Source organism: Accipiter gentilis, chromosome 10, assembly GCF_929443795.1.
Source record: "Accipiter gentilis chromosome 10, bAccGen1.1, whole genome shotgun sequence".
NCBI classification, from domain to species: Eukaryota; Metazoa; Chordata; class Aves; order Accipitriformes; family Accipitridae; genus Astur; species Astur gentilis.
Window position 1 is genome coordinate 25,394,983 of NC_064889.1, and position 72,089 is coordinate 25,467,071.

The 72,089-nt window shown below is 43.3% G+C and overlaps 1 protein-coding gene across 2 annotated transcripts; it reads right to left on the bottom strand.

Annotated features, from left to right (window-relative positions):
• Positions 1-26,264: 26,264 nt before the first annotated feature.
• On the bottom strand, positions 26,265-59,872 carry UACA (uveal autoantigen with coiled-coil domains and ankyrin repeats). 2 transcript variants are annotated; one of them, XM_049812738.1, is made up of 19 exons: positions 59,734-59,872; positions 44,670-44,803; positions 44,093-44,181; positions 42,867-42,931; positions 41,895-41,952; positions 41,311-41,381; positions 41,098-41,204; positions 39,966-40,147; positions 39,477-39,514; positions 38,979-39,047; positions 37,704-37,811; positions 36,603-36,635; positions 36,005-36,103; positions 35,766-35,802; positions 34,801-34,853; positions 30,650-33,340; positions 29,866-30,018; positions 28,859-28,924; positions 26,265-28,152 (listed from the first exon to the last, which is right to left on the bottom strand). In XM_049812738.1, exons 1-19 carry the CDS (start codon positions 59,788-59,790, stop codon positions 28,081-28,083), a joined length of 4,182 nt encoding a protein of 1,393 aa, XP_049668695.1. In that variant the 5' UTR covers positions 59,791-59,872; the 3' UTR covers positions 26,265-28,080. The 2 variants fall into 2 exon arrangements, with proteins under 2 accessions (XP_049668695.1, XP_049668696.1); XM_049812739.1 differs by lacking the exon at positions 59,734-59,872 and adding an exon at positions 48,468-48,574 and having other exon boundaries at positions 26,305-28,152.
• Between the last annotated feature and the right edge of the window lie 12,217 nt (positions 59,873-72,089).

Below are 72,089 nucleotides of genomic sequence, written 5' to 3' on the forward strand. Positions count from 1 at the left end.
GCCCAAGTGGGTCTGGTTAATGACACACCTGAGGATGCCCCTGCCCACCCCTCGCTAACCAGCAGATCATCTGCAGAGCCTGTTCAAACACACAGAGTGGAGAACCTTCTCACCCCTGTTTAGAGAAAAAAACAGGTTTGGGGATTCTTTCACAGGCAAATGTCAGCTCTGATGAAACATTTAAATTTTCCCATGGGAGATGTCTAAACAAAACATTAACATTTTGACTTAAAATGTCATTTCACTCTGGTTCTTCAATTAAAAACAAAATGACATTTCAAGTCAAAACATCAATTTGAAACTTTTTTTTGTTTGTTTTACTTTAGAAACCAAAATTATATTTCAAATAAGAGAGACAAGATGAAAGGCTTGATCAGGAGCACTACCTTCTCCTAGGTTACCTGAGCAAACTTCCCAGGAAACCCAAATTCTGTGGACAACCAGTTTTAAGAAAGGTTTTTTCAGTAAAAAATTTTCTGCCAGGAAGATGCTAGTTCCCGAGCTAATTCACATCATCCCATGAAGGCAAAGGAAAGCTCACCAGGCCATCCAAGGGGGCCAGGATTGTCCCCACGCGTGTCAGGCTAAGCTCCCCATCCCACTTGATTCAAGGGCTGTGCAGCTGGGAGCAAGGCATTGCGTGCCCACAGTATGCTCCACTCCGCAGTCCCCTGCGCTGCCCGCCCAGTGAGAGCCCCCACCTGCAGCAGCACTTGGCTGCGCTAATTTTCACCCTTGAGCCGCTGGAGACTGCGGGCAGCCTTGGCTCTTGGTCGAGGTGTTTGCTTGGCACCTAACACCATGATCACGGTCAGATTTTTCCTCCGGTAGAAACAAAGTTGAACGAAAATTCCCTGAGCAATTTACTGGAGGAATTTAACATCCTTTCCTTGCCTGTTTTGTTCTATATATATATAAAACATTATTTTATGCAGTACAAAAATACTTTGAAACCAATTTATCCTTAAGCATTACAAGGCCTTTTTCTTCCAGCTGCAAAAACATCTGGGAGCAGGTTCAACTTTTCCCCCGAGAGAGCCGTGGCATTGCTATACGGTACCTTGTGGCAAATATATAAAGCAAGAGGAAGATTGCAGACTGCGTTACAGCGTCACAGGGAGTATCCTCTGCTGTAATTTAAATACCGAATAAGCAGTTACCAGAACAAGTAACTATATGTTAGAACCTGGTGAAATGTTCACAATAAACTTAAAACCATACAAAATTCTCTTGGTTTTGGCCTTCCGTCCAGACTCCAATCTCAGGTTATATCTGTCGCAGGGTGTGCAGGGGCTGGTTTGTGAGTGAACTCAGCCTGTTGGTTTTATCGTCGGATGAAGATCGTGAGAAATTCCACTTTGCAGTGTTTTCACATGAAATTCAGTCACTGCAAGCAAGTTTGCTTGGGGCTTTGGGCCTGCCAGAAAGTGGCAGACCCGCAGCTGTGATCCCGCTCCCAAGCAGCGGCATGGCTGCCTCGCTGGCTGGGCTTTCCTCTGCTCAGCAAAAACTGGCACCAATGGACAACTTAGGATGACTCTAGGAAATGAGGGATGGAAAGATGGACTTTGGGAGCACCTCTGGGTCTTGCTGGGCCGCTGTTTTGGCTGATCTAGAGCTTTAGGATGAAAGAACACATCGATGCATAAAGACATGAGGTTGTACCGCACAACCTGAAAATCCCCAGTGCTCCCAAAGAGGAGACCGCACGCCCTCGAGTCACAGGAACGAGCCTGCTGAGCAGGGAGAACGCACAAGTACTGAACAGGCTGCTCTTATTATTCCCATTGCGATACACGTGGGGCAGGGGAAGCTCACAGGGCTCCCGCCGCAGCCCTCCTGCGCACATCAAACCGACAGCAAAGGCAGGGCCAGGCAGGATCTGCAGAGATGCTCCCTAGGCAACGCCAAGGAGAAGACCACACACAGAATTTGCTGCTTTGAGCAGAGGCCCCCATCCCAACATGCAGCACAGGCAGTCCTGAGTGGAGGGTCTCAGCCAGGCTGAACACGCATCAAGGCACGGGCTGGAGCCAGGGCTCCCCTCTGATCCCCACACAGCTGAGATGGGGTCAGCCTCTCTGGCCTTGATCACATATAATTATTTCTTGCAAAGCGTGACCTTTTCAAGCAGGAGACTGAAGTCATCTCAGGCTGGTACGCCCAGCTTCTGGCTGCCCCAGGTGCATGTGGCAACCTGTGGTTAGTCAGAAGGTACCTACCACCTTCTGCTCTCCCAGAAGCTGACCCAGATGGCTTCTCTGGCCCTCGTGGATTTTTCTGGACTGAGGTCCCTGGATATGACAACTGAGGAACACCTCATCTGTGCATCCTGAGATGGAGGCAGACACAAGCTATTCAACACACAGAAGACTCAGATGTGCTGGGAATAACAGGTAGTGGGCATCTTGGTGCCTAGGGACCCTGCTGGCAGAAACACACATGCCAACTAGACTTTATGGTCCTCCAGGGTTAGATCACACATGAATGAGGACTTACATTTTAGATCTGGATGCTCACAGGAATAGTAAGGCAGTATTTAGATGCCCAAGTCGTTTTGAGATGGAATGTACGTGGCTCCAAACAAGATCAGAGCTCTACTGTGGATACACACAAACATGTTTTTGCTCCAAGGAGATTACTTATAAGCCAAGGCTGGCAAAAGAGCAGAAAAAGTGGCCTAGGGTTGTGGAGAAATTTGCTCGAGGCCACACCAAACCAGTGCCAGAGTGGAGAACAGCATCCAGGTCTCCAGCTCCCACCTCAGGCCCTCGACAACCGAACCACATCCAACGGCTTCCGAAGATGCAGCCAAACCAAACCACAGACTTGGGCAGCACTTGCGTCTCAGTTTGTCTGAAGCAAACAAAAAGACGGTGAAAGTAAAATCCACCCTTTCCCTTTGGTCCCTCCCAAACCTTTCTGCCGAGGAGATACACCAGCAAGTCAAGCCCAGGGAAGGGAGCACGGGCTCAAGCTAGCAGCACTCTGCCACGCTCCAGTCGCTGCCTCCGACAATGCCTTGGGAGGCAGACGGCACCCCACATCCTGCTTCCCCCTGAGACCTCCTGCACTGATCCAACACAGCTACAGCCCGCGTCCCACATCTCCAGCAACTGGCAGGGCAGATTTCCTGCTTGCAATGGCAGATCTCAGAGCCTGGCGTTCGTGTCGCTCCAGACGAGGCCGACGAGGCAGCCGAAGGACAGCACGGGCTGACGGCTTCACCCAGCATCTCCCCCACAACTTGTCTCCACCACCACAGGCACTGGCAGCGAGGAGCTCTGCAGATTTCTTGCCATTACATGGTGTTCCTTCCCCGTGCAGCGAAGGAACTGTCACTTTGCTCTAATTAGCCAATTAGGTCCCTAATTATCTGGTGTAATTACTCCGAGGAAGTGATTTCATTTAAGAAAAACCTTACTCCCGAAAGCAGACGGAGCAGCCTGTCACCAGCAGGAGCGGCCGGTGGCTCCTGACAGCGGTGCGGGGACGGTGCCCAGGCTGCACCGGCTGCCTGCCGGGGCCGGCGGAAGCAGCTCGGCGCGCGGGGAACAAACAAAGCGTCATCCCTGCAGCCGGAGCAGAGTCAGCACCGGGCGCGCTTCGAACCCACAAAGATAGCTTCCCATCAACAATTTGTTCTTTAGAAAGAGATCAGATAATCTAATCAGCGCGGCTCCATCTGTCGAAAGGACGAGGAGAAGAAAAAATAATACTGCTTATTTACATTTTTCCCTTCTTGATGTAACTTCTAGATCTAATCAGCACCAAGCTGTGCTTTAATTAGAAATATATAGCAGACGTGCATTTCCCTGCAGCTCATTTGTTTCTTCAGCACAAAAAATCGTCAGTCAAGTGGACAAGGCGGCACTCAGCATCCTCGTACCTGGCCTGAGACAGGTCCTCCTGCTCCCAACAGGAGCTGGGGCCACCCCAGGGACAGCTGAGTCCCCACAGGGCTCCTTCCTGTGCCTCTCAGGAGCAGGAAGACGGAGGCGAGATGCTGGAAGGGACTCGGTCAGTTGAATAACTACCAGGCTTGCACCATGCTGTTCAGGGGGAGCTCTGGAGGAGATCGTGTTGCCATGACTTTGAAGCCTCAGATGAGCCCCGCGTTTTGACTTGGCATCTGCGTACCCCATGGCAGGCAAAGGAGCCCGAGAGCAAAGCATCCTCCCCAGAACAAGAAAAGCTATTTCTGTGGGACGACAGGAATAGCTGTTCTCTGCCGAATGTGACTCGACAAGCACAGTATCTTCCCCAGCCCTCCAGCAGCTTTAGCTGTAAAAGTCTATGCAGATATTGTGACCTTTTAAGAAGGCACAGATCTGTGAGGTTTAAATAGCACGCCACAAAGACTCCCAGGCAGAACCTCTGCCAGACAACTCATATACAAAGCACTCGCAGAAACAATTTCCAGGTCAGCAGAGATGAAGGAAGAAGAGTGACCCTCCAACAGAGAGGCACAGGGAGCGTGGATGAGCCAAGAGCCCCCACAACCTCAGACAGATTGTACTGAAGGTGTTGCCGCCTGGAAGCAGAGTGACAAAATAGCGTGAATCCAGGTTGTCAGTGTCACACAAATGGGCACAATCTAATTTGCTACCGACAGTTTTGAGCTGCAAATTAGCAGCCAAAAGCTGTTAAGTGCTTGAATTCAACCACAGTAATCAAAAGAGCGATTGGGGACAGGGACGAGACACCCTGTCTGCTCCCCAAAGCTTCATATTAAGGCAAACAATAATGCATGTATGCAAGTCAGGTCATTAGAGGACAGAGATGTTCGCACTCCTCCTTTCCCACAGCCCTGCTGGTGGCTAAGCTTGAAAAATCCCCAAGATGGGCAAATGCTAACACACTAAACTGCGGTTTATGTCACCTAGAGCATTTTGCAAAGTCTCAGTGATCTGCAAATAATTAAAGGAGAAAGCAATCAATCTTGTTGTTCAAAACAGTGATTAGCCTGGGAGAACCCAGCATTGTAATTCTGTAGGCACCCAGGGGAAAGATGCTGCATGCATAATGATAGCTGCTAGTCCTCACAAGTTCAAGGACCACGGGGTGTTCTCTGGTTGTGATGGGAATTTCCTATCCGTCTCTGAGGCTGTGTCATCCTGTGTTTCACAAGCACTTTGCCAAAGGAACAGAGAAACAGCTTTGCCGCTTGTCAGGCACAGCCCAGCCCCAGTTGCCATGAGTACAAGTGCACTTGTACATGGCTTTTTCCAAGGGCATGACCCAGCTGTGATGAAGAGACTGAGATGCAGGAGGTACAATAGCCAAAGCATCACCAGGCCTCCAGACAGGCAACTGCTAAAAGCTGTCCACGTGTGTAAGGAGAGACAGCTCTGGGGAGAGGCCAGGAGAAGGCTTCACCTGGACAGGCGTGACTGGCAACAAAAGTCCTGCCCCATTTCAGAGGAGTGTGCAGAGATGGAGTACCTTTTTCACACAGGGGCTGAGATGAGCACCAGTCCCGTAGATCCTACCTGCCAGACTGCCCTCCCTCAAGGCTTGCAGGATATTCAGGGACCACAACAATTAAAGCTGTGTCCTGCCTTTGCCCCCCACGTGTGACCAAGGTGAAGCCTGCGGAGGTGCACAAGCACAGTCGAGGGCAGAAACCAACCACCAGCACTCACTCCACCTCTTTGAGGGCCTGGTTAGCCAACCTTCATCCAGCCTCATCCGTCGTTCAGCATTTCACTGCATGGCCAAAAACCCAGCAGATCCATGCACAAATACAACCCTACTTCTCCCTGATTACTCTAGGCAAAGAGAAATAAAAACCCCTCCGCAACCAGGAGAGACCAGCATACACACATATGTAGGTCTGTGTAGCACTTCCTACCCACCTTCTGTTGTGCATTTGGATGTCAGACTTTGCATCTGTGGCTAAAGCAACCCACAATGATTTAGAAGTGATTGCACAGCATTTTGTATGGGGTTAGGTGGAGATTTCTGTTTTGTGTATCATTACGGCAAGCAACAGCGGTTTCTCAGGCTCGGATCTAGCCTGACCACAAGGTGAAGAGGAAATTGCAATTATTTGTTGATGGTTTTTCAAAGCCCTCATCCAAGCACAACGCACACACAGCTCCCCTGAACCCATAACCAGGCAGCCTATAGGCCTTCCAAAAGCTGCCAACAGAAGTTTGTTGTCCCTGCTCCACCACTACTCACTTCACCATGTACCTGTTTCTCTCCAGCACAAGGAAACACCCCTGCCAAGCCAATTCCCAGGGTGGCTGTGGGAAGATGTGGCTTGGAAAAAAAGTAGTATTTCAAAACCAAACATTAAAAAAAAAGAAAAAAAGGAAAAAAAGACAGAAAACTTTTCCCTCAGCATCCCCACCTCCACAGCCCAGAGCCACTGTGACAGTCAGGAGGCACCAGCCTGGAGAAAGGAGGACTTCCCAGAGGAGATGAAGTTTTCTGTGCCCAGAACCAAACTCCACATAAGTCGTAAAGAATTTCTGCCAGCTTTTTTAGGCCAGAGACCAGACTTTTCATCTGTCCCCAGCACACCAGTGTGCTGCCCCAGGAACAGAACAGTAGATGCTACAGGAATACGTGCATAATTGTATTGAACTTGGAACCAGGTCTCACGCTTTCATGTCCCTGGGGGGACTTTCCTCACATACTACAGCATTTGCTGCTGCCAGTGTCCCTGTTAGGGCAGGAAATATGGATAAAGCAGGCAGCACAGGCAGAGATATCTCTAGCACAATAGAAAGAGTCTCCCCATGGATGGGTTCCTTCCCTCTCCACAAGGGGACAATAAGCCAAAAGAGATCTTTACCCAGAAAAAAATTTTACTTCCTGAATGTCAACACACAAGACCTGGATCAGATAAGGGTTTTGGTGTGCTGATGCTCAACACAGCCCACCTGGCCTCTAGAAGGACCAGCCAGCCCTGAAGGTAACACAGACAGAAGACTGCCAAAACTGACCGTTTAACGCAGGCAACCCAAGAACACATGAGTTTTCACTGGAGCGCAGTGCTTGTGGCTGAAACCCAGCAGCCCACCACATGCACAGGGCTGTTAACACAGACGCATACAGCGTCAGACCCAGCAAGCAATGCAGGAAAACAGCTCTCAGGCAGCAGAGGTCCCAATGAGCAGAGACTATGAGTCAGCTCAAGCTCCACCACGAAGCTGTGGCCCAACTTCAGAGCTACTCAGCACTCTTTGCCCCAACAGTCCCTGGATCAGTCCAAAAGTTTGGCTGCAGAGGTAGGGTGCAGGCACTGGTTATCACACAGCTGCCTTCAGGGAGCATTGCTAACCTCTCACCAAAGCCAGACCCTGCTGCACAGGCACTTTGCAAACACTCCCAGCCAGGGCAGGCAACCGCTGCCCTGCATGAAATGCAAAGAGGGATTTGCATATGTGGCTGAAACTTGTGGGAGCAGCGCTGGTATTTCGCACGAGGCGATGAGAGGGGCCGTCCAAGCAAGAAGGGCTCAGTTACAATTAGGAAGACAATTTTCTGTAATGTTTTTATTGGGAGGGTTTCACATGCCAATGGTCTCCAGGGGCAGAATTCATGCCTGTGAGGTTTTGCTTCTCAGCCCATCCCTTTATGTGATACTTAGCTTAAGCTGTATCTGAAAGAATCAGTCTCTCTTATTATCAAAGCCACAAGCCATCTGGTTCCACTTTCCTAGGGAAAGGGAATGAGTGGAAATCTGGTTTCACTTGGGTTTTCCTTCCCTGGGTTATGGTTTGCTCTATGTTTAATGTTGTTACTGCAATATGATATTTGGGCAGTGGGTGGCCTGTTTCCCCCATTTGAAACTAATTTACAGCTTTGTCTGGCAAAATTGTTGCTTCCAATCAATTAGCACTGACACAGAAATTAAAGCATCCTGGGGTCTCGACACATAAGGAAGCAGGTCCTCATTTGTTGGAAGAAATTCTCTGTTCAGTGGGGAATCTGGTGGCTCACCCTTCCTCCGTGCCAGGCTGGATTTTTATTTTTAAAGATCCAGACTGCATTTTTAAAAGAGATTTAATAGGCAGGATTGGGATCCATCACGCATGCTATTTTTGTTTTACAGCCATGACCTTGTTAAGGAGATGGACAAACAAGCCAAAAATGGAGTATTAATAAAGCCTGAATCCATCAAAACATCCACTGCCACCTCAGTCATTTCTTCTCTGAAAACACACTTAAGACTTGTCCACCACCTTCCTCTCCACCATTTCCTACCAGCCTGCTCAAAGGATCAGCTCCCTTCTCATCAGATGCCACACACCCAATGCATATTTCAGTTTCTTTCCCAGGGCTTTGGCTTGGTGCTACCTGCAGATGGTACAAAGGGATTCACCATCCACCACTCCCCAGGACAGCTATCTTCCTTCCAGAGCACTGGATATCGACAACAAGCTTCAATCCAAAGCAGGACTCCAAATCTCTGTGCAGGGTCTCAGCTATAAACCCAGGAGCTGAGCACAGAGACTGAGCACCCAGGCCAGTGCTGAGCACCTGCAAACCTGGGCAATTCATCAGTTGGCTCTTTACTCCCTGCACAGGGGCATACAGCTGAGGTCCTGGGTTACACACATTACATGACAAGGCTGAGATTAGGCTTGGTGACCCTAGGCAGGCTTGCTTTCTCACATCACTTCTACTAGTGCTATGACCCTCTTTACTTTGCTTCCTTTCCTGCACATGTTCAGACGGCTTCTTGAACAATCCCATCCCAATTCGAGGCAGGGCATCATGGACTATCCCTCTGGTAACTGTATTTAGAGCCATTTCAGGAGCTCATGTCCTGGTCAGGCACATCTCTGGTCAAGGCTGAAGCTATCCAAGCAAAGGAGAGCCATCCAGGTCTCTTGCAGAGCCAGGCTCAGCCCAGCCTTTGCTGCTGGGACAAGGACAGCATGGCAGCAGCCTCCATGCAGAGGAGCAGTGCAACACCCAGGAATGCAGGGAGCTCTGAGAAACCAGCATCACCCTGCCTTCACCATGAAACAGCCAGGACCTGCTATGGACCATGTGGCCAGGGCTGCCTTTCTGATGCAGTTGGGAGAAGGCACATACCACCATTTGCTACAGCCCCTTCTGGTGGCAATGTGCACTGTCAGGGCATTGGGTGGAGGAAAACTTGGCCACAAGTGCTTTGCTGAACACCAGCCTGGACTTGAGCCCTTTGCTCTTCTGAACCCTCAGCCTTCCCTGCGTGCAGGCTAGGACATGGGCCTGTGCGCTGCTGCTTTGAGATGTTGCCATAATGGCACTAGCACTGCACAGACACCTCCTGCAATAGCTCAGCAGCAGCATCTCTTTCCCCAGACCCAGCAGCTGCTAAGAACTGGAGTTCCTAAACTTTCCTTGAGCATTTGGACCCTCAGCAGTGCTGCAGGAGCATGGATGGTTTAGAACAAGCAAGCAAACAAACAAAATCTAACCTCTCTCCCAACAGGAAGAAAAATGTTTTTCAAAGTATTTAAGTTTTTACAGCTGGTGAGAGACAGCAACAGGGAAGGCTGGAGGGCAGTCCTGGCCAGCAAATACTAGCCAGAGTAAGAGCATGGGAGAATACTGAACCAGATAGAAAGAAAGGAGATGAAGAAGCGGAGATAAAAACAAGATAGCTGACAGTCTGGTGCCCATGGAGAAGGGCACCAGGGCCTCTTAGCTGAAGATGCACCAGCTATAGCTGGGAAAATTCCCTGGCTTTGAAGACCAGGTCTTCCTGGAGACAAACAGCTCTAATCCACACTCCTGAGTAATTCTCTCTTTGGCAACACATCATACCAGCATTGATTCAAACCTCAGGGCAGCTGTACTGGCTTTAATCTAGGTTTTATTTTTGTAAACTACAGTTTCAAGGAGAATGCTTGCAAAGTGGATCTGGGGATGGGTGGCAGGGAGCAGAGCCAGAATCACTAATGTCTGCAGTGGAAACACTTGAGCTTCTTCAAGTACAGGGACCAAATGTGAAAAGCTTTGATCCTAAAAAGCTAACAGCACTGTCAGAGAGAAAAGGGGTCAACCTCTTCCACTTTTGCTAGGGCAGCTCCCTCTGCTGTCTTTGCTCACCAGCTGTTACCCAAAGATGCAGGTCAGTTCCAGATGGGCTCACAGCAGTATTTCATCAACATGTGGTCATTAGTCTCCTCTGTAAAGTTATCACCTATGAAGAAACTAGTCTCCACAGAAACGAAACTTGAAAAGGAAAATGCCATCCCTGCTACCCCATTCGGCAGCCAGCTGGATTGGCCACAGAAAATAAATTACGTCCACAGGCTATCGCAAAGCCAGATAAGAGTCAGTGCCTGTCTCTAACTAACATCCCTTTCACACATGGCCAGCTCAGTAAGGATTCAGCAGAGGAATCAGCATGGTGGACACATGTGGCATGGGAGGAACACTGCCAACAAGCATGTTTGACTAAGAAAGCCAAGTCCACAGATGCTGGTTGGGTACTACACACAACCAGTTCACCATGCAGGAGCCATTTGGACCCAGCTTCCTCCAAGGATGCTGCTCCTGGACATCAGTAGGAAGAGACTGTGGTCTTGGGGGACATGGCAGGAGGCTACACCTCTTTCAGAAGAGAAAGATGCATCCCAACTCTGTACAATCAATGCTTCCCTAAGAGATTGTGCTCAGCTGAGCAGGTCCGCTAGTTCCAGTATGAACAGAGCTCTTATGCCAGACTTGTGCTAGCAGCAGACATCCCCTGCAGCCGGAGAGCCCAGGGATTTCTTTTATTAGGAACCTGTAGTTGACCCCCAATTCTTACCACTACAAGTACTTTTATCAGGAAAACAAACAGTCAATCTGACATCTCTGGAAATTAAGAGATCAAGTATTTCAACCTTGTGATAGCTATGAACCATGGCAGATATACTGCTGCTCTCCAGACATCCTTGTTTTATCAATGAAAGATTAATTCAATAGCCTGCCTGACTATCCTTAGGTTTTTTTTAAACTGTGTTAAATGCTCTCAGATTGAGAGATTAATGAAAATGTCTTCAAGGATATTCAGAACCAGGGGAGATGCTCATGGAACAGCCAAAACACCAGATAGGATGGATAAGCGAGCTGGTGTGCAACCTCTGGCACATGAGGCCAATAGTGAATGTGCACCTCCTTTAGATATTCTTCTTTACAGGGCATTAAAGAGCAAACCTTGCCGCTTTCTTTGCATCCATCATCTTTCACTGCACAGACAGGGTCCAGGACCAGTGCTAGAGCAGACACAATGCAGAAAAATGATGAAGCTATAAGGAATTTTTTATAAAAAGTGGGGGACCTTTTCCACATCTTAGTGTTGTTTTTAATGCTTCTCCTGCCTCAAGGTAATATTCTCAAGAACCTAAAGCAGTAGGTTTTGTAACAGCTTTCCCTGAACTTCGGAACACTCTTGGTACAGATTTCTTCTCAATTTCCACTTACTTCTCAGTATTACTTTCGTATTACCTCTGTGCCACTGAGCACAGTATTCCCCCAAAAGAAGCATTTGGGCAGAAAGCCATGCAGTAGCAACCAGCTTGCTCTTGTCCATGTCTCTGGCACCATCTGCAGGTTGCAGTGCCATCCGCAGCCCAGGGCTCTTGTGCCTCACCTCCCCTCCCCAAAAGGGGCAAGCAAAGGGTGCATGGGAAGCAGAATGATCTTAAAAATCGTGTGTTTAACCACAGAAGAATAGTACATGTCTGATAACTCAAAGTCCAGCCAGCACAGAGGAATGTTGCGATATGCAATGTAATAGTCTCTCCTATTAACATGAGAATCACTCCATTGAGTTCATTCAGGGAAGCAAAAGAAAACTAATAAGAGTATATATGAAAAGGGCAGCATGGTGCTTAGAGATGTCAGCAGAGAGCTCCCTCTCAGCATTAGCCAGTCCCAATTTCTATTACACTCTGTGTTTCACAAATCTCTAGTGTGTTTATCCTCCCAAGCCTCTGGAGAGACACAGCAGTGCTTTTATCATCAGCACACAGACAGAAAGCCGAAGCCAGGAGAGATTTGGGGACCAAACCAAAACCTGCCTGCAGTGAGGCCAAAAAGCCAAGCATGTCTCCCAGCTTCTCAGCTTACCATGCAGAAGTCCTTTGTGATAGCAGAACCAGGACTGCCTGTGCAGATTTTGCAGCACAGGGTAAACGTTTTCAAAGCTTGTGAGCTTATGATGACTCCTAGGAGGAGCCTTACAGGACTGTAGATCTGATCCCACATGCTCTTCAGGACATGCCCAGCTCTCACTAGGGTTCAGCAGAAGTGCTCACAGGCCAAAGCAAGCCCACGACAGTATTTATATGTCAGGGCTGAAAGATGCCCCACGAGGTTCAGTCAGCACCAGGAGGAAAGAATGTACCAATTCACAAAGTCTGAATTCTCCAAATCAAGTCCAGTATGCTTTCCCTGCCCCCCTCCCCAATACCACACTCTATTCTCATGTCCAAACTGCAAGTGAACAGGCCAAGTATTTATACATGGCAGGAAGAAAACATTTTGGGAGTGCATGCCCACTATAACCCTCCCTTTGATCTGTCCACCAGCTGCACACCCCACGGCCAAGCCTCCGGGCAACGCATGGACTCAAGCACATCACCCACAGTCCAGGGGCCCCCAGGCCCACTCCATGCTCCCCCTGACAGCTTTACCTGCTCCATGGCAGATGCAGGGTTCAGCCTCTTCCATGAAGACGGGATGAACTTTCCAACACTGACTAGAAGCATGTGTCACTCCCTCCACAAGCTGCCGTTTCACTCACACCATCGCCTGTCACAGTCCCTGCTGACAAGCCACTTACCAGCAGTTATCAGGTTTTGGCTGGAGCTAAGGCAGTTTATTTCTCATTCTTTGGAGAATGAAACAGCTGTGATAGTTATGGGGAAGGAACTGTGGTGAAAAGCAACCACTGGCACAGGGATGAAGAATTCAGGAGGTCGGAAGTGCTAGAAACCCTGGTTTGCTCAAGAGATCAGTGCAGCAAGGCTGGGCTGATCCAGGGCACCTGGCTCCTTGCCCACCTTGCACAAGCAGGAGAACAGCCTAAGGACTTCCACCTCCCATGGGAAGCCCAGCTCCCTAGGCACTGAGCCAAACCCATTGTGGTAGGCAGATTTTTTTTTACAGCGACTTGAACAGGCATCAGTTCAAGCTCCCATACCATGCACTTGGGTGGGAGTGGGCAAGGGGAATTCTTCTCACTCTTTGGCACAGCTGAGGCTGGCTTATCTAACAGCTCAATGTCAGTTAACCAGCACCTCCCATAAGGCAAAAACAAACAAGCAGACATGCTTCTGAAGAGCTTTTGGCTCCGATTTTATCATGGAATGTGCTGAAAGTTTAACATTTCAAGTTCTGCTTTTCTGAACACCTGTAAGTGTTTCCTCAGGTACATACTCAGCATAGCTTAGTACTGATGAAATTCTATAACTGAGACCTGCACCAAGCCATCCTGCTCAGCCATCCTGGGTCTCCACCACACGTATTGGCTTTAGCAGCATTTAAATTATTATTCTGGTGCTGGATACCAGCCTTAGAAGAGGCAGAGCCCAAGCACGGAAATAGAAAAAGCCTTCATTCCACAGACTTTATCACCTAAGAGATTTCAAACATAACATTCCCAGCACAATGAGAAATGCCACAGGATTGGCATATTTCCTTCCTGAAGATTTTGCAAAATATATTTTTTTTTCCTGCAGCAAAATCAAAGCCAGACTCAGCATCAAATGATTAAAGGTTAACTAAGACTTCAAACAAGTATCATACGATGGGTCATTCTCCTAAGAATTATGGAACATAAACTAGGCTTTGGTTTTAATATCTGCATTTAATTATGGCCATGTCTGAAGGCGATGAGCAGAAAAATACAAGCTTTGTTACAGATGTGCAATTCGCTCTGGAAATTCTTCGGAAAGGAAAATATTGCTGCACCTGTTAGGTGCAAAATGCTAATGATTTCTCAGCACTACAGGGAAAGTGTCCTGAGTTTAGGGCAAAATGAAATTGGAATCATTTTAAAATAAACAGAAGATTCCACTTAAATACACTACTTTTTTATTCTATAGGAAACAAGGTCCACTGGCTTAGGATGTGAGAATGCAAACATAAAACAGGTTAGAAGGAAACTTCATAAAGCATGCTGCACTGCAGCTAGGTTTCTCCTCAAGAAACATGGCCTCTAGAAAACATGAGCAACTAACACAAAGAGGAAAGCAACACACCCCACACTGGAAACCAGCATCTGCTTCCAGGCACATCCTTTTCACACTTCTCTCCATCCCTCACTGAAGCCTAATCACAGCAGCCTTTTAATTAAAAGAGGTGGCTCAATGTACCTTTTTCCTATTGATCTGGAGTCAACAAGAAACCATAAACCAAGAAATTAAAATAATAATTTATAGCCTTTGGCCTGGCTGCCTGCTAGCTCTGTTTGCCATATTGTACACAATAGTTTCCTGCCTCTGCCAGTATATAAACTTGATACAACTGCTCCAAAAAGAGAGAGAAAAAAACCAAAAAACCCCCACCAAACCCCCCACACACAACCCTATAAGGCTTCCTCTAAAAAACTAGCTCCGAGGATGGTTTTCAGCTCACCCTTTGTCTGATCTGGGGCCAATCCTTGGTTCCAATCATAACAGAAAACAGAAAAGATGAAAGGCCAAACTGTTTCTTTCCAGCTTGAGCCAGGTGTACAGCTGGCACCAGCAGCCTTCGATGGTAACATGTTCCAGTGAAGACATGTTAAAGCAATAAAAAGAAAATGAGTAACATGTGGCTAAAAACATCTATTCATTTCACTTATTTTCTATAAATGAATTTTCCCAGGGCAGTGTTTTGGGGTTTCTTTTTAACAGTGTTCAGTTCCATAGGCATTACAGGGTTTCCAAGACAGTGTGATCCCTCTGAGAGGTTTGAAATGCCAGCAAGCATGTCTCTTATAAACTAATAGCCTATTATTTACAATTGTGAGTGGCTCAAATAGCCGATTTAAAACCTTCAAATGACAAAAATTCCTCTGAGGCAAGATGCCAAAGTTGAGCAAACAATTTGTACGGTATGTTAAGTGTAGGGGGAAGCCATAGAGCTTGTAATGAAGCCATGTCTTGTGTTTCCAATCAGAGGCAGGCAGGACTAAATGCATTATGGCAAGCTACTGAGTAGAACAACAAACCGGGGGGGGGGGAAGCAGCAAGGTTGGATTAAGATATTTTCTGTGGCTTGTTGAACAACATGACGTAGTTATTCCTTGGTATGGAGAGGATAGGTGCTTGCAAAGAGCACAGAGCCATCTGCTGCTCATCAGATTCCAAAGCAGATTACAGAATACGGGTGTTTTGATTATTTAAATTATATTGTTTTTTTAAATCACTTTTATTTCAGTTGCTCTAGCCTATACAGCAACACCCACAAGGACAGCATGAGAAGATGTATTGAGGTCATCCCCCAGGTGACACTTCAGAGCAAGTTTCAAAGAACAGTTGATGTGATAGAGATAAATGGTAAAGTGGAATAGAATCACACAGAGAGCTTTCCCCCCTAGCAGATTGTGCGAGGCTGCCCCAAGAGGGCTGGTTTTAGGTGTGCTGCTCCTCCAGACAAAGGACAGTGGTGAGCCTCAGCTGTACTTCCAGAAGGCACCTGATGCCATACTCCAGAGAACTACCTACTTTCAATGTTGCCTTTTCCATCAAGAATCCATAAAAGAAGAGAGAGCAGGGAGCAGGCATTAAAGTGGCTGTGTCAGACTGCTCCTGGCACACACTGGAATCCTTCAGAGATCAGTCTGGGGGATCAACAGGAGTTACCAGAGAGCAGGTTGTTGAGAGCATACTCAAGACACTGAGGAGATGAAGTTGTGTCACTGCCAGTGCCCAGGGAGAACAAAGTTTCACAAGTCTAGAAGAGCCTTACCACCCAAAAAGCACTGGACTGCTATTCAGAAGCACAGAGATATAGAGACAGTAAGCATTGAGAATGCAGAACAGCATCTATGCTGAAGGACAACATTGGTATGAGACCAAAACAGGTACAAAGCTGGCCATGAAACAGTTCAGGCCAGAAGCGATGAGCACCAGAGCCACACAAGCAGCAAGGCTCTTCCTGAGACTGGTTGACAAAGGCATCCAACCTGCTCCTGCTGCAAGGGAGATCATCACATTGCCAGGCATGCCAAAATCCACACCCCAGCAGGAGCCTGCACAAACTACTTGCAGTGGCAAAGGTGCTAGAAACTGCTCTTGCAAAGTGCCTCTCATAAGCTCTACCCACACAAGCAGTTACCCATGTGAAACATTCACATGGAAACTGCACATGGAACAGGGTCAGAGAGGCTTAATCAGAGCTTTAAGGAGTTTATTGAACAGAATTGGAGCCTTCAGCCTTGAGATCCTCCCAGCAGTATTGCCAGGGTTTGTGGGAGTCCAAATCCCAGTCTTGGGGAACATGTCAGAGCATGCACAATTCAGCTGTTAGGTACATGCCAGATGTTAAAAGCCATGAGTAATCCCAAAGCATAAGGTTTCTCGTAGGCCTGAGCAACTCTGCTTCTGCCAAGTCAGTGATGACTACCCCCTCTTTTTCAATGAAATCCAATCATATCAGGATAGGGCAAGATACCTTTATATTACTATTAATTGCAATGTCCTCCCCTAAGCATAAGTACTCAGAAGTCCTTCTTTCCCTAAATTGCTTATTTATGGAAATTCTCATTTTGAGGTAACTTTTAGAATTACTTATTTCTTTTAAAAGAATGCATCTCCCACTTACTTTCTACCGTTCTCTTCGTGCCATGCAACATTTCCATAGCAAACACAGAAAGCTTTGAAGAAATGCCCACACAAGTGCTCAGAGAAGAAATGTCTCTTCATAATATCTTTTGACCAGCTGTACAGAATATGCCATACAGCAAGCATTTTTCTTCCTACATAAATGCTTCTGCCTAAGAGCATTCAGCTCCTGTTCATCCATGCTGGATACTGGTAAAAGACAGGACACCTGCCACCTTGTTATTTATCCTATATTCATATCAGGCAATGCTTATAGTACTTCAAACCACCTGGCTTTTTTCAGAAGCTTCTAAGCTAGGAAACCGCCTGCACAGCCAGGCCTTCACTAGTCTGAGCTTCCCATGACCTGCAGTTAATGAACATAAGCTTTTTTCCCCTTCCTCTTTCATAAACAGTATTAACATACAATTTTCAGGTTTGTTTGATGTCCCAATAGTTTGGGGTATCCTATTAGATTATGGACTCAGTGGCAGCACAGGGTAGCGGTCCAGACTGCAGAAATCTGACAGTTTGAGCATTAACCTGTTCCAGAAGAGCATGGATGAGTCGCAGTTCTGCAGACAAGCTGCAGCTGGGCCAGATCCAGGCTTGCATAGGGAGCAACACAGGGCAGGGTGCTGTGCGGTTCAATACCCATCAGTTCCCTGGTATTAAGCCTCAGGGCATTCCACATTCAGCCACAAGACTACATATCAAACATTGGCACACCCAAGAATATAAACCTCTGTCTTACTGTCCAGCTCTGGACTATTTGTGGTGTTCATTTCTTCTTCTCCTATCCCTCCTGGAGCACATTCCCAGGCTTTCAGGACAGTTAAAGACAGTCACATACATACTTTGTCCTGATGAGGCAACTCAGCTGACATATGTACCATATTCCTTCTTGTAGCCCAAGGAGAAGTCCATCTGCTGCATTTTTAACCTCTCCTGGGCATCTCTGTTTCAACAGAAACACAAGAGCATCTCATGCCTGAGATGGGAATATACCAGATAAGCACATTCCTGGGTGTTTGGTATCAAGGTAGAGCCAGAATCCTCTCGCCAGTGCTCCCTCCCCCATAACACTTGTTATACAGCTTATATGACTTGCTGTATCAGTGCAGAGTCAACACTGTCAATTAGGAAAGTAAGCTGGCACAGAAAACCTCAGAGCCAGAGGGCAGAACATCATCTTTGCCAGAGCCTACAGGCACAAAAGTACACTGCAATTACATGCATTTGAAACTAACAGCGGAAAGTATGCATCTTTCAGAGACAAATCTGATAGGAACCTTGACTGACAAGCAAGATGCCTTCTCCCCCCCAGCAGTCGTCACTCGGGGAAATAGCAGTTTTGCTACTCAGGGTCTACAGTCCCTTCTACTTCTTCATCTTGCCTAGAAAACCGTACAGCCTTCCTTCTCTCTCTCTCCCCAGCCTCCTCCTGGTCCCAGAAAGGATGCTGAGAAGCTAGCTCTCCATTAGCATAAGAAACTGTCATCTGAATAACCATGTGGCCAAACCCAGACCTAAACAGAGAAAATGTCATCTCCAAATCTCACTCAGCTTCAGGAAGAGAATAGGAATAAAACCAGCTTGCAACACAACAGCTAGCAATGCACTACACTGGAGACCCTTTCAAGTGTTTTAATTGCTTTTCAGCTCTGAGGTGTCTGATACAGGATGAAAACATACCATAAGCATGTAGCCCAGAATCAGATCAGCCCAGCTGATCCAGTATAAACTCCCTGAGCCAGTTCACACACATTCCAGCAGTGTTGGCACATCAACTTTGTCCTGGCAGGCTCTGTGCCAGATCAGGTAACCTCTGTCCTCAGCCTAGGTTTATCTGATTGCAGAGAAGAGGTTATGCCAGAGCAGGTACCATCTGTTATCCCACAGCTGGCACAAAACCCACAAAGCCAGCATGAGCTCCGGACTGCCTGTTCTAGCTAGTCTGACAAATACAATGACAGGATCATGCTTGAGGTAGACAAATTTGTACTGCCAGGTGATCTGATGGCACACAGGTGCATTGTTAACGATCACTAACCCAGTCAGAAACACTTGGAACACAGCCCATAGCGCAAAGCTATTCCTATGAATTCTGCCTAATCCCAAGAGACATCAATAACAGGCATGTATGTACATCACTGAATGGTGGACCTCTCTGCTACAGAGCAAGAAGGCTAAGAGCATGGTGAGATTTAAAAGGTAGGAAGACAAAGAGCAGCAGATCAGGTTGCCCTGACCAGAATGATGCCTCTCCCATGGGCTTCCCTTCCTTCCAGGCTAGCAAAGGACAACTGCCAAAAGTGGCTCTGAAGAGACTTCTCCTTGCTTGCTCTTGGCCAAGCGCGTAACCACGCACCCCACACCAGCTGGCACTAGCTACCACCAGAACTCAGATTCTGGGGTACAGCAAAGCCTTTTGCAAGGGAGTCATTGCAATGTCCTTACCATTGTAGATGTCTGAGCAGGCTGGCATAGATTAAAAATAGACATCTAAGCAGACACCCACATCACTGGCGTGGGGGTTTTTTTGTTTAGTTGTTCCTTTGGTTTGTTTTTTGTTTTGGTTTGGTTTTTAAGGTCAACTCAATTAGAATGAATAAAAATACCCTTAAAAACCCCATCAGATAGTCAGTGTTTTCAAAGGCACAAGAGCACTTCAGAAGCAGATTGGTTTATTTGTTCCATGTAATTTACTTTAAAATGTGTCCCTGGATTCCCCATCAATTGCATTTGAGATACTGCAAAGGTGACCTGGGAAGTTTTTAAATCACATGCTCTATCAGATGCCACAAGCAAGCCATCAGAGGTGTGTGGACTAGGGGCATGGAGGTTGTGCTGATGTGTGTGGTGGGGGTGTTTACATAATCTCACTTCAGCTTTCCAAGGTCACATTTCTGGCAAGGACAACAGTGAATGCCTGCAGCCAGCCTTGACTGTTTGAGATTCAGAGGAAGCATCTATAAAGTGGAACAAGACAGACATGTGCAATCTGAAGCTGGTGATCTGCTGAAGCGCAAATAATTTTAAAGCTCTACATCCCCCTTCCTTTATCCCCAAAGTTCTTAGCTCTAGAACGGCTCAAGAGAATAAGCAGATTAAATACTCTAACATTCACAAAGAAATTAATACTCAGCTGAAGCTCTCCCATGCAATGTCACATCTCTGTCCTCTCCCTTACCCCTCCCACCTGATTCACTGTAACATCCCTTGTGAAGGGGCTTGTGAGCAGCACACAGCATTCCTCCATCAGGACTGAGCCATGGCATGGAGCACCTCCTCTGTCACATGGAAAAGCTGCCACTGATGTCCCAATGCAGCCCTTTCTCAGGATGGCAAGTACTAGTCAGCCACAGCTGAAGTCTTTTCCCAACAGCACCTCCCATAGCAAAATCAAGAATTCAGATGCTAAGAAACAAGGTGAAAGCTCTTTTGTTCTGCTGCAGATAGCAAGTTCTCTCAGCCATCGAGGCCCTCCTGACATTTCAGCCTTCCTGGTAAGGGCCAACCCCTGCACTGCCAACTGCCAGGACCCTGCCGCCAGCTCCTGCAGTCACCCTGCTCTTGCTGCTTACATACAGGTGGACAATCTGCTCCCGCTTCAGCAAACCAGGAGCAATACAGTGAAATGCAGTAGGTCTGAGCAGCAAGACTTCATCCTTTCAGTCAGGGTAAATCTTTAAACAGAGTGCAGCAGATTTCAGTCTCCTTCCTTAAGGACCCTCTTGGAGAGGTGAATAACTGTCTGTCCTTCCATCAGCAGCCCTCTTACTGTGGGTACACAGGGGAACAACTCTGGAATCTCAAGAGCCCTCTCCTGTGCACAGGGGAATTGTACCACCCTCCCTCAGCTCTTTTTATACCCTCATTCAGAAGAGAAAAATATAGCAGAAGACTGCCAGGATCCTTCAAAGCTTCCCAAATTAATGTATTTTTGTATTTCCCTCACTCGCCCCAGTTAAATCTGAAACCCTAGGAGAACCCTGTTACCCTTTTTTCAGACCCTGCTCTGCCACCACCCTAACCTCCTGCAAGTTTTTGCTTTTTACCAAAGAACTCCCTCTTAACACAGCGTGTCACTGCTTAAATGTTCACTGATTTTTCTTTACCTTTTAGCAACAGTAGGATGTGAGAGACTTAACTGCCTGAGGCTGGGAGGAGACTGCTGGAATAGGGTTACCATATTTCTGCCTCGGATTTCTCATACAAAAATATGCATGAACACCAGAGGTCCCATGTTTTCCAAGTGCATCACACCCACTTCTTGTATGTGTGGAAGATATCAACACAGCACCTCCCGAAAAACAGAAAAACCTCTGACAGCTTGAGAATGTCAGACTTAAGAGCTGAGATGAGTACACAAAGTTGTCTTTTATTCAGATTTATAGAAATCTGACAACTCTGTTGAGCTTCAGATCAGAGCAAGCTGCCAACAGTCCAGGATTCTTAAAAGGAGACAAGGTCATTTTCTTCTAGGCAGAAGACAACATCAATATCACCATTTGAAAATCCAGATCCTTCTGCAGTCAATGCTAGAATTCCTAGCTCCTGGAAGGTCAGCATTTAAAGGTCTTGTACTTATCACTTACACTTTATATTTGCACTTCTGCAGCTAAACACTTCCCCTTGCAATCCACTGCAAAAGCTTCAAATCTCCTGTCCATCCATCCAGCAGAAAGTAATTGTTGTTCTAGACACCTGGTTTCTGTAGGAGCATACAAGATCCAAAAGCAGCTCCCTCTTTATCAGTATGCTTTCTCCCTGCTCTATTTCAAACTAATCTGCTCTTCAAATTTCTCACCCATTAGAAGGCATGATAAATGCACACCCTGCTGCAAGAAGCATTGCAGACATGGGGCAATTTGTGCACTGCAGAACTGCCGCAGTCAGAGGGGAGCTCTGTGCCTCAGACAGCACAGCCACTCAAGAACACATCTCCAAATAATTAAGCTTGCCAGCTTTGTGCCTCAACCAAGCACACAGCATGATGCAGACTGATTTGTTCTGTAGCTGTTTTCAATGTGTCATACTAGCATTAGAAAGTACTCATTCATATATCATTTCAGCATCCTCCTCTGAGCATGAGCAGATATGCTGCAGTAATTTCACTTCAGATACACAATATAAAAGGCAAAAGCTTAAGTACTTCCCTGTCTTACTGAAAGAAATTAAAGACTTCACTCTTTCTCTATGTATTACTGGGTAAGACTCAGCTGAGTTTTACCATGTTTTTCCAGCTTTACCACACTAGTAGCAATGTTGCATTTTCTCACTAGACAAGCCAACACTGTGTCCTGCTCCAAGATATGCAGGCTGCCAACTTCTTAAATACAACTTGACAGGTCTCTTGATATCTCCTACCTCAACTGCTACCAACAGAAATCAGCATCTTCACAGGTTCAACTCAGATGTGACTGCACAGAAGCAGTCAGAGCAGGAAAGGCGCATACTTGAGCTAAAACTAAAACTTTTCAAAATGTGATGAACTTGCAAGAGTCCACCCACAGAGAGCTCTCTCCTTACCATAGCTTTCAAGCCCAGAGGACAATGGTTCTCTCTGATTTTAGGCCATGCACTGGTAGCTTTAATATCATACCTCACCACCCATTCTGCCATTTCCAGTATATTCCTGTAACAGCTCACCAGCTGGAACATATTCCAGTTTCATAATTTCAAGACAGGCCCATAAATACTTAATGGGTATTTCTCAACCCATTTCTTTTAAAAACTTGTCCATTATTCTTGCTTCCACCAAGTACTCCTTTTAAGTCCTTGGCTTCCTATACACACACATGCAAAAAAAAAACCCACACCAGCTTTGGCTGTTTCTCTGAAGCTCAAGCTATTTTCATATCCTGGAAGAGTTTTTATTCTGGTATCACACAACTGGCACTTTTTTCCCTGCCCCCAAGTTTGTGTTCCTCCTTTTTCCTAGTTGATTTCTCATTGAGAAAAAGATGATCTATTTTACCTCTCTTATCCTTGCTTCCCTCAAAATTTCCTTTGCTACTACTTTCAGAGGAATTTGCAAGTTGGACTACATCTGCATGGTCAGAAGATCACCCTTTTTCATAGCTGTGATGTTTATAAACAACTTTTTTAAACCCAAGGCACAAGTATTCCTACCAATCAAGCCCCAGAGCTGCTTAAAGACAGTCACTTGTCCAAGTCTGTTGTGACCAGATCACACTACAACTTTACTTGATCTATACTCATCATCTGTAAGGTCATCCATTGGTATACAAGTCAATATCTTACACCACCTGAACTCCAGGAGGTAGTATGGCAAGACAAGACATCAACTAGAAGTGTCTCTGCACCCAAAATAATTCTTATGTTACTACACCTGACCCTCAAGATGAGAGGAACCCTAAAAAAGATCCTGTTTTACTTTGAAGTACCCCCATTAGATTACAAAACTCTAACTTGATGCCCTGCTGAGAATTTTTAAAGTCTTCTCCACTGTATTCTAAAAGCATATAAGCAAAAAACCCAACATTTAATGAAGTGTAAAACTAATTATTATGAAATAAAACTAGCTGTTCACAAAGTGGAAAACCACCACATTTTCATGTCCTATTTTCCTCTAAAATGTATTCCCTTCCCATCATCTAACATACTTTGCAAATGTAAAAATAAATATTCTTCACAGCAGAGTGCTGGCTTGAAGGCTACGAGTCCAACAATAAAAGGCATCACAATTTAATGGCCCTTAAATGCTCAACATCTTTTTCACTTAATGTAAAATCCATCTGATCTAATAGCTGTGACTGAATTACATGTATGTTTTTTCTATTAAAAGTTAATTTTCTGAGTTGGCAGAGCAATACAAGCATTAGATTAAAAAAGCAGTAATCTCTATAAACTTTCCAGGATTCAGAGATATTTCCAAGTCATCTACTCAAAAAAAGAAGTCACATACCTGCTTTAAAAAGTGCTATTACATAATAGGAACATTGTGCCAACAATCAATTATAAGCTGCATTACTTTATTAATGTTGCTTTACCATTTCATGGAACAGATCACAAAACACCTCTTGTGAAGCACCCCTCAAACCTCTTAGATGCATTTCATTTACATTTGACATTTTTGTGACCTCCCATTTCTGCCTTTCACTTATCTGCAATGTTTACCCATGAATGCATAAGTATTGAAAGCTTCCTTCACTAGGCAGGTGATACCTCATGCTTGATTTTACCAAACACATGGATTATCACTGCCATGGGAACTTCACCGATAAACAGAAACAGCCCAGATTTTACCTTCACCTTCGTGAGTAAATTGAGCCAAAAAAACCCACCCCAAGCTTATACACAGCACTGACAAGGGACTTGTTCATTCAGTTTTGAGCCTGGAGACATCCCCACTTGCACAGTATTTAAACAATCCACACCTATTAAAACTCAAAACATTAAGCTTACTTTCTTGCATGCTATGATTTTATAGTATCACCAATACCAAGGTAAAAAAAGTCTGAGCTAGCATCTATTACAAGAAATATTGATTTAGTGTTCCCAAGGAAACTGAAATTTAGTTTCTCATTTCTATGGCATTCCTTATCTTGCATTTATTTCTCAAGTAGGACTTTCTTCTGCCTTCTGCCACCAAGCTGGCAAGAGCTCTGTGGGACTTCTCCTCCAAAAAGAAGCCATTTTCTGATGTGCAACTGAAATGTTACTACAGAAGATGCACAATTGGGCTTGGTGGGTTTCTCTCCCCCAGCAAGTAGCAACATCTCAGCTTAATTATCTCTTAGTATCATATTAACAGGAAATACAGAGGAGTATTAAGGAGACAAACAAAACCAAAAAAAAACCAAACCCAAGACACCCCCACAACTTCGCAACCCCAGCCACCAACTCACATTTTGTAGAAAAGTGGTAATTTTAATTAGTCCTTTAAAAACAATGTATGTCCTGCAATGGATGAAGCCAGTAATCATATTCATGCTTCAAGTAACATGACACTGGGTTGAAGCTGCAAAAGTGACCCTGAAGTCATTTAACATAGTGAGAAGCCTCAGATCTATGCCACTTGAATTCAGCTGCTGGAACAGCAGTTAGAACAATCAAGTCTCAACATAAGAACTTAAAGTGTACAACCTCCGCATTTCCAGGTATCTGTTCTAGTATGGGTCAAGGAATAGAATAACAGTGGGTATTTTCAACTAGCAGCTTGCTTTTGAAGATGTTTCAAGGCTGGTGTTTAAGTGGCATGTTAATCTCCCCCACACCCCCAAAACAAAGATGGCAAAAGTAAAATACTCTAACAAAGAAATTACTTTGTCTACTAAAAAATAAAAGAGGATGTAAATATAATGGAAAAAGCTTTTAAATAACTAGCCTCACTCTGCAGAAAAACATGGAGATCAAAATACTCATATAGTACACCTGAGAATATACAAAGCTGTCAGAAAATTATCAGTGAAAAGCACTTCAGAATACCCTGTAGATTAGCTGACTCAGTAAAGTTGACAGAACATATCTACTGGCAGAGGGAAGGTTTAGACATATCAAATCTTGAAACAGTTCTACTTAAGTGCCAGTTCCTCTTCAGAAAAAAAAAGAAATCAAATGTATATATACTCATATACTCCCCCCCCCACCCCCAAGGTCAAATTAGAGATTTACAAGAACCCTAAAGAGAACTTCTGCTTACTAACTCAGAATACAAATAACTCCTTCAAAGATCCAAGGAAGAAACCATTGTTCCAGTCACTATTTAAATACAGTAAAGTTTCACTTATACTGTTGTCATGTTTAACACCTGCTTGCTGGCAGAGCAAGGGAAACTGAAAAATCCTTAACTTAAGATAAGCACTACTTAGCAACAACTAAAACATCAGTGTGTTATCAACATTGTTCTCACACTAATCCAAAAACACACTGTACCAGCCACTAGGAAGAAAATTAACTTTATCCCAGCCAAAACCAGGGCAACTGTTCATAACTTCACAACCTTACTTGTTTCCATGTCCCACTGGCTGGATGAGATAATCCAAATAACCAAGAATTAAATTAAGCTAATGGTGAAATTAGAGAGTCCTTCACTTTCAAGTCACACCAGATGAATGGACTTTGGTAGCGCCAAGAACTTATTCTGCAAAGATTGCTTAGCTTACGCTGCTACCTGATTTCATGCTATTAAGTGAATATATTTTCATTAAAAGCAGTAGGAAAACGTCACTGGCTCACCCCCAAACCTCATGAATAACATAACAGACAGCTTGCCCTGTTTGGTGTAGGAGTGGCCAGAGTCATTTTACTCTGAAGAACTAACTGGTAGAAGCTTTGAGTCTCAATCAATGTCACCAACATTTTACCAACCATAAACTCTGGAAATAGAAAAACCCAATAATCCCAGCAGACGTCTAAAAACCAAATGTGTTACCTGATATTTGAGAGCATTCAAGTGAGTTCAATAACCTTCACTACCCAGACTATTTTGCCAAACTATTTACATTTCTTTACCTTTTACAGAATTGACCACTGCAATAAAACAAAGAAGAAAACATTTTATTGATAATGTAATATGGGAGAAATTTAGAAAAACATACATAGAACTCCCTTAATAAGGAAACATACAATATCAAAATATGCCAGAGTTAGTATATCAAAACAAATTCTCTCTAATAAGAGTTTCAAGTAATGCAATCATAAAAGAATTTGGCTAAAAGGTAACATATATGTACTGAGATGTTTTCTGTAATAGTCCTCTAAGAAATTAAAGGAAAGCAGCAGTAGATCTGTTTAACTACAGACACATATTTAGTAAATATATTAAGTGTATTTATATAATAAAAATCACCCTGCACATTCATCACTATGTCTGTATCCTCCTCCATGTGCCAGTTGTCTCTTCAATTCTGTAACAAGACTCTGCCCAAAAAGGGACAAAAAAAGGAAACAAACATAATACTACTAAAAAACCAACAATAAAAGAGACCTAAGCCTGTGAGGTACAGCTTGTTGGGAAGCCCCGTTAACATGAAGCAGAGAACTCTGCACTATGACTTAAGTCCTTATTTTTCAAGAACATGGAAGAGGAAGTTTGTCTTCTCTGCATCAGGTTGCCAGATTCCTCCTTGCTAGTTGTAAGTAAATGTTTTCATCCAAGTAGACTGAAGTTAACACGGCTACTGATAGCACTTACACTGTTTGCTCTATTAAAGCAGCCACATACGTTATCAGGCTCATTTTTCAATTACTTCCTTTGAATAGTCCCAAATTTCATGTTTTCTTTCATAAAACTTACTTATGGGAACATCATCCTTCAGTTAAAAATGAAGCCCTGTCTTAATAGGTAGATTCCAAGCAAATAAAAATTCTCATTTCATTAATCCTTACTATTTGCAACTTTCCCCATAAATAAGATTATAGTACATAATTTACAGTTAAGAGGAAAATACCTTAAACTTCCATGAGATAGTGTTTGAAAATCCAATACCTGAATTATCTAGCATACAGTTTAATGAGCTGCTCAGTCTACACCCATATGAGGTCTAATGAAGAATGAAATTATACAGAAGGACTATTGCATTTAGATCAAAATGCTGCTCTACAAACCGTGACACTCCAGTCCCACTATTTCAGCCTACAGTAATCAATATTACAAAGCATTAATGAAAAGCCTTGGGGGAGGGAGGAAGAAATGGCAAACATAGAAGTTAGTGTTTTGATGGAAAACCTGATTTTTAAGTCTTGCAAAAAGCAAAGGCACTACACTTAAGCTTTTATTTAAATAAAGTCTGTAACTTGGCCAGCCAAGTTACAACATATACCCAAATACCTTTCATCTACCTTTGCAGCTGACTTACTAAGCATGTTGTAGTATGTCTTGATCAACTTATATAACGAAATAGCCACTTTCTCATAATCGTTAAAGGAGATATACAGCTACAATAGTTAGCCAAGCTCATTTGAACACAGTTTATTTTTAACCATACCATGAGAGTTCAAGTTATAGGATAAACTGGAGTTTCTGGGTATAAGCCTTGCTTTAATAAGTGGTCAATCAGACATTAAAATAATTTAACTACTATGTCATCATTTTGACAGTCAGCTTATATACCAATTTTAAAAGACGTTCTACATCTTCTATTAATCTAAATAAAGAAGTGTCAGATCTGAAACTTAGTAGCCCTACCTTACTGTTTTACAAGAAAATATTTCAGCTTTGTAAGTTGTTTCATATTGGGAGGTTCTAATTGCAGCTATATTATCATAATTATATAAATCTCATTAAGGTTATCACTACCGTAATCACAGCACGCCTACAAGATGCAGCAGCCTTCAAGAGCAATGGCACTAACGCAAGTCAGCAAACAAGTCCCTGTCTCATTCGAATGATCTGTAGTAAAGCAGCTTGGACATCTTCATCCATGTGACCCTAGAGCAAGCAAACACTTCGTTAAAATTAAAAATCCCATAAAGTGTCAGCCATCTATCATTAACATTAGGAGATTCTTCAAAATCACCCAGAAGTCTTAACCCATTGCTGTACTTTCACCACTCTCTGGGAAAGTCTGGAATACTTCAGGAATCCTGTTATTTTTTTCTCCTGAAAGAAGGGTCTGCCTCTCTGACACAGCAATTTCCTTTATGAAAATATGATGCAGGAAAAATTTACTGTTCCTATCCTCTGGACTCCACAGCCTGCTGCTGCAGTAATGGCTCATCTTTTGCATGCTCAAGTATTATCTTAAGTCAGAAGACTTGAATTAGTTGATCAGCTCTTTGTTCAGTGAGAGCCACTGGATAAGTCTGCATTAAGTTTCCAACTCCTACTCAACTTCTCTCCATCATTACTTAGGATGATGCAAAATTAATAACATGCTCACATCACCAGACACCATCACCCTTCAAAGTAGGTTATTGTTACACATAGAACGGTAATAAGAAGATGGCACAATAAGACTACAGTTGTGTATGTTTGCTTTTTTGTCGTATCTACATTCTAAATTAAAACCTTCCACTTGAAAACAGGTACTTGATGCTAGTTTCGAGGTCTTCCAGTACGGCAGTTAGAAACAGGTCTCAAAAATCTCTACATTGACATGACAGAGTAAAACAATGTGAACTTGACACTATCATACCTGTACAGCACTAAGAAGATGTGTCCGATAAACTGAAACTACCTCTTGATGCTGCCTTTTAGCATCCTATAAAAAGAAGACAGGAAGAGGAGGTGAAGCCATCAAGTTTTTAATGTCTACTCTTGCCTGTTTCCAACTTTGTGGGCTTGGTTTTGTTCCTTATAGGTTAGCCAAAGCAGAATTCCAAGGTTAAATTTAGCTATAACCCCCTCCATTAATCAATAAAAAAAATCACTGCTTCACTTCTTTTATTACTTAATTGTAGCAAAGCAATTTTGCTGAAAGGCTGAGACAGGCTGATCTAGTGCGTTAGCCCAGGTGCTAAGATTAAAAACTTGTTTCATCAACAGCATTAGCTATTTGTTTAAAACCACCCAATTTAAGAATGCTTTGCCTTATAAAGGTCAACCTTGCAAATACTATTAAAGAGGTATCCTACTTCTGTACAGATTTAGAAATAACTAACTTTGCTCACATACATAGCTTTCATTATGAGCTTTATTGAAGTCACAGGGGTTGCAAACATATTTGTGCACAAAATTACAGCACTTACCATAAAGTGTTCCCCTTCACTATTAGTACTTCATGATAAGCAACACACTTCACAACATTTGCAGACAAAGGGACACAAAGTCAAATCCATTAAGAAAGGACCACCTCACTTGCTTTCAAGTGAGAAAATATTAATGTGGAACTTGCATACAGAAATGGTCTTGGCATGAACTATAGCCGTATATCTCATAAGCACAAATTCTCTCTAAATTTTGTCCTTTTTATCTGGAAAAGTTCCCAAATGTTGCAATTCCAGTGTGCAGAAGGAAGCAGACAATTTTACAGAGAAGCAAGCAGTTTGGGGGGTGTGGGAAAGGGAAATCATGAATAGTCTAGAAGTCTAAGCCTACAGTAAACACCAGTGCTCCAGTGGCCACATACATATCTCCTTGTCTATACAAGAAACTGTAAGCAATGCTACTGCATTTCAGACAATACCTTGCATGACTACTTACAGCTAGCTGCTGTTGCAGTGTTTTCACTTGGTTCTGGAGCAGTTCAACCTGCTGGTTCTGCCTCTTTGAGGGAATCCCAGTGGTGTATGTAAGCTGAGACAAGCCATTAAGAGCTTGTTTTAACCGCTCTACATCATTAAGCAGCTCTGTTATCTTTAAAAAAAAGCACACAAACTACATTTAAGGATGTCTCACCAAAAACTAATATTCTTTAACATTCTTTAAAAACTGATGAAGACCAGCAAGCACTGAAGGGTCTTGGTCCCAGCTCACCACGACGCTGGCTAAGAGACTTCACAAAGATAGATGACTTCACTTTCACGACATGCTGTCACTGGTTCACATTCTGCTTCCTAGCATTTAAATTTGTAAGCTATGGACCCTGGAGGTCAGCTAGCAAAGTAAATGACTTATGCTCAAAAGATATTCTAGGCCTAATTTCTACAAGGAACAATGAACCACCAGAAGGCAAGCCAGAAATGCTAAATAAATACAGCTCCAATGGAAGAAGAACAAGCTTATACCCCTGGAGTCTAAAACCCAGCTTGAAAGTTTTAAAGTTTAAATACAACATACAATGCCCAAAACATACAAGGAATTAAAAAAAAAACTTAGCGTAACATCAACAAAACCAGTACTTCATCTTAGCAGACTTGGGCCAGTCCTGGGTACCTAATGCGCAGCACACAAAGTTGTGCTTGAATACTTAAGTAGCAATATTTGAAGTCTAGTTAATGCTCCTGACATTTTCAGTTTAGCAGTAAGGAACTGTCTGATATCCTACCTTGTTATCCTTGGCTTCCACCTGCTTTGCAGATTCCTGTATTCTCTTCTGCAAGTCAATAATTGTTGTCAATGACTTATCACACCTTTCTTTCTGGTCTTTAATTTCTTGCTCAATACTGCAACTCCGTAACTGAAGCAACTCCTTTTCATCCTTTAAAGAAAGCTCACTCTTTCTAGCTTGCAAAGCCTCCTCACATGCTTCCTCATACTTTTTATTCATATTGGACAAATTTTCAGCTATGCTATTAATCTGGGCCTCCAGAGTACTTTTCATGGATTTGTATTCTGATATGTCAATCACTTCTTTGCTCTCCAGGTCTGTTAAAGCTTGCTGAGTAAGCTGAATCTCAGACTGCAACTTCAAGATTTCTTCATTTTTAACTTGGTTTTCTTCTTCCTTTTCTTTCAAGGTATTTTTGATTACCACAATTTCTTGTTCTAGCATTTCCTTCATTTGTGTATATTCTACCAAAGGTATTGAAGACTTTTTTAGACCTGACAATTCCTGTAGTAGTTCTCTTACTTTTAGTGTTTCTTTGTCATAACATTCCTTCTTACTTCTGAGGGCTTCCTTTAGATCCTCTATAGTGTGACCAAGAGCCTTCTTCAAGGCTTCAATTTGTTCTACTGAAAGAGGCTGAGCCTGCATAGTTATGGGCTGCTGGGTACTCTCTTGCAGCTCATCTTTCTCCTCTTTTTCACCTGTGTATTTCTGCAGCAATTCTCTCAATTGTTTATTCAACTCCTCCATTTTGCTTGCGAACATTTTTTCCATTTCATGGGATTTCTCCGCAAGGATGTAGTTCTGCTGCAAGTCATTTTGGATGGACAAAACACCATTTTTGAGCTTTTCATTCTCCTGTTTGCATTTCTTGTTTTCCTCCTCACTTTCTCTGCACTTCTGTACCTGTTCCTGCAACTGTGCTCTTAATTCTTTCACTGTGGCTTCAAAGCTTTGTTCTCTGTCTTCAAAGGAGGCAACTGGGGCATATTTTGACTTAATGCATTCTTGAATTGTGTCAAGTTCCTTCTTTTGGGCTTCAATTTCTGCATGTAACTGTAAAATTTCTTCTTGACCCCTCTTATATTCAGCCATAATTGCAACATTGTTCTCCTGAAGTTCTTGCATGCCTTTATTCAAACTAGTCACTGTAGTTTCATGATCTTTTAAACTTATATACTCAGTTTGTAATTGATTCTGTAAGAGTGTCACCTTATTTTTCAAAGTTCCATTTTCTTCATTTACCCTCATGAATTCTTGCTTTATCTCTTCAGTCTTTTCCTTCAGATCTGACAGCTCCCTATTAGTCTTTTCTAATGTGTTATTCAAGACTGTTTTAATCTCTTCATGTGTTGTAGCCAACACATACTGATCCCTGAGAGTCTCTCTTATGACTGTATTTTCAGAGACTAGTTTGCACACTTTTGCTTGTTCATCATCACATTTTTTCTGAAGCTCAGCAAGCTGCTTTTCAAGTTCAATACCATTAGATTTTAAAGCTTCCACTTCTTTTTTGTGCTGCTCTGGAGACAGGTACACAGCTTGGAAGAGGCTGATATTCTCATTTAAATTGTTCTTCTCTGCCAGCAACTTTTCAGCTTCTGCTTTGCTTTCATTGTACTTCTTTGTTATTTCAAAAAGCTTTTTGGTCAGGTCACCAACAGTCAGATCATTTGTTTTCTTCAATTCTTCGTGAATTTTTAAAGGCACATTCTGGCTTTTAATTTCAGTTTTTAGCATTTGGATTTGCTGTTTAAGCATCTTGTTATCCACCTGCAGTCTTTCAAGTTCCTTCTGCAGAGTCTGATTTTTCTGTGATAATTCAGAAATTGTCTTCCCAAGTTCCTCATTTTTTCTCTCAAACCCACTCCTCATTTGTTCATGGTCTTCTGGCTTTACATGCTGAGCAAGTTTGGCTTTCTGACTCTCAGATTCCCTCTTTAAAAGCAGAATCTCTGCCTGCAGTTTTTCATGCTCTCCTTCCATCTCTGCTAACTTCCTTGCTTTCTCATTCACTTCATTTGATAACAAACTCTTCATATTTTCAAATTTCTCTGAAGTTACAGAGCGGGCTAACTTCACTGCTGTTTCTTTGAGCTGCCCTTCTAACTCCACAACATTTCTTCCCCTTTTATCTCGCTCCATCTCCAACTTAACAAGTTCCTTCTGCAACCTTTTATTTTCCTCCACTAGCCTTCCTTCATCTCTCTTAAATTCTGCCACCAGCAATTCATTCTGCTTAATCTGGTTTCTTAGTTTTCCCACTTCAGCAGAGGCTCCTTCATACTTCGTTTTCATTTCTTTCAACTGATCCTTCAGCTCCTCTGTTAGCTTACTGTTTCCCGAAGCAGCTTCATTAGTCAGGTGATCTTTCAGAGCAAGAAAGTGGGTCTGCATTTGCTTAACTTTGCCTTCAGAGTCAAACATTCTTTTCTGTACATCTTTTAAAGCATCTTCCAGTTGTTTTATCTGTCCATCAGATTCTGCCTTGGTTCTTTCACACTCTGATGCCAAAGCTGTACATTCAGATACCTTGTGAGACAGTTCTCTCTGCAATTTGGTAATTTCTTCTTTTGCTGCTCCATAGCAGGCCCTCATGTTGTCAAGTTCTTTCTTTAAAGTTTCCTTCTCTGAACTGGATGATTGGTTAGGCAGGGAGAGCTCCAGGGGTCTCAGCATAGACCTAGACTGAAGATAAATTGGCACAAAAATGGATACACGTTAACAAGTTTGACAAGTCATAGGCATATGACTTGTCAACTGTCTTAAACCTATGTTGATATGAGCATAACATTTGTCCAAGAGATCTCTTATCTTAGAAACACACCAATCTATTCTTGCCCATATTACAGAACACATTATTTCAGCTTTTAACAGTAAAAAAAAAATCTTGAATATAGCTCTACATCACTGTTTCCCAATCATCAGACCCTAATGACATTAAAGTACAGGTATAGTATATTCATTTCCCTTGTTATTCATATTTAATCACTCATCTGCTAGTAGAAATTTAATTTCTGAGATTTCCTTCATCCCTCAAGCACGTGAATATAATTTTAAAAGGAATCAGAACAGAGTATGTCATGGTTAACAGAACCTTCCCTCTGAAAAGGCTGAGGAAAACAGTCATTTAATTTACTGTCTGCTAAAAGATCTCTCAGAAAATCCAGTTTTGCCCTCCTGCTATGTGGTCTTCACTACCAACCTTCATTACCAGCCATGATGGCTATGACATGGCATAGGCTTGCTCCAATGATCTCATTCATGTTCCAAGGACCAGAAAGCAGTAGGTAGCTTCCAGATACAACTAGCTTAAAGCCATTTACTTCCTTCTTGGGACACGGTTTGGGTTTTTTTGATTGGTTGGCTTTTTGTGCTCAGCCACTCCTCCCCCCCTTTTTTTGGTTTGTGTTTTTGTTTTTTTTTTTTGTTTTTGTTTTTTTTTTTTTTTTAATTACACATCAACTCACTTTAAATTTCAACTAAGAATAAAAAAAATCATAGGACCATTGGGATAAGGTTATGTAAAACATGGCAGAAGTGAGTGGATTTTTCTGTGTTAGCAGCAGAACATACAAAATACATATATCAGTGAAATCTGGCAAGAAAGCACAGGATGTATGGATTTATTTCTAGTCATCACTTACTTCTGGGAGCATTACAGCTAAAATACTCAAGTTTAAGAACAGTTTGTCAATTAGGAGCAATCCCTATCATATATGACTCACTGCAAGGGTCTGATGGACCTTGTTTATAATTGAATTGTTGCTTTAAAAGGTAGCTAGCTGTCAGCAAACAAAATTGACAGGAAATTATTGTATAGGTGGCAGAAAAATAAAGCCTTCTAAATTTTAGCTGAATTTGAAGTATAAGAAAAATTATGGAGATGAAAAACCAATTGCACTTTACACTGACTGTTGATCCAGTAGTCTGTTGATTCAGTTTTAAGAATGCTCATAACAGACCAGATCATTCAGCATCCAACAATTTCACAGCATTTAACAGTCACATATCTAACTCTAGAGGGCACCAGCAGTTAAAAATAAACATAGAAAAGCAAGTGGTACTGAAAATGTTGCATTTAGAAGCAATGTCTAATATACATATATAACTATCTTAGAACTCTCTCAAGTGGTAAAATATTTTACCTGCGATTCCACAGCAAACACCTGGCCTTGTTTAAGTAATAAATCTTCTTTTCCTAGATTTTTCAAAGCAAACAGCATTTAGTCTCTGTTTAAAAACAGTCACACATAATCACAAGAACTCTGATTTTCCTCCCTAATTTTATTCTGTTCAATGGGACTGTGCAAGGCTACAGGTTGGTGTTTAAGTACTTGGTATTAAAACAACTCCTCCTTAATTAAGTCACATAGGAAGTCTGGACAAACTCCTCCTAAGGAAAGAATACCCCTACTATACCAGGCTAGGTAAATTGTTCTGCAAAACAGTCATGAAAGCCACCTTGAGCTAGCTGCATGTCTGCACATAAACACACCAGGGAAAAGCATCCCCTTGCACTCCAAATAAAAGATCCTTCCTGACAGGCAGCCGACCAGCTCTCACAACAGCTCATGACAGATAAAGTAACATTTTAAGTTACACAAGTGCAAGACAGGCCTGTAACCACGTCAGATGCAAAAGACTTCAGTTTCTGGAACTGGAATAATTTCTAATAGAAGTATAAGCTGAGGTCTTGCCTGTTTAAAGCCGTTTTCAAACCTGCCTACACTTAAGCTTTCACAAGGACCATAGTTTTTTTGTCACGTACACATGAGCGTTTAAGATATGAAGAATGGAAGGGGGAAGGCTCAATTTGAAGCACAGAGCTTGCTCAGCTCATTTTTCACATTAGAAGACGTAGCAGAGTGGCAATGCACATTTCACAAGACCAGTCACTTGCAAGCAAGACTGACCAATAGTGCCCTAGCACTTGCATACAAACACAACTGCGCCCAGCTGACTGTATTCTGAGGTTTGAAGTGTGGACACACACACTTATGCTTGGCTATAGTTAAGATCAACAAAAGAGAGATGACAAAAAAACACCCTTTGTCTATGTATTCTAACTCTGCATCATGCATGGCAAGTTTTAAGAATTAAATACACTTACTGTTACCAAAGTTACTTCCAGATGCCACAAAGTCAACCTAAAAGCAAACAGCAAGAAACACAAAAATAAAGCTGAAAATTGATTTCAAATTTTTATTGTATGTTAAACTAGGGATTAAAGGGCAGGGAAAGCTTTTACAATAAGATAGCCATTTAAGACCTTTAACAATTTAAAATTGCTTAAGTATTTACTACTGCAACTATCAATTGCTATATTACATTTCAAATCGGTTAACATACTTCATAGTATTTGAGTTTAGCTTTGAGAGCTTCAATAGTTCTTAAGCTTTCTTCCTGCTGTTTTTCCTTGGTACTTAGGATTTTCTTCAACTCATCTTTCTGAAAGAGAAAGAGTACAAATAGGCAAAGCCACAAGAATGGCCAGATTTGTAAGGTCTTGAGCAACGTTTTAAAAAAGTTTAGGGCAAACTTCAACCAAGATCAGCACTGAAAGAATCCCTAAATTTTTGGTTCTGAAGTTCTTCCACAGCACTGCTCCTCTACAAGAGGAGGCCTGAAGAACGAGTCAAGGGAATACGCACCAACATATTTTGTTATTGTTTAATTTATTCACATTAGTCTTGCATTACTGAAAGTTACTAAGGAGATACTTATAATATTAAAGTCTACTTTAAAGGTGCCATAGGCATTACATATACTATTTGTAGTAACAGAAAAGCTATGCAGCTGTATAAACAGAGTACATATAAATGCTAAATGAAATATCTACTGCTAGCTAGCTTTTCTTTTAACTATAGTTATAAATACCATTACTTAAATGTGATAGTCACTTCCCCTATTTGATAGTTCTATTACACTTTAAGGTGATATATCGTACCTCATTTTCAAGATCATCTGCAAACATTTGCTCCTGCAAAAATAACAAAAAAATTCCCCCACAAATCATTTTTTCAATAATGGTTAAGGGGCTTATACACAGTTCATTAGTTGACAAGTCTACCCCAGTTTCTAATGCTACATGCTTCTGCCTGTTCCCCTTTCATTTACCTTCTAACCTCCAGCAAAAGAAATAGATGAACAAAAGTTAAGGATGTTGGACAGAGCAATGTCACTTGACATGCATACTAGGAAACTGGAATATCTTTTCAATTATCTAGATCATACACTACTCAGGCAGAACAGTACAGTTTTTCAGTAGAAGTTTGCTGATTTAGGGAAGTGAGTATGACAGAGTGAGTCTGTGGGGTTTGTTTGTTTTATAAAAGCAACACTTAAGACAGAAGTTCAGACAAGCCCATGATTCCAAGAAGAAATCGTCTTTCTATCCATGTGCTGCTACATTTAGGGGAAAGCTGCATACTTTTTAAATGTACCTCTACTAAAATACAGTGAAAGAACAAATGTGAGCCCCCACAAAGCAGAAAAAAAAATGCTGTTTTTCCTGCCTCAAACCAGTCATTTAGACCTTTAAGAAGGAACTTTAAAAACAGAGTTTTAAATTTGGGCGAGAAACTCCTTATTTAAAACCTTTGTTTCTGTTTTTGCCAACTGAAGATTTTTCTCTGTGTTTCCACTTACAGTAACAGCTGGAAAATAAGCAGTGGTTATGATGAAAAGTAGTGACACACAACACCTACATTTAATTGTGCAGATGAAGTTTACTCTCCAAATTACAACATGCCAGAACACCTCATGGTTCACATTACATTGCAAAGTATAGCCATAAATGTTATTGCTCAAATTTATGAGTATCGCTGCATGACTTTGTAACAGGTCTCCTTGCATTTTGACTATAAGTACAAGACCAAAGGCTTTTGCAGCAGAAGAATATAACAGTGACACATACAGAAATAATTCACAGGAAAGCAGTGAAGACCACATCTTAATTACACATGCTTTCCTTTCTACTTCTACCAGCCTGTCAGCGTCAGGTAGTTATTACAGCTTTCAAGTCAGGTTATTCCAATACTAGGTTTACCTCATTCAATTGTAGTTGTAGCCCGCTGATTCTATCCAGCAGCATCCTTTGCTCCTCTTGCACTTCTCTCATTCTATCTTTCAAATCTTGATTTTCTAACTCCAATTCCTTAAAGTAAAAAGTAAAATTAAAAACCAGACACCACCACACTACACACACACACTGGGAAAACTAAAGAATCCGAACCAACAATTTTAACAGTCATTAAAGACACCAAGCCTTGCCTAACAAATCCACTAACGATTTTGTGGCCTTACTCCAGGTTTGTTTCATTCTGAAGGTTTACATAAGCACAAGATCCACAGTCTTCAAGCTTTTCAGCTCTAGACAGTTCATTCTCTTGTAAATGTACATACAAGTTTTGGAAGTATGAACAGAGTAAGATTACATTCAATGCTGACAGTACTCAAGAGGCTGCTTATCTGCTGTCTGTTAACAAGTAAAAATAACCAATGCTAAAACAGTTCCTGCAACTCAACCACTGCAGCCAAAGGTGTAATGAAAAAGCCTCACCAGCATGAAGCATAGCAACCTTTAAATGAGCTAACTGTTCCAGCAGCCACAAGAATCACTCTAGTAACATCTAATAAATCCAAGACATGAAAATTATAGGTCTTTGCACCATCAATCAGTCCAGTGCTCACATGCAAACAATAAAGCATGTTTAACTCTTGCCTGGTAATCGCTGCCTTAACCGTGGTAACTACTTTAGCTCAAACCAGAGAAGTTGCATTTAGAGATCTTTATCCTTTTATTACAGAGCATTTCAGAACGAAGGCCTTAATTTTTCAGTGGTTTGTTCCCCATAGCTTAAAACATCGTTTACCTTTTTGAAAACTGTAATGACAAAGTAACAAGATGAGAAAATTAACACAAGTTAGTAGAACAGTTATGATACAAGCTGTTTTTAGCAAGACAAACAAACATCTCGCTTGAGAATGTTAAAAAAATAAATCTTCCTGGTTTGTGACCCTATGACTTTACTGCAGGCAAAAGTAGTAGACAGAAGGTTAAAAGATGGGCAGGGTTAAAACATGAAGAGACTTGCAACTATTTGTTACACAAACAAGTGGTTTTTTTCCGGAAAAAGTTTACAGCTTATCTGCTTAATTGCCACACTACAGTCATGCAATTAAGTTTCAAGTAAACAGCAATATATATGACCTTTCTTAATGGCAATGCTAATGCTTACTTTACAAGCACATCTTGTCTTTAGGATGTCTGGTTTATTATGCATATGGGAATATTCAAGTCATGGAAATCCTTCTTGCTTACCTGAGCATTATATTCCTTCTGATATAGCTTGACATTCACCTCCTCCTGTGCATGCAGCCGATTCCACTTCTGTAACATATTAGTAATCTGTTACTGCAACAGTAAGGTATTAATTTATATTCCTGTTGTGTTCTGCAGACATCCATTTCTGGGAACAGTGGGCTGCTCTCAGCCTCCATTTCAGCTTCCACTGGGGGGCAATACTACCAACACTCCCATTTTGACAGATTGCTTCTCAGCAAGAGGTCACTCATGATCTCATCCAGACAGCAAATGGGATGCTTGTCAAAACTCTAATCCTGAATATGCACATCATCGAATATATTTCAAATAGAAATAGCCACACCATCTGACTAAAGGAATTCTTCTCAACTACATATGAAGTTAAGAATTCAAAAAATACTGAACTAGTTTTGCATCATAGCACAGTCTCAATCACTGTCTCAACAATACCAGCAATATACTGCCTTAGGAGATACTTAGTATAAACAGCCTTACCTTTTGTTCAGGTTGCCCTTTCTTCATGGTATCTCTTGCTAAAAAAGCACCACAAAAAATAGGAATTTTTAAAATGCACTTCAAACTCATGCACCACATTCAGCTAATTCTATCTATTTTCAATCTTGGGAGGACATTTCAAGAAATAGGTTCACCATCCCTCCAGTTAATCAAATATGGAAACATTCACAAGTACAAAGTTTTTCTATAAATAAGGCTAAATAACTCCTATGATCAAATACTGCAACACCAGGTTCAGCAATGTTAATACCTCGAGGCATGAGAGCCCGCATTTACTTTAAAAGCTTTACTAAAACCAAACAAAACCCAAAAGCCTTCTTTCCGCTCCCAAACAGGCAGTTTATCACCTTTTTGTTTAAAGGACTACAGCTGCCCGCCAAAAAACAGTTCCTGAAGACGTAGCAGTAGGAAGATACACAATTCAAACAAAAGAATAACAGCAAGCTGTTATAGCTGTGTTCTCCATACCTTTGCTGGAATCCTCAACGGCAGCTTTTATTAAAGCCAAAATGTCAATATTGTCACCAATTCTGGCATAGTAAGCACAGTCATGACCAAGGCCATCAGTCAAACTAACATCCGCACCATTTTTGAGCAAAACTTCTACTGCATCCTTGCAGCCGTATTCACAGCCTAACATTAAGGCAGTCCTGAGGATGGGGAGAAAGACTGCATTCAGAGACTCAGGGATCTCACACTTTAATGGAGCAATCACTTACAGAAAGAATCCTTTGTACACTTAAGTCTAATCATGGAAACTTGAGTCAAGGAATCTTTCCTCTATCAAGAGAGCAAACTAAGCTTTAAAAAGTCATTTAGTCAATGTTTAAATATTTGTTAAAAAGCAAACAAAAACACTGTAATAGCAGTATTTTCATTAAACTCAGCATAAACCCACTGCCTTTGAGAGAACCACCCAGTGTTTTGAAAACTCCTATGACTTCAGCTTCCTCTCTAGATACAAATCCCAATAGACACAACAAATACATGACAAGAAGTTTAGACAAAGTTTGGGGAGGCAAGTGCTTGGGAGCCTTGGCAATACCTTCCAAACACTTGCCAGCTTCAGAATATGCAATGCAAGTACCCATGCTTTGTCCCATAGCAGCCTCCCATCCATTGGCCACCAGGTAGCCATCCTCCAAGAAATAACTGGCAGAAGTAGCAGGTACAAAGAGAAAACCCCTCCCCTTGACCCCTGCCATGAATATGGAAGCAAACTTTTCAAGGCCTTTAGGTCCCTTCAGAACTCCAACAGTACTCAAGTACTTCTTGGCAGAATACCACTTTTGTCATGACCCATTTTGCATATTGATTCCAATGGGTACAAGATCCAGCTTTGGACATACAAACCCTTAAAGAACCAACTGCAGTTTCTCTGCTGGCAGTAACAAGCCTATATGTATTTTAGATGCAAGAACAAGCAATAAAAAAGGCCACACCTCTCTGTGTTACTGAATTGGCACATCTACTTCTGAACTAAATCCCACGTTCTTTTCCACTGAACTTAGTACATTTATTCTGTAGCCTGAAAGTCAAGGGACAGCTTTCTACCCTTTAAATGTCAGCAGACATTCTGACAACCCTCTGCAAGTGTTACCTGTTTTGTTTGTCCCTGGCATTAACATCTGCTCCTCTGTCTATCAGAAGTTGACAAACCATCGGACGACACATCTGAGTGGCCAGCACTAGTGGTGTCCTCCCATCCTGAAGAGAAGAAAGGGGAAAGAAATAAGGAAAAGGAGAAAAAGCAGAGAACCCACAAAAACTCCAATAGGGTTTGTGCAGGAGAATGCTATAAGCAACAACTTACTCCATCTTTTGAATTCACCAAGGCCCCATGATCACACAGTAGTTGTATGCTAGAGGAACAGTCTGACATAGCTTTCAAGAGAAAAAGAGCAAGCAAATTATACAGCTGAAAACAGCCTTTGTGAAACCCCAAACACCTCCTTGGGTGTATTTCCTTCACAAAAATTCATGCAACTAAGTTAAAGCAAGACAAGGCTCTGTGACTTAGTTCTCACATGACCACCTCAAGAGTACATGAAAAATCAAACGCTACTGTTCAGGACACTGCATAGCATAATGAGGATGCAGACAACCGAGAGTAAAGGTATCTTAACCTACTAACACCATTGCTCTAAAACACTGCTCGTGGTATTTGCTGAAGATTTTACTAGACAATTCAAGGGCATCAGAAGAGACTTTCAGACCTACAACCTCTGCTAAGACTGTGAAAAAGTTCATTACTGATGACAAATGTCATGACAATATAAAACTTCTTCTCCTACTACAGTCACCAAAATTAAAAGGAGAAGAATTTGGCCCATCTGAAAATCAATCCATTAAACCTAGATTTCATATTACAGTTATCAGAAAAGCAAAACCTTTTACCTGCATCATGAAGAGCAGTTCTTCCTTGAAGATCCACATTCTCTGTTGGACAGTTGTACTGTTAAAATAAGTAACCCTGGTTATCAGTCAGGATTCAGACTGCACTTACAAAACGTGAAATGTTTTGAGGGTTCAATTAAAACAATAAAGAGTGATTTAAGGAAAAAACATAGTGAAATACATGAAAGAGTGAGCTATGGGTACATGCACTTTAGTGCTCTAAACATATTGATCAAAAGTTGTAGACATAAATTAACACCGTGCAAAGAAAATGTGCAATTCACAGACTTTTCACAAACACTTTCAAATGTTTGTTCACTAGAGCCAAGATTCTCCACTACTTGTCTCACTCCTTTGCTACCAGTATCACTACTAGTTCTGGCACTCCACAGAAAATGTGCCATTTATGTCTGCATGGAGACATGCATCAAATAAACAGAAGATGAAAAGAACCCATTAAAAGTTAAAAAAAATATCAAATGAGCATAAACTGACCAGGAATAAAGAAAAAATAAATATCACACAAACCTAAGACGATCCCCAATATTGTTTCATTAATGAAAGATTATGGATATAAACACCCATCTTTTGAAGGAAACACTACTCTTGAGCAGGCCTTTCAGTATTACTGTTTGTAAATGCAAATGTATTCAGAAAAGGCGCACTAGCCTTTAAAAGACACACAGCTCCATTGTCTTTAAGAGGTAGAAACTACAACCTGATTTTATTGCCTACATGAAGAGACAAATTGTTTATTTTTTTTATTTTAGCACTCTTCCAGCCACAATCTCTTATTTAATATGAAAAGGTCTTTTCCACATGACTATCTTATTTTTTAAAAAAAGAATGTAATTGTTTAAAAAAAGAGGGAAGTGGCATGTCCCAATATTGAATCAGTATATTTAAGAGTACCTTTCTTCCTCTCAAGAATAAAAAAAACAGTGACAACAAACAAGTTGTATTTTTCAGTACCTGCAGCAGCTTCTGCAAACATAAAGCATGTCCATATTTTGCAGCTAGGTGCAATGCGTTTCTACCTAAAAAGAAATATCATCAATTCAGGATCTATTTTGAACATGCATTAGAAATACCACACACAACTTCAACACGCCTATGTTGTTCCTCAGAAAGTCTATTACTAATCATAAAACACTAATTCATAAGAAGTTAATTTGTACTTCACTAAAGCATTGGCATAGTTTATTTCATCTGAAGAAAAAACTGTCATCATCCTCCTCCATAATTCTATATACTTCACTACTGCTCATCACATGCTAGATGTATGAAACTTCAAGATACATATGTGTCATTAGACTGCTAGACTGATTTCAGGACAAGAGACAGTTCAGATGAATATTCACATGATTTTAGATACAACAGTCCCTGTCCCCCCCATCAATTCCATCAGTGCTATAACTAAGTCATCTCTCTTGCTTATACTTCACTATTTGTTACAGTCTCTTCTTATTTTAGAGAAGCTGCAACCAAGGGTTCAAGTTCATTACTCAAAATACTGCAAATGACTCCACATAAGCATTTAAAAAAATAATCTGTCACATGAAAGGAGGAGGCTAGGTATTTCTGTAACGAAATTGAAAACAAGAGAATATTCATTAACCATGTTAAATTATGAGGTAAACAATCTGAGGCAAAATTAGCAGCCGTTTTTAACCACCTCTTCAACGAGACCTTCACACAAACTCTAATATCACACCTGCAAATCAAGAAGGTAGCGCAGACACGCTCTGAATTTTTGAGGGCTCAGTATGGGTGCACAAACACCTACTATATCATTTAATTTGAATCCTCATTGCATATAGTACTTTACAAGTCTCAGTGAAATACACTGGTATTTAAATGAACACAAATTCATTTAAAACTGTTCTTACACTGTTATTCTCAACCAGAAATGCTAATCTCGCCAGTGAGTCCAGAGCAGACTATATATAATACTGTTATAGCAGCACAAAACCAAAGTTCTTAAGTTCTTCTGCATTCATGAACTTACGTGACAGGGCATGACCAGTTTCCTCACAAGTTCAGCAACAAGTCACACAGATAATCAATTTTTTTTGCCAACTACAGGAAACTACAGAAAGGAGGAAGATCTATCCTGTAGTTCAGCTTAATTCTACTCCAAAATAAAAACCAAGCTGAGAACTTTTGCAAGTTGCACTTGGACATTTGAGGAAGCCTACCTGCAGCATCAGTGGCTGTGATATCAACTCCGTGAATAAGGATGGTGTTCAAGCAATCCAGGTTTCCCTTTGATGCTACAACATGGAATCTAAAAACAGAAAATACCTTGCTTGAGCACAACTGTTTCATACACAAAAATGGTAGCATTAACCAGGAAAGTCACAGCAAATAGCTGTATACTGAAAGTATTATACAATACAAATGCAGCTTTGGACAGCATCCAAATCCAGTTATGTGTTTTGCAGATATTACTTTAACGATTACTTCAGGAAAGTTATTTACCTTCAATCAGTGAACCAGGTGAGAAACTAATATGCTTTCCATTTCTCTTTAATATTCAAATCTGGCAGGAGCAAGTATTTAAATACTGATCTGCACTTTGAAGTGAAGATTGTTTGAGAATTTCACATTCTAGCCATCTGGTATTGTAGTTTAGATGAAACTTGAATCTAACGTGATGTATTACATAGATTTATATATCAAAAAAAGAGTTTTTACAGCAGCAACAAGATTTAGGAATTTAATAACTTTCAGTAGCTTTCCAACACCATTATTGGAGCACTGGAAGCTACTTACGCAGATCTCCCTTCCACATCCAGTTTAGTAGGACTGACTCCTTTTTTGGCAAGGATTGATGAAACCTTTTCCACATCACCCCTTTCAGCTGCTTTCATTAACCTGTCATCATATTTGTTCCAGTCTGTGTTCAGCTGTAAGACAGAATTAGAAAAGCAAGTGACCTTACAGTACACTATTGATCCACTAAAGGAACTTCAATAAAAGGCAGAATCATATGCAATTGGGAGGATACAACAAAAAATATAATGGTTTCCAGAGTTGTACCTATTAAGATGTTTAGAGTTATTTATGTATAACATCACTGTAGGATTTCAATCAGGCTGTTAGCCTGACTTGGAAGTCAAAGAGACAGGGAACCCCACACAAGATCAGCTATAGCTCTGCATTGTTGTCCTGGTAATTGTCGAAGTCTCAAAAGCTCAATTAAAGGAAGAGGTAAGAGTGTCCAAGGAGACCTGCAGTTCAGTCCTTCCTTAATCGTATCAGAGAACATTTTTCCTAATGCCTAGTTATCCCGTTTTAATCTCTCCACCATGCACATTAAGAACTCCCCTTCTCCTTTTCTCTGCAGTAACCATATATTTGAAAAGCTGTCTCTCCTTAGTCTCATGCCCTTTAGGAAAAGCACATCAACTGCTCTTTCACATCAGCAAGGCAATTAACTCCATTAACTATATGAAAACTGGAGGATTTCTTGTTCATGTTTATTGTCAACCATCTGAATTGTAATAGTCTAAATAAAACAATCAAGTGTTTCATTTCTATATATTAAATATCTGTACACGCCTCAAAATTTACAAATTAATAAAAAAAGATGCAACACAAAGGAACAGACAAGTGAGGAATTGCAAGTAACAGATCCCAAAATAGTACTGCTAACAATTGCCAATCTAAGTAATCATCTTCAGTGTAAGCTTTCCAGTATTCATTAAAATAATTATTTCATAAGGAAGCAGGCAGATAAAACACAGCCGCTACTATTTTCCCCCTCTATCAACCTTTATATACATAAAGGTACCATGGAGAACTCAACAGGTGAGCTTTGCGAGATACTTAAACAGGACAATTATGAAATATATGTAATCAACAGCAGACTTCAGTTTTCATTAATTCAGCACACATGAAATATGTACTAAATTCAGCCCTCCCTAAACCAAGTTCACATTTATCAAGAACATTTGAGCTTCCCAGCTTTACTGAAAGTTACACTGTTTTTCATGTCCAATGCGTAACTAAAATTGATGAAAGAACATCAAAAAAGCAAAAAAAAAGCAAAGACCCTATATTCCCCTTACCAACACATACAAGCTGCTTTTCCTCAAAGCACTCTTTCATCCACTCACAGGGGTGCAGAGTTTGATGCTGCTTCCCACCCACATAACCACAGGCTGCTGCCAAGGAAAGCATCCCTCCCCTCCCCAGCCACTCTCCCTCCGCTTTGTGTGCCTCAGGCAGGGGAGCACACTCATCCTGCAGCTGCCCAACAAGCTGATCCCTAAGAAAACATCCACAGAGAGAACTGCCATGGAACCAGCCCACTGACCTGATCCACTTGCAGCCAGGTAACAAGGAAGGAAAGGCACTAGCACACAGTCAGGGACTGCAGTGGATTTGGTATGACACCAGACCGTACCCCAACACCGCACGGTACAAAACCAAATGCTGAAATGCTGCAAATCAACATAGGTACACACACGACATCAGTACAGAAACGTACTTCCTAATTCAACTCGCTGAATTTGGCCATTCTTAAAAATAGATCTGAACCAGCTCCATTATGTCCCAAGCAGTTTTCAGATTTTAACATCAAATGGATGTGCTAAAAATATGCACAGGACACAGTTTTTCCCCGACTGTTCAAAGGGTCAAAATTTAGCTAAGTGTGATATTCAAGAGATTAACATCTATTGAGCTGTAGAAAGAAATTAAAAGTTATACCTTTAAATTGCTTGCAACTACCAAAGCAATGTAGAGTGCAAAGAAAGTACAAGTCAGTTATAAATAGACCACCACGCATTCCATCTCAGACATTCGTCACCCCCCACTTTTTCCTTGTTTACTTCAAATTTAGAATTTCAGGCCACAGGCCAACCATCCCACCCCAAAACACAGAGCTTGTTCTCTTCATTGCCAAACCATCCTTTCTGAATTGCTTTACACTTTTCAGGAAATGCTGTTCTGTGACAGAAACCTCACGGCCAAGTTAGACACTGATGACTTGATATTCAAGAAGCTTTTAACAGAAGGTGGGCTTATAAAGGAGTATTATATTCAAAAATCTACATGGCAAAAGAATTTACTGATAACAGCAAGACATACACAGCCTGTAGGTACATGAAGTTACTTATCACTAGGGATCAGAAGCTCCACGCCTCACTGAATAAAGCACGTTAAAACTAGTAATTTCCAAAATAGAGCAGCCAAAAAGTAGCTGAGAACAAGTAGCTGAGAACATTTTTGCTTCTTTAAGTGAGAAAGCAACCTTTCAATCCCATATCCTTCATGTTGGGTTCATCACAATACACTCCTCCACCTCCTTAAAGCACCAAACACATTATGCAAAAGTCTTAGAAGTCTTCATGTGAAAGCAAGAACAACAACAATAGGTAAAAACCAAAAGCTATGTACAATCATGTTAAAAAAAGTTACATTCTATCAAGACAGAACTACCTTCTCCTTAAGACTATCTTACTAGTAAAGACCAAATTTTTTCAAGATTTAATGTAATAAAGTCTGGAAGATCCCCAATGGAAAGAGCCAATGCCAATTAGCCAGTTCTCAAAGTGGCCAGAGCTGCAGCCAGCAAGGTCTTGCCTTGCACCAGAGCCAGGGTTTGCAAGGTAGAAGAGGAGATACAAACAAAGAACATAACCAAAAATGCACTGCCACCACCCTGCATCTGTAGAATTATTTGTATAATGGAGTCGTAATCATGATTATCTTTATTCCCCATTCTCACGATAAACAAGATTACAGTAATCATAAAGTCTTAGCAAGTATTGTACTGAATAGGCTATTGCTAAGAGTGACATGAAGTAATAAAAAATAGACAACTAATGAAATTACAACTACTAGCGCTGCCCAGCTGAAGTGCAGTACTGATTTGTCAATCAATTAAAACATCCATTAGCTTAAAAGCCAAGCCAGCCTGGTTGGCATAATGAAGTCATTGCATTGGTGACATTACTGTTCACAGCAAAAGCTGCACCCATTGCTGGGGGGAAAGACAATATTCCTCCACAGCTTGGCAAAGTTTCCTCTGATAAGCAACCTTGTTATGCAACTTTTACATTTTATTTTCAAATACTTTAGAAACTGTACATCCATAGCATCAAGCTCTGTTCCCTCTAAGTTCTTATGCATATGGCACATTTCACATCCTTAGAGGAAAGCAATCACATCTTGCATGTTTGCCACTGGGTTTAGATTGCCAAATTTCATACTTGCTGCTTATACCTGCTAGCACAAACTCTCTCAAATCTATAGAAAACCCTTCATCAGCCATTCCTTGCCCCCATTTCATAAATCTTCTGATTAATAAGAGCATTATTTAAAAAAAATATTTTTTAACCCTGTGGTTATAACACTTAAGTAAATTGTATCCATTTCCTATGATATACTATATTGTCACTCAAGTATTTCACATCTAAGGAAAATTCCTCACAGGTAGAGTTGTTAAAGACAGATATAACACACTAACTAAAAAGAACTGTTACAAAACATTTACAAAATAAAAGCTTTTGCATTTTTGCAGTTGTAGATTTCATATCAATGGCAGTAATTTAAGATACCTACTGTGGTTTTAGCTGCACAAGAAAACCAACAAGTCATCATAGAACATGCAGCTTCTTGCTGCCAGAAGCAATCAGTTTATCTTGCATCAAGTTATAAACGACTGCAGCTCACAAAGCAACAAGCCAGAGTTCAAACAGGCTGCTTCAAGAAACATATTCTCTCCACCACCCTGAATTCATCTTGTTCCATCCTTCACTTAGCTTGGATCCCCAAGTTATTTTCCCCATCTTCAGGATCATCTTCAGACTTCATAACTCTTAAAAAAAATATGGGCTACCCCCAGTCAGAGGCTGCCCGGCTAGTGAAGCCCTTTGTGGATCCAGCCGCCTGCTCAGCTTGTCCCTCCCCAGCAATCCCAAGAAAACCCTCCCAGAGCTTTTGTTTCTGTGTTGCAACAGACTGCCAGAGTGACTCACAAGTAAATATTGCCCAGATCTGAAATATCTTGTAAACAATACGTAGACAGTCTCATCAACCCAGATCTATTTTCTGATAATGCAGTACTTGATAGCCAAGCGATAGAAAGCAATAGCTATTAATACATTCCCCACATGCTCATGCCCTGACTAAGGCATGTTAGATTTAATGTTAACTAACAAGACAAGCACGCATGAAACTTTACTACAGTGTTGTTGTGTTCTGCAGACATGCAAACACTCACTTTAAAATAACAAACACATTAGTCAAATTAACTGTCCACTGACATTAATGAAGGTCATACTTATCACCACTAATAAAACAGGACTGAAATACTCTCAGGAGTAATTTTTTCCCATTCCACCACACCACAAAGCTGAAACCAGACTCACGATCAGACTTCAGACAGTTACGACTGCAGAGCAGATGGAATGCATGATCCTATTTTGACAGAAATGTAACCGATTTTAAATTAGAAAACACACATGCCTCTGCTTTAAAAAAAATCTCCTTTTACAGTGATGAAACCCATTCTGAATAGAACCTGGTTTCAGCTTACTGCTGCTGCCAGTCTGTCTCCCAAGATGTTAAACGAGGAGTCACAAAGGCTGTGAAAACATTAAATAGACAGCATAATGATTAACAGTAGGAAGATGTAGAGTCTCCTTTCTCAAGTTTTAAATTTAAATGGAAATCTCCCAAGTGCCATATTTAGAGGACTAGGTCAACACGACAAGCAATGCACTGTTTTGTCTGCAGACAAGAAACACAGTGCATAGCCAGAAAAACCACATACACACACACCCCCAAAGGACACACACACGAGATCACAAATAACCTAATAAATGGACCTTCTTCTCAGTACAGAGATTTTTAAAATCACTCATTCATATTTGCACAAATTCACCCTTTCCCAGCAACTTCTGAGCTATTCCACACCACTTGCTGTGAGCACCCAGCCCTTTGCCTTGCAGCACTAACATGTTTCTTGGAAGAACCTTCCAAGACTTCTCTGCAATTAGTGCCCACATGACAAAGCCACTCCAAAAGAGTACAGTGATTACCAGAATGACTATGTCATCTCAAGTTATCTTCTGACTATCTTCTGACCAGAACCAAGTCTGTCTCCTCAAGCTAAAAATGGCATTTGGAAGAAAAAAAAATACACTTCAAAAGTGACAGCAACAGCAAAAATAAAACCACTTAACTGAAATCAGTTTGGTGAGAAACCATGTAGGTAGTAAGACAATGCCTTCCATAGCTTTTGATTTATCCCAAAGGTTTCACTTGTCTCCTTTTTTATCTGCCTGCAGACATTCCTCATGACTCATGAGCTGCACTCATCCTGCAGCCCCTTTATACTGAAGATCCTCCCAAGACAGTCTTGACCACAAGATTTAGGATTGCTAAACCACATTCCCCAGAACTGCCCAGCTCAGACCAAGCACAGACAGCAGTGCTCGGGAAACACAGCTTTCATGGCTCCGTCAGCACCAAGCAGCTTTGGTAAACGCAGCCCAGACTCACACCAATTAAATTCTTCTCCAGGGAAGCTGAATCTCAGAGAGGTCCAAGGGGAGAAACTAATGAAGCATGCTTGTGTTGCATTCTTCCAGCATAATTGAAGTTTGGAACCTAATTCAGGTTTGGTTTCTCAGAACAAAGACCATCAGATAGACCAGCAGTGCAGATCCCTGGACATGCTAAATTACCAAGGATACCACAGGTGCCTACCTAGCTAAGGCCAATATTGCCCATTTTCTGGTAACACAGAGCACCTGTTCTACCTAAGCTCAGCCTGCCAGTAATCCTTCCCAGCTCCAGGTCTCCAAATACAAAGGAGTATCCCATCTCCACCATCTGACTAGGATCAAATACAGTACTTGTTCCTATTAGCTTGTATCTGGTGTGCTCTCAGTTTAAGGGCTTTATATTGAGCAGATACATTAGGCATCTGCACACACTCTGCACATCCATCTGCTCTTTTAACACCTTCAGGAGTGGCGCAGAGATACACATATACACCAGCATGCTCAGAAAAAGAACATAAACTGAACAAGCACAGAATACTTTTTTAAAAGCTCTCCTAGCTTTCATTCAATGATTTAAACTTACTGGGTTAGAGGGATTCTACCCACACACTTAATTCAGAATTAATTGCTCTATTAACTTAGCCAGTTTTTCCTCAAGCCCAGGTAAGTTTTTAGGATCCTCAGCACCCTTTGGTAAGGGACTGTACAACTTAACTACATGTTGCATGAACAATTACCTACTTCTATTCTCTCTGAACCTGAAAACCCTCATCTCACCAGGTATTTAGCAGATCAGAAGTCAAGCCACTAACTGAGAACAGTAAACAGCACAGTTCAGAGTTAAAGTTTATAGTAGAGTCTAGAACTACACCCTTTGAAAACAAGCCTGTTCCTCACCTGCCATTACAATTAAGTATTTAAAGATGAGAGCTACAAGAGCATTAATGACTGCCACTGGAGATATTTACAGTCAGGACACATTTGGTACCAAGACTAATTACTCTCATTTTTCTTAGCAAAGGAAGACAGGATGTTCTAACATTATCACGAGCAGTGGAAAAGGCACACTGCTGCTGGCAACAAAAGCCACGGGGTGCTATCAGCAAGGGTAGTTGTGATAGGCTGAAAGAAATAAATATGTATTTGTACACTGCTGACAACCAGAGAAGCAATTAGCAAAGTTAATGTTTAAAGTTTATTATAGTTATAGGATATATATTTATCAATAAATAAACATAGCACCATACTTAAGGAGTTTGAGCATGAAGCTACTGGACATCATCTCCCTCTCAACCAAAAGAAAAGCAGGTAGAGTCCATGAAGCTGTGCACAGTATTACTGCACACCCTGCCACTCATGTCCCTACTGAGGAACCTGGAGCAAAGTGCTTCATCAGTGATCCCAAGACACAAGAGGACAGAATAATACTGGGGTTATGGGGACCCAAACAGGACAGATAAATTAATATCCCAACCCTGAAGGCCTTTGGAAGCAATCCATAACACCCTTCAATCCCAGCAGCTCTTCTGCTGAGATTTTTCTCAACCCAAATATTCTCCAGAGTGAAGTCTTAGCAGCCAGAAGGGAACTCACAAGACTTTTCATGACAGCAAGAAGATATTTCTGGTCATCAGTCTGAGCACAGTCAATGAGGTACAATTCCCATCTGAGAATGCACTGACTGTTTTTAAAAAGACAATACAGGGCCAGGGACACAAGAAATATTAGCCTTAATATTGCAATGAAAAAAATTGTGACAAGTTAACTTGTTGCTGAAATAGTATTGCTCAGGAAACTTCCACCTGAACTCAGAATTGCTCATCCAGAGTCTCTAAAACACTTTTGCCTACATAAACAGCTTATTTAAATAGAGCAGGGACAATCTTTAGCAGTCACCTAACACACTTCAGAAACACCAGCTGTAATTCAAAGCAGTTCTTAAACCTTTCAGCCTGGAAGCTGACATAAACCTGTGAAACTGAACACAGCTCCTCATTACTGCTGGGCTAGTCAGATAATCCTATTAACAAAACAAACCAAACGGGACACATCCTCCTCTAATGCCATTGGCAGGTGACATAAGCACATAAAACACACTGAGAGCAAAGAGCTCTGGTAAAACACTGCCATCACCCCTTACAGCAAGTGCTCACAAATATATGAATGGTCCTAAAAATTATGTAGACAAAAACAGTAACACCATACTTTTATGGAAACAGTTATAAAACTACTAAAGCTGCAGTTTCTTAAGTCTGTGAAGGCCATTAGATAGAAAAATTCTTGTCAAAGAAGGACAAAGAATTATTAATTTTAGGCCTATCTTTGTCAGAAGATATTCATTTTTCCCATTTAGGTGTCCGGCAGAGAAAGACAGGCACTCGCTGACAAAGGGGAGTTACTTGAGAAAGGTACATTTGTCACGTAAGCCGAGCACAGATGAGAAGGGCAGACTCAGCACATCTATCAGCCTGCGCATTTAATTTTCCTGCTCATTCTACGGAGGTCAGAGTACATTTGTGATCAAAAACTAATGTCTGAACAGACACACCCTGTGATTTTATATGGCACAAAATGACGATTGCTTTTGAAGTAGTTTGATTTATTTAAAAACTGCACAAACTGGCAAAATGAAAGGATAAGGTAGACTACTGAAACTATTTTTCAAAGATATTCACCAGCCTTAACTTCCCACTACAGTACAGATGCACATCAGCCAATACCCATCTATCTCACAGACTTTGTCTTATCTGCACAGTTGCCTAGAAAAATACTGCAGATACCAGGTTTGAGCAAGGGTTAGCTCAAATGGGGGGGAGGGGGGAATAGCATTTTACATTTTATAAGCACATCTTGGTTATCAGGATATGTCTGTATTCACATACAAATGTTCTGGAGTTTAAAACTGCCTGAGTAAGATGTACTGTTTAGTCTACATAAGGGAAAAAACAGACACAGCTTGAACACAGGGTTCTCGTTTCACCCAGCACCTTATGTTATCACCTCATTTACCACAATTTCTCCATCCATGGAAAATTATCAAATGCTACAGTGGGCAAGGCTTAGTCTAAACAGTGATCAAAAATAACAGCCTTCCTAGGACTGCTCTGGTTTTGCATTGCTCAAAATGCTTGTATGAAGAATTCGTATTAACAGTTGTGCTGTTGCATGTCTTGTTTAAATATAACTGCATCCTGTAATTAATATAGTTAAATGTCTCCTAATAAACAGGTTAAAGCAAAACAAACAGTAACCATCTAAAACCCCACCATATACATTTCTTATTTTACCCTATTCTTACACCATTTTCCTTCCTACTACAAGTTGGCACATCCCATCAAGATCAAATTACTAAGTATCAAGAAAGTATTCAAATCTACTTCTAGCCATCTACGAAATGTCAAATAGTCCTCTCAAAACCATCATAAGGGCTCTAAATCTGTGTCAAATAGTACATTTCTATCTACAAGGAGCAACATGCATGTACCTAACAGCATAGCCAGTTTCTCTATTCAGCATGGCTGGGGTAGGGTGAAAAACCACTAGCATCAACTACAACAGAACACAAGCTACAGTGGAAGTATCAAAGAACTCTGCATACAACTCCTGAAGGGTGCAAAGTCTGCTAAGATTTAACATAATGAAAAATATTTTCAAGTTTGTTTTTAAACACAACTTCCTCATGTCTCTTTGCCAACATACAACTCAAGTACACTGTATTGATAAAGCATCTTCAACTTCTCACCCCTAAGATACAGACCAACTTGGACACTAATAAAAGTGATCAAAACTACTTACGCACTCCAAAACCAAACCAGTGTTTTTTGCAGCTGCATTTTAAAACAGCCTGTTAAGTATATTTTATGGTAACTGGGGCCAGACTTACACAAGTCAAAGAACATTACACCCTTTTACCACAATGAGAGCATCACAGCTTTCACCACAAAAATAATGGGGAGCCCTAGAAGCCTAGGTCCTGCTGCAGCCCAGCTTTGCCCCTGCAAGTGCCCAACAATTACAGAGTGCCCAGGAGAAAGTATTTCCCCTTTAAATGGGGAAAAAGCAGCAGCAAGGTCAGAGTCCAGCTGCCTTTGCCATTAAAAGCCGCATATCACACCACCTTCCTCAAGGCAAACCATTAGTTTGAAATTACAAGCTCTCAGGCAAGGACCAATTGATTTGTGTATTTCCATTTATTAATAACAAAGCATCAGAAAATACTAGGGGGTGATGAAACACGACATGACTATTACATTCATCATCCAGGGAAGCAGCCTGAAGCACATATGCAAGAAGAAGGGAATACCATGTTACAGTCCTGACTCAATCCTGTTCGGTCATTAAGTAATGAAAGTATGGAGACAATACCAGTCTCTCAGCTGTTATAAGCATTTGTTTGCTAATAAATATTACTATTGAAATACTAACAAAGCACTATGTAAGTTGTATCTGAGCAAAAGGTCAGATGAACTTAAAACAGATAACCAAACAGCCTTATCTGCATAATTATGTCTGCAAATCAGCTAAGGATATTTAACTTGCACACAGGCACTCACTGTACCTCCATTTTTTTAAATATTTAATTGCTACATTCCAAAATGATAAAGCATTCATAAATACTCCTTTTTAAGGAGCCTGAAAATTACAATGCACCTGTAAACAGGCTGCACCACAAAGCTTTTGCTGAACCACAAAAATTGCCTGTCTTGACTAACCTTATGTTTCTTCAGCATCAACCACAAACATCACACAAACAAGCACACAACTCTAATTAACTAAATGCAAGTGAATCACAAGGGGTTTCTTTCCAAGGAACATACACATTAGCACAAGCCTTAATAAAGCTTCCTGGAACCCAAACATACTCTAAAGAATAACCACAGTCAGTCTACGGTTTGACATTTGAATATTATAGTGTTGTTGAGTCTTGGCCATGCTGCCTGAAGATGGCATTGTAAGGTCACCTTAGGTTGCCCACAACAGACACAAGGGAGGTAGGGCAGAGGGAATGGTAACTTTGCTCTGGCCAACAGCAGCAATGCTGGAAAAATTCTGCTGATAGGTCATAGCGCTGTGATCAGCCTGACTGACAAACACCGTTTTGTCTTTGTACAGAGCAGAGTCATGACAAAATGCCATTAAAATCTTGTTTGTTTACAAACACGTGTGCCACCAGCAGCACAAGTTTTTTTCTTTTAAGAAGTTCAACACAAAAGCGATCTTGAATCTTTGGTTAAAATTAGGTTACGAAACATGTATTTTTTACTTCATTTCTTCAATTATTAATGTGCATTCTACAGCACACTGGTGTGACAAATAATTTTTAACAAAGTTATTCTGCTGTACATACAAAGATAGTGTTGTTGATTAATTAGCAAATTCAGACAACAAACAGTATTTTTCCATTCCCTTAATAAAAGTGATCAGATCAGAACAAGAGGTAGTACCTCTGCTCCCTGCTGCTGACAGGGCAGTAGTAGTTGTTTAATTGTGTACTGGGTCAACCCACAAAGTTCCACTATTTACATAGAGGAAAAGTCATCCATTTAACAGAACTGGACAGTCTCCACATGAAAAAAAAGTGTGAACACAACCTTAAACAAGTTCAGCTGTCACTAACTACAGCACTTGTACAGGTATTAATTTAATAATCACAGATCATCATACCAGGGCAAGTACTCAGGTGTTTACCTTTGTTTCTTGCACAATGGTTTCCGCTAATTATGTATGATGTTCAGTTTCTCTTGATTAAAAAAATCCAACATCATTTTTCCCAGAGGGTAAAGGATTGACAGAAGTTTTTACACAGTTTTACATCTGCTCATTCTCATTACTTGCAGGTGCTCCAGGCAGTGCTGCTGATTTCTGAAGTGCATGCATACCTCAGACCATCTCTGCCTTTAATGTCCTATCTTAGGATGCAAACAACTCCAAAGAAATGCAGACGTGCCACTGCTCAGTGATACAGCTTCAGCTGTGCTTAAACCACTACCAGGAATCCCATGTTTCACAGTAAGTAGCCATTCTCTGGCAAGCAGTGCAGAAGCCCCCTTTCCTAAATTCCAGACTTCATTATAAAGGACAGAAAAGTGAAAACCCCCACATTAACAAGATAATGCACCTCAAATCTAACAGAACACCTCCACAGCTATTTCCCAAATGTTAAAGAAATAAGTAGGCAACCTTTGCCCTCCCAGGCCAAGAGTTAGAATCTTACCAGTGAAAGTCAATTAGCAAAGGTCTGAAACAAAAATAACTATAGAACAATAAATCAATCTTTCCCCAAACATCTTCTCAAGAAAGACCAACCAGTGAGCACTTCATATTTGCTTCTTGTACATACAGCTACAGACAGAATTCCTAACTTTACTGGAAGAACACATTTCCTAAACACAAACATACACTTATTATATCAGCATGTATTTTGGAATCTCAGAAATACTCCCAGTGCATGCTGCTGTGGTCACCCCAATAGGACTGACTACATTAATTAAAATCTATCTTCTAAATGTTGGTGAATGAGGCATCATTTCTGACTCAAAGTGAGGAGCATGCCCTCAAGGCTTTGTGCTCCACAAAAACTAGTGCTAAAGTTTCCAGCCTACACTGCTGCAAATGATAAGCATGTGTCTCGCTATTCGGAGCACTGAAGTTACTGAACAGGCTTAGATTATTTTCCAAGCACCATCAGCCAGCTGGAGTTGGCAAAACTAGATAAATCCATTTTCAGACAAAACATTTTGGATAATTGTGGGATTGGTAACAACTATCTTTTTTTCATTCTGCTGCTTTTCATGGCTTCCCTCCATGACAAGACTGGTAATAAAGCCATTTCCAAAAGATCACCATCAGAAGACAGAGGGCATGCAACTATTACATTGACCTGGAGGAAAATTTTCAGAAGCATGATGAAGGGATTAAGTTTCTCTCCACCCCCCAGGAAATAGCACTGGGTGGGAACAGGAGAGAGGGATGAAGTTTCTCAAACAGGCAACTCTTTTTACTCTTGTTTCAAGCAGGATCTATAAAGCTCAGGCTGGCAGGATTCCCACCCACTTCCCCTCCTTCCCTAGCAGTTAGAAACAGAGACACAGCTTTACCCAATCATCCCCCCCTTCAGCTTCACTATTAACACCCACCCATGCAGCTGAATTTTTTTCCCCATATTGAAGGTTATAAGTTGGTATTTGATTAGCTGGTGGAGTGATTATGTAACCAAAATATGCAATAAACAGAGAAAATAAGTCCACCATGGGTACAAACGCCAGTTTTTAAAAGATCTCACTGAAAGTAATTTCCCTTCATATCTTTAAGAATAACTTCAGCTCTTAAAAGTATTAAGACTGCTCAAACCCACTTTGAAAGGAAGGTTTATTGAGCCTTCACCTATGGAAGTGAAAAAACTCCACATCTATTCAAAAGCAAACATGAATGCTGTAAGTGTTTGTTGACATTTAATTATTGTAGGCTTATTTTGAAATAACAAACAGTTCTGAAGTATAGGACAACTAATGAATAACATAAACCAGTGCCAGCCCACACATTACAAATTATCATAACAGAATTCTGAATCACTCCTTTGCCCAGTGGAATGTTCAGCACAGTGATGCACTTCCACACGGAACTGTCATTTCATCAGATGAGTTTGGTCAGCAGTTTACAAGCCTGAATATCGACATATCTTTCAAATGAGCTATTATTTTCAAGTAATAGCTTCAGATCCAAGACAAATGTGCAGGAGTACTTCAGAGATGGCTAATACAATGACTTTTATCAGTTGTCTTTTAAGGTATCATATTAACCTGCCCTTTTCCACTATTCCATGTAGCCAGCGGCAAGTTTAGCAAATAGGCACAGGAAGACAGCAATAAGCTTAGGAGTGCAACTGCCACAGTAGACTCCCAGGGAAGCATTTACTGAATGGTCACAATTAACGATAATTTACCACACGAAGTAATTTCCAAACATAGCTTTGTTCAGTTACAAAGACCTCTCTCATCAAAAGTCATGTGCAGAGATGAATGAAGTAAAAATGAAACCCAAAAAAGCCATTTAAAGCCAGTTAACACCAGCCTCAATTTTGGAAGCCATAGAGAACAAGACAATTGCACCATCACAAAGGTACCTTATTTCCACAGGTTCCAACAACCCCAGGCCCAGTATTCCCAGACTAGATGATCAGAAATCACAACTGTGTAAAGTCACTAGCCACTTTGAAAGCTTTTTGTCCACTTTCTAAGCAAATCCTCCTTCTGTGCACTAGGATAAGTGCTCCGATGTTGCCACAGAAATTACTAACGTTGAACAAGCTACTAACAATGCCATGCACGCAGATCTCAGCAAGCCCCAGGGCAGGTTGCCAGTCAAAGCTCAGCACTGGCTCCCAAGGCTCTTACAGAGAATTAAAAAAAAAAAAAGTGTTAATTTCTGCTGAGGGCAGAAAGCAAAACTGAAGGCAGAGGTAACATGCATTTGCATGCTTGTTTTCCGAGCTGCAGGTCATCTAGGGCAGCCTGAACAAGAGGCTGGGTGGGTGCCAGATGTAGTGCATATTCTCATCCCGCTTTTCCCCACGCCAGCGCTCAGAGATCCTCTCTCCGCTGTGCCTCCTGCCCACACACAGACCACCGCGGGGGCTCACTGCCTGCCCTCCAAGCCCTTGCACTCAAACCCCAAGGAACCTCCACTCCTCCAGCAGATCTCCAGCTCACTGAAGCGCAACTCCCCCAAGTGCCAGGGTGCTGCCCCTCCACGTCTCCCCCAGAGAGCTCACTCCCCCCAGATCCCAGAGACTCTCTTCCCCCCAAGTCACCCCAAATCTTCCACGCTCTCCGCCCCCAGCAAAGCCTCGGCTCCCCACGGAGCCGGGACTCCCTCTGCTCTGCCCCCACGCAATGCCCCACTGTCCAGCCCCTTCTGCTCCTCGCACCCCAGACCCCAGGCACCCCACACATACACAGCCCTCCAGTCCCCTCCCCCAGCCCCCAGAACGCCCCCCCTCCCCCCTCAGCTCCCCAGCCTCACCCCCAAGCAGAGCCCACCCTCCCCCCCGGAGCTCGCCGCCCCAGCGCACCGCCCCGCGGAGCTGCATGCCCACCGCCCGCCCGCGGAGCTCAGCCCCACCGCTCCATCCCCAGGTAACCCCTTGGGGCTCAGCTCCCAAAGCACCAGAGCCCAGCAGCCCCCAGCCCCATCTCCCCTCACAGGAGCCCCCGGGCCCTCAGCCCGCCAGCGCAGGCTCCGACCCCTGGGGGGGGGGGGGGGGGGGGGGGGACGCTCTCCCTCCCCTCTGCCCCCGGCCCAGCCCTGCCGGCACCCACCGCGCTGCCCCCGATGACCGCTTCGTGCTTCTTCAGGCGGGACTTGAGGCTCTTCATGGCGCGGCCCCGGGCGGGCGGGCGCGACACCGGCCCCGCGACGCGCACCCGCCGCCGCCGCCGCCACGGCCGGGACGAGCTGGTCCCCGCCCGCCGCGGCACCCCTAGCCCGCCGCCCCGCCCACCCCGGAGTCGCAGCCAATCGCCACCCGCCCGCGCGGGCGCCGCGGCCAATCACCAGGAGGAACAAGGGGAGGGACTTCCTCGTTTTAAAGGCCGCCTGAGGGGGGTGTGGGTGGGAGCGGCGTGGCGGAGGCGGAGTTTTACCTCGTGCGGAGCCGCCCGCCCGCCAGGGGGCGCGCCGCGGGCGGGGCAGAGGCGCGCGGCAGGAGGTGCGCCACTCTGGCGCCAGGGCAGCCCCTCAGGGGCACCACTGAGCGGGCGGGCCGGCCTTGCTGTGCTGTGGGGCTCGGGATGCGGCCGGGCTGCCCCGGCGTCTGTGCCTGCTCCCCGGGAAGAGAGCGCCTCCATCCCTCCGGGTTGCCGGGCTGGGGAGGGAGAGCAGAGCTCCCAGGCCTGGTGGCAGAAGGGAGAGGGTAGGAGCCTGGCGCACGTACTTGCCAGGAGCAGAAAATGCAAACGGAGAGCTGTCCTTGCAAACGTCTTCGCTCTTAATAAACGAGGCGTTTATTCACAAGAGATTTTGAAAGCTGAGCAGAGGCAGCATTTAAAACAACATAATTAACTCCCTGCTTCTGCGTAAGGAATGTCTGAGGGTGGCAGTTTGCTTGTTTTGGTCACAGCTTTGTTCAGGATGAAGTCTATTTAACATCTCCTTTTCATCACATTACTCACAGCCCTGTCACACACAGTGGCACAGCACCGGGAAGCTTAAGGTCATGCACAGTTTTGAAGCTATTTAATTACAACCCATGGATTGTGTTTAAAACCTTGCTTATGACAGCTGGATTGGAGCTATTCAATCAATATATCTCTCTAACCTAAGCAGAGCTCTTGGTAAATGTCACTGCTTTTTCATCAATTCAGGCAAACTGTGGATTCAAACACTTAGGTTTCTCCATAGGTGGCCTGTTTAGAGGGAAAGATACTTGGTGTCTTTAAATACATACTGCCATTTCGTGCACATCAGGGTTGCTGGAAGGTACCACCATGCTCTGAAATTAAAACCTTCACCAGCAGAGTCTAACCCCGAGCCCAACCTCATCAAAAAGGGATTAAATCCAGATCTGAACTCTTCGGAGAAAGGATGTTCATGGTCTGAATGCCATTTAATGGGTTCAGGGTTCTTTTCCCTAAAGAGCCCTGCTTTAGGCAACATCTCTCCTTTCAGGAGCCACCACCATTCACCCCGTGGATGCCTCTGCTCTTTCAAGGCACTGACGGAAACTCTAAGACCAGCATCTCCTCAGATAGAAGCTGACACCTCTCGACACCTCTGTCATTCAGCTGGCCAGAAACACCTCGGGCTCTCAAAGGCCTCTAAGTCCCCTTTGAACCTTGGTTCCCACCACTTCAGCTTGGTATTGCCATCCTGTCACCACTGGCACAGGTAATCTGACCCTGCCTGGCACTAATCAAAGTGACGTGGTGGGTAAACTGACAGTAGCAGCTGGAAGCTGGTGAGATCAGGATTCCCCAGTTATTGTCTACCCATGGCAATACAAGCAGTGGTTTCCTTTAGCTGAAGGTACAGAATTGAAAAAGCAAATTCCTAGAGCGCACCCAAGCCACAGCACCTCAAAAGGGTGTTTGTGTAAGGATCTGCACAAACATGAGCCAGCAGTGTTCACGTCCACTCACAAATCCAAGCACAAAGCTAACCCCAGCACCAGTCTAACCCGAGGCAGATGAACTGATTTGAGTTGTTCAAATCAGAACCATTGTCTGCTGAGTTGTCGCAGAAAATAGTTGGGTCATTAAAAATAAGTTTTTATTACTGAAAGTTTCAGCTTTACAAAATATTTTCTGACTTTCAGGACCAAGCTAACGGCAGTAGCTTTCTCTTCCCTCCACCAAATCTATGCTGTTTAAAGGAAGCTCCTTCTGAGTCACTCCAGCGACTCTCCAGGGAAAGCAGAATTTTAAAAATAACTCCTTGCTATCATGTCAGTACTGAGAAGCTGCACATAGCAGTTCCAAGTACTCAACCAGTTCCAGAGCCATTCCCTGTCCCCAGATAATCAAATGCATATATGTGTTTGCACCAACCAGATGGGGCTCTGCTCTTCTGAAGGCTCAGCAGCCACTGCAGGAAGAGTATGGCATCTGCCTTGTGAACCAGCTTCCTGCTGCTGGAGTTGATCGTGGGTGAAGCTTGTCCCAGTCACACCACATTTCTCACTAGCCAGCTCTGTGCAGGGTAAAGCAATCAGCCAGATCAGCCAGAGAGGAGCCTTTCCCTTTTTTCACTTCTGTCAAAGCAGAAAGCTCCCTATCTGAACACCATCTTTCAGCCCTAGTGCTGCATGTGTCAGCACAAGAACAAGATGTTTCACGTTAAATTACTAGGGACTGACTTGTACAATTGACTGGCATCCAGGCCATCCAGATTCAGGAGGGAACCCAGCTAATCTTACTGCCTCAGCAGCACATACTGCAGCTCTCACCTTTGACTTTCCAGCCCAAGCCAGGCCATAGCAGTGCAGTCTGGACAGATGTCCATGCTCTGGCCCTTCCCCTGACCACAGAGCCAGAGCTGCTCCCTCATTCTGGACACACCTACCACAGTCTTTTTTTCTGGACTTCTCACTTTGCTGTCCAAATTAATTCAGGCTGCTGCTGCTAAGATTCTTGGCATGTAGTTCCCACTACATCACCCCTCTCCACATCCCATCCCCTCTCTGCCTATTAGCTAGATATATCCTCGTTTGTTCTGCAGTATGCTTTCACCATCACTCTATTACTGGTTCTTGGCTTCTATCGCCTCATTCCCTACTCGTCTGGCTAGACTTTCTCCCAGCTCTCTTATAAGTGAGACGAGCCAATACAAGCCAATCTGCTATGGCTTGTATTTGCTTTGCGTGGGCACAAACAGTAGAGCACAACCTGAGGGTGGTTAGATAAGGTCACTTCACTGCTGACAGACAGAGACCAAATGGAAATTTGTAGCTCTTGCTGGAGATTTGTTCCACTCTCTCCCCAGCTCCACATATTTCTTTCTCTGTGACTTTATCCTTCAAACCACAGGTTTCTTTGGAACAATGACTGACACTGACTGTATGTCTCTTTGTATGCTGACATAGGGTTTGGTGGATGCCCGTTAGATGCTCACGCATCAACAATACTGCGTACACGGTAGCCGCTGTCCACACTCACCGCTGCCGTGGGTGGCCAGCCACAGGAACTGTCAAAGTACTGCTGAGCACAGCAGGGCTGCACGCACTAATACACACTTGGTGCCGTTTCAGTAACCGTGGCTAAAATCTGATCTAAGCAAGCAGCTTATGTAGCTCAGAAACTATCACACTGTATCTGCTCAAATGTTTCATTTTTGTGACAACCTTTGCTTACAGCAGCACAACAAAGGGTATATTTATTCCAACAATGTTTGTATGATAAGTACCGAGTTAATGGCACACAAAATTTGCTGGCCAGTTCTCTAACAGGCCTGGGATCTAATTAATCTCTGGCAAGTTCCTCTGAAATAGAAGCAGTGTTGGCCTGCACATCTAGCAGTCGAGACAAACTAATCAGAGCCAAGCTGTACAGTGAGATAGGAGGAAGAAATAGCTTCACCATGGTGGAGCTTTTTTTCAGAGTTACAGTGCCAAAGTCTGCATTTCTCTCTATTAGAAGAGCGCCATTTGTGCAATTCTCTTACCCACAGTCAGAGTTCAAGAAGTATTTGAATGAGAGTCACAAACCAGCACAAAGCTAGGTGGTCGTGCATTCCACAAAGCGAGCTGATGGGGACTTTCTGAGCTTGTGAGCAGCAGAGATGACTGAGCACTGGGTTTCCATACAGACTGTGACTCCCAGACCTCTGCCTATGCTCAGTTACATCTTCCGTGCAGCCACACAGGGAGGTGTCTGGGGAGCATCCTCTGAACAAACCACCGCCTGGCAGCATCTGTCTCCAACAGGAGTCTCAACAAGCTTTGGTTCTCAGCTATTTTGTAAGACAGAAAAGTAGATCAGTGTGAATATATTGCACTTCTCCAGGCATTTGACTTATCAATCCATTTGTAACAGGACATAAAAGTCAAACCCCAACATGACTGAAAGGGAAATGTTCTCCTCACTTTCTCTTTCTACCTGGCCATTAAATTACCCAGCCACTTCCTGCATCACTTGCTGCCTTAATCATCCAGATAAATTAATCTCCATGCCAGGCACACGCGTGGAGGAGGACATAATTTTATCTCCCTTTGCTCTTGAACCCATGAAGAGTCACAGTCTTCACTGCAAGGATACAGCGAGGCCTTGTTCTCCTAGGGCATCTTACACCCCGTCTCATGCCCAGGCTCACAGCTGGATGCAGCACACCTGGCAGAGGCACACTTCTCTGTTCAGTGCCTTTCTGAGCTGGGTCTTGTGCACACACCGGACATCTGGGAGCAGCCTGCAGCGATGGCCACACAGGACCGGAGCACACACGCAGTCACTGGCGCACCAGCCAGGCCCCGCAGCCTGGCTGCTCTGCCTGCTGCCTGACTCCCACCTTCCCCTACGGCCACTTCTCCCCATCCCCCAGAAGCGCCAGCCATGTGTGCACAAACCTGCCCACGTGTCTCACTGCCTCTGTGCTGGGGATGGGGAGGAGACACGGCCGCAGGTATGAACAAGCAAGCAGTGGGAATTCTTTAACAACACAGAGCCAAAGCAATCCAGTTTCCAAGCTTTTGTTTTACTCCTTTCACCCCCATTTTGTTCTTCGTTCCAAGAAAGGGAGAAGGGAGGAAACATGTTCAGATGGAAACCTCCATGCAGCCAGTGTTTACACACTGTGCTCCTGAACCAGTCTGGCATGATGCCAAGCTTAGGAAAAAAAGAACAAAGTATGTGCCAGCCTCTTGGGAACTGGATTTGACAAAAGCTTGGCTGCCAACTTGGCCGCTCTCGCTTATTACTAGCGGCTATTTCAGAACAGTGCCTGACAGTCACAGGAAGCACTCAGCCCTGCACACGAAGCACAGTGCCCAGACTGAGCGCAAGACCGTGCCTGTCATGAAGAACTGCCTGTGTGTAACCACCATGGCAGCAATGGGAATGGAAACAGGTGGGATACAACCTTCCAAAGCTGTATGGCAGGTAAGAAGTGGGTGTAGAAACTAGTGCTGCTGCCTGCCACCAAGGCAGCCAACAAAACAGGCTGTCCTGTGTATTCATTACTGATTAAAACACACCCCAAAAGAAGATGGCACCCCAAAGGAAGGGAATCTGTTTTGGCAGCAAGAGTGGGTAAAGTTCAGGTTGTGGGTGAAGGCTGAGACAGAACAGCTTCTCAGTTTTTCACACACAAATGTGTTTGCAGGCAAGTGGCTAATTTCATTTTCGTGACCGCGTGGGACTCTAGCTCCAGTTGTAAGGGGAAGACTTTGAAATATTGCTGGGGAAGATGTACATGTAAAGGCATCTTATCTTGGGTCTCCAAGCCTTGCCAAGCACCTCTGCCGCTGAGAGAAAGCAAGTATGTTTTCAGAGAAGTGAAATTGTTGTGATGAGGCAACAGCACTGAGAGACAGCCAGTAAACCTGTGTTTTTAGCACTGTGGTCCACACAATCTGTGTCATAAATTATATTAATTAAGCAGCACATTCCCACAAGTATAAGGGAGCTGAATTTCCAAGTGAAACTAACGGCAGTGTGTCACATACAGACTGCAGTGTTCACCCCAGAAAGCTGCAGTTGAACTCTGTGTAACACACACTGTGGTCGTATCCGAGGTTGTGAATGCTGCATAGCCAAAATTAGAAACAGAAGTGGGTGCAAGAGACACAACAAAAACTTCTCGCATTCATACATGCATCAGGAAATCATTGTCATTAGATTCTGGTTCCCCACACCACAAACAAAAGTGGGGTTTTCTGCTGCCACTGTTTATCAGCAATAGTAGGCAGGAGCTTCAATCACATACTGCAACTCCTGTAACATAGGAGCTTCTGTCCAGGGGCCTCCCGGGATGCCACAGTACCACGGGCAAATCTGCAGAGAGTGAAACAGCAAACACTCTGCAAACTGAGAGCCGGGTGTAGCCCCGTGGATTAGCAAAGCAGTTCAGGAATGGCTGTGGAGGCAGAAAACATGAAACAAGCATCTGGAAACATGGAGATCCTGTAAGCACTCCCTGACAAGCAACTCATCTGTGGGCTGGCTTACAGCAGAGACCTGAAGGGGAACTGCAGGGGCTGTTTCGTTCTGGCAGGCTCTTAAACTGCCCAGCTGCCCAGCAGCCACATGTTCCGCCTCCGCTCAGAGCAGAAGCAAAGGGAACTTCACTAACCCCCATACCTGGACCAGTGCTTCTGGGGCTGTACCAAGTGAAATAGCAATGGCAGCACAAAGCCCTGTCACCCATGGACTGATTTGGTCACAGAGATAAAGCCTTACCATAAATATGGTAAATGGGAGGACAGACAAATAGAAGGGATAAAGAGAAGTGATAAGGAGCCTAAAGGAATGTAAAGATCAAAAGGAACTTAGCCAGCCCTGAATGCTTTCCTGGGCCTGACAGAACAGACTAGCCAGGGAGTAACCATGCTCTGGTTTAACAACTGATTCATTCAGTGAAAGAGAGAGAGAAAAATGTGTCTCTGTGGGAACGTATAGCGTGCAAATCCATCTGACCACTAGCAGAGCTGCAGACAGGTCTTCAGAGAGATGATAGTGTCTACGGGGAGCCAGCCCCGTTCAGAGGAAAACAAATAGCTGTTTGTCATTAGCACGTCTTTCTCCATCCTCACTGGATTGGTTTTGCTGGCTGGCTACTCTGGAAACCAGAGCTCCTAGGCAACACAGGACGCAGTTTCCAAAGCTTTAGTGGTGGAGTCAGTAGCAAAAGGAAAGCTCTTCCTAAGCTTCTTATCCTTGTTTGTATGATGTCTGGGTTTGGACCATCAACAGCTCGGAGCCTTGTTTAAGCTAAAATGGATCAACAGTGAAATCAGAGCCCCTTGACCTTCAGTAGCTCCCTCATACTCTGTCTCCTCTTGGGAACTCCTGTCAGCACAGGAGAGATCCTTGATTCATTTTTAGGTTGATGAGGAGCAAAGCAAGCAGAGTCCGAGGTTAGCATACAGGCATGGATTTGCAATGTAATAATAGCAACCACAGCGTCTCCCACAATAATCCTAAACAGCAGTGTCTCCTGAAGCCAGAGAAACACCACACAGCTCTCCAAGCCTCACAAAATAGCTTCATTATCTCTGCCATACTTTGTCCACTCTCCGTCTGGTCTGATCAGCGGGAAACCAGCAGCGTTTGAAATCCTGCCTTCTGCTGAGGTAGCAGCTGAACCTGTGCCAGCAAAACCAGGGGCAGCCCGGCATTCACAGGAGGAGCAAGAATGGAGCTGCAGCAGAGGAGAAAGGGGAGGCGGCTGGGGGGTGCACAAACCCCCAGGGTAACGCAGGGAGAACATGAGTGCCAGGGGTGACCTGCGAGGCTGGCACACGGCTGTCAGCTCACACCAGCGCTGCCCAGTTCCTGCACCCGCCGATTTCATTATGCTCCTGCAAACTAAATCTTCCGCCCGCATTTACTGCTCCCTCTTGGATGCTGGCCGATGGTAAACGGGGTGTGAATTTCCTATGAATGGGATTCGATTCTGGAAAGGAGCTTTGGCTCATGCTAGGCAGCAATCTGTACACAAATCCGGGCGCTGATCTAGCTGTAGAGCAGAGGCCTCAGCCCTTGGAGCAGTCCTGGAAGAAGGTGACAGGCACACTGTGTCTTAATTCCTGTGCCTCCCCCCCAGCATGCTGGACAAAGCCACCAGGCAACAAGAGGCTGCCTGAAATACCTGCCCGTTTGGTTCAGCAGCCGCGTAACATGAGCCTGCTCTCTGTGCTGCAGTGCTGCGAGAGCTATTCAGGGATGGATTTTCTCAAAGTCTTGTCATTTCAAGAGAGAGGGAAAAAAAATACTCGTGGGTCAAAGCATCCAAACAGCCTGAGAACTACTCTGAAAAGAGTCCTTTCCTCTGCCCCTTTCACATGCTTTTGCATGTGCCAAGTGCCAGGGTGCACTCCAAGCAGACACCAGACACTGTCTCAACAGTCAAGAGCCCCTCCAGCACCACTGGGATGGCTTGTCTCCCTCAGGAGAGCACGTATGCCTCCGAGCATCCTACACAGCTGCTCACTGGCTCTCGGAGAGCTCACTTCCCTGGCTACATGAGCAACTTCTGCTCCTGGACTTGGTGCCTAAATTCAGGGCTTACTATAGCTGGTGAGACTCCAGCCCTGCTAAACAGCCTAAGTCTTCATCTCTCTTGGTTTTTGTTATTTGAATATACTTGTTTGCTCACTCAAGTGGAGTGAGCAATCTGCATTATAACTCCATCGATAAAATAACCTCTATCCTGCTAACAGGGCAGGTTCCACTTTAAAATTCCTTCTTGCATACAACCTGGAAAGCATTCAAGAGTGGCCTCTGCAGCAAGGGCCTCTTGAACAATAAGCTATAGAGCAACGATCACCCCCGTGTGTGCAATTGCACAGCACTGCTCCCTCTCCACCTCCCCTGGAGGGCCCAGGCAGCTTTGCACAGCATGTGCAAGGCAGCATAGAAGCATGGGTAAATCCATTTCAGTTCCAGTTTTGCTGGAGTGGAGTGAACTCGTCTGTAAGGATTTCCCCCGCATCCTATTCCACTCCACAGCAGACAACTCCCTGGCCACATCCAGCTCATATGAAAACAGGAGGAGCCTGAGTTCCTTCAGAAATATTAACTACAAAGACTTGGAAAACAAGGGTCAGGGATAAAGCAAGCAGTGAAAAGCATTGAAACTAGGGACTGAACAGTCTAATACAAAATAATAATTGGTATTAAAAAATCAAAAGCTGAGCATACTGAATTCAGGCACAAAGCCTTTCCTTCTGCAAGCTTCCTCACCACAAGGCAGGTCCTTCCAGCGCAGTGTGTTTTTCAGGGAAATCGGTCAGTACAGATGTGCTCTGCCTGCACAGATGTGGAAGGAGACTGAGATTTGTGTCCTGGTTTGCACACTCAATTACTGCTTACCCGGATCAGGCCTGGAGAAAAACCAAATGTACTTTCAGAGTCCCATTAGCCATCCAGGCTGACTGCATCTCATGCAGACCCATTCAGTCGCCTGCCTTGCCATGACACAAGTCTGGCATGCTGAATCCCACTGATAGATGTTAGCAGGGATGTTTATGCTAAGACTAATAAGCTGCCGCTTTAATGTGTCCTCAGAAGAGTGTTGCAGGCTGCCTGCACACATTGCTGTGCTGATTTACAGCTGCTGTATATTTTGACATTTTTGTTGTTCGTACTGATGAGGGAAAGAAAATTACTTGTATTTTAAATAAAAGCTTAAATCCTGGAGCACAAGACCCAAACATCAGGGAAGAGAGCCTGTTGCCAAGCCACCCTAATCCGAGCACTTTCCTCCTCTGTATTTAGCATTCCTGTTAATGGAATTTGGACTACAGCTAATGCTGATTAACATTTCCATGTTAGTTATTTCACATAATCTTTTCTCCAGCTGTGGCAGAGACTAGAAACATGCCATTTATACTTGTTCAGTCGCTGATTAAGCGTGCTTTCCTAGCTCTTGCCAGCCAAAGCCGCTGAGAATGAAAGGCTACTATGTTTAACCAATCCTAATATGGATCAATTCCTAAGCACAGGAATGGTGTCCTTTCCCTATAAATCTCTGCCTGGATAACAAGATTTTGATTGCAGGCTAATCCTGGGGTGGGAAAATGGTGGTAGGCGATTGGTATGAAGCACAGGAGGCAGAAGTGTGGGCACGAATGAGCGCTGCACTTTTTAGTGATGGAGCACTGGTAACCGCCAGCCCATAAATAATACATCTAATTTTACACCTGCACTCATTCTTCCGTGCTGGGAATTCAGTGCAGATATACTGCAGCCTAAAATTAGAGCAGGTTACAGACATGATCTTTAACATGTTAAAAGTAGAAACATGCCGATGGATGCAATGTCCTCACCCCATCACTCCAGCCTGTTTCCACTCGGGGCTGGCAGGAACATAGCAGACACCACTCGGGGGCACCTACAGTGTTTGGTTACATGGCTTGGGCAGCGTGGCACAAACACGGCACCCGGCAGGACTGCGTACCCCAGCACTGTGCTCCGTGCCATGCTTCCTTGGAGCTCTGATCGGAGCAGCCCCCAGCTGCCACTCGTGAGGTGTTGGGGTGTCACAGGAAGGCATCCAGAGGAGGGGCTCTGGAGGTCGACCACTGAAAACTTTCAGTCACCTCTGTCAAATGCCAGCTCTGCTGGGCAAACCTGCCATGCTCCCCATCTCAGTTCTGCCTGGCTGCGTCACTCCCGCAGCCTTCACCACTGCTTGATGGCATCATGAGAGATGCAGGGAGCTGAGCGTGGCTGAGCAGAGGAGAGAGGGTCCCCAAGCCGATCCCTGGCACCCCTCCATGACTGCAGACCACAACTGCCAGATGTGAGGTCCCTGTCCTACTGCACGTTATCCTTCCAGCACTGGCCTGCTCGACCTCCTCTTACCTCCACCTGCCTCGTTTTCCCCTGCTCCTGTGGCAGGAGTTCTGATTTCATCTCCTCACCTGCTCAGAGGACTTGCTCAGGCACAAGCTTGGGATTATTCTGGGGTAGCTTCGCTTTCCCTCATTTAAAAAAAAAATAAATCCAAAACACTTTGTGACACACCAGTTCTTAGTCAAAATTAATTTTTATGTATCATTAATTCTCCCAGGATGAAAAAAAAAATAACACTAGCATGTATAACTGCATCTGTTTGCAAGGTATTATTTGGGCACTAGAGGTACCTCTGCTGTATGAAGATGAGAAGAGCTGTTTCTGGAAAGCAGAGGGTGCCTCGCAAGCAGCAGGGAAGAGACGCACCTTCAGCTCTGTGGACCCTTACACCCACCATGGATGTTGGCTTTATGGCAGGACCGGCATTTTATTCATCTTGACATGTGGGCAGGTGAGGTTATGGCTGCCGCACAGGTTCAGCTGGGGCAAAGACACACATCAGAGCAAATTACGGGGAAGAGCTTCTGATGTGAAACTCCCATGAGAAAGAACGAACAGGAGAAACTACTCCCCAGCCGCTCCCAAGGGCTAATTGCTGAGAGCAATGGACCAAGAAGCATGCAAGGAAGGCCCAAGCAAGTAATTATCCCGCCTCAGGAGGAGGATCATCACCTTCATCTGTAGCCGGGTTCAAGTGGAGGCTTGGAGGTTCGCACAGGTCAGGGCTCCCGAATGGCAGCCCCATCACGCTGGTTTGGGTGCGGTGGAGATACCAGCTCTGGGCTGGGCTGGTGGCAGGACCAGGTTATCAGGACTGGCAAGGGCTGCTGGCAGCAGGCAGGACCTCAGGCAGCCCCGGTGTTCCTCACTCCCCGGGTCTGCAGGGGTCACATGCCATCACTGATGTACTTAAGGCAATCCAGGGAGTAAACAGGGAAAAGTGGAAATCCCTTGAAACTCGGCACAGTCCAGTCCTCACCACATAGCTCTCCCGTTCTGTCCTAGTGAAGCAGCAACGCTGGGCATCCAAGAGCATCAGGAACCTGCCCTGCAGTTTTAAAGGACCTACAAGCAAAGGGCCGACCTGTCCCTTAAGCACCCAGAATCTTCGCAGTCTGTGGAGGGGACAGGGCTTGGCAGCTGAGGAAGCTGGTGTGAAGGGAGGTGACCAGGAGCCCAGCTGGGAGAGACTGCAGATCCCCCAGGTCCCCAGCTGTGGAAACCTGCCCTTCCCCGCCATTTAAAGAAGTGGGGATGAGAGAGAGAGGAAGGAAGGAAAAAGAGACTGGAGATCCACGTGCCCTCAGTCCAGAGGAGAAGGGAAGATGGATTCCCTTTGTCCTCCAGAGAGCCTTCAGGAGAGAACAAAAAGAAATCCCCTTGCTGTCTCTAGCTCTGAAAAAAACCTCTCCTTCCTTTCCGTTTTTCATAGATCTGTGCATCAGCCGTGCAAGGCAGAAGCTGTGCCTTCAACAGGGCTTGCTCCAGGGCCTGACTCTGCCTTCAGAGCAGCATCCAGGCACAAGTTGTCAGTGGTCACCATGATGGCAGGGGCACAGTTCAAGGTATGGCGGCAGCCAAGCCAGAGAGGAAAAACCTTCAGCTGCAGTCAGTCACGTCTGCGGGGCTGGGGCTAGGCTGCTGTCAGGTACGCTGCACAGGGAAGCAGC

What these genes read in the sequence shown, in the direction of transcription:
- UACA (XM_049812738.1), bottom strand. Translation starts at nt 59,790, where the DNA reads ATGAAGAGCCTCAAGTCCCGCCTGAAGAAGCACGAAGCGGTCATCGGG. An exon ending in AGAAGGAATATAATGCTCAG is followed by an intron (nt 37,812 to 38,978) that starts GTAAGCAAGAAG and finishes TTTTACTTTAAG; the next exon opens with GAATTGGAGTTAGAAAATCA. An exon ending in TACAACTACAATTGAATGAG is followed by an intron (nt 36,636 to 37,703) that starts GTAAACCTAGTA and finishes TTATTTTTGCAG; the next exon opens with GAGCAAATGTTTGCAGATGA.